This window comes from Diadema antillarum, unplaced genomic scaffold (genome assembly GCF_040938485.1).
Source record: "Diadema antillarum isolate AM-2024a unplaced genomic scaffold, OU_Dant_1.0 seq00000941_RagTag, whole genome shotgun sequence".
NCBI lineage: Eukaryota > Metazoa > Echinodermata > Echinoidea > Diadematoida > Diadematidae > Diadema > Diadema antillarum.
Window position 1 is genome coordinate 288,088 of NW_027271791.1, and position 60,948 is coordinate 349,035.

General features: G+C 38.6%; 1 protein-coding gene and 1 pseudogene across 1 annotated transcript; both read left to right on the forward strand.

Annotated features, from left to right (window-relative positions):
- The first annotated feature begins 3,008 nt into the window (after nt 1–3,008).
- Nucleotides 3,009–47,956, forward strand: LOC139741634 (Y+L amino acid transporter 2-like). The gene is made up of 10 exons (XM_071652213.1): nt 3,009–3,694; nt 33,810–33,935; nt 39,514–39,607; nt 41,579–41,623; nt 42,101–42,224; nt 42,783–42,886; nt 43,511–43,607; nt 44,878–45,027; nt 46,418–46,595; nt 47,529–47,956. The coding sequence occupies exons 1-10, from the start codon at nt 3,055–3,057 to the stop codon at nt 47,582–47,584; spliced, it is 1,614 nt and encodes a 537-aa protein (XP_071508314.1). The 5' UTR covers nt 3,009–3,054; the 3' UTR covers nt 47,585–47,956.
- Nucleotides 25,579–26,285, forward strand: LOC139741615 (Y+L amino acid transporter 2 pseudogene; annotated as a pseudogene).
- Nucleotides 47,957–60,948: the final 12,992 nt, after the last annotated feature.

Genomic DNA, 60,948 nt, shown 5'->3' on the forward strand with positions numbered 1-60,948 from the left:
TTCATCTTTTTTTTTTCCGTCAAAAGGTATATGTTGGTTCTCTATTCTTAGCTCACAACGTTGTTGCCTTTTGTTTTCACATCGTTCAACTAAGCTCCTTTAATGTAGAGAGGCTTCATCATACTTACATATCATAATCAATCATCTTGCATTCTGTAGTACATGAATGATATTTTTTGTTTGTCTATATTATTTTTTGTACTCATGTTTAATTAAAGAATATATCTTTGTATATTCATATAATTGCGAAGCATTAATGTTATGAAATAAAACGACAATCACAAACAAGTGAAATATTGTGCTATGCACAACAGATTGATATAACCGCCTGTCAAGACGGCAATAAAAGACTATTATCGATCATTTGAACCGGGACAGCAAAATTGACGAAGAAACTGTTGTTCTACAAATAGATCAACAACAACAATAACAAACGAAATTAAAGGGACTGTACAGTACTTGTTGAGGTGGGGATTCAGGTTTATAACATTCCTAAGTGAGATAATGAGAAACCTCTTATAAAATATGGAAGAGCATGACATTTTTAGAGAAGGATTCAACGTTTATTTGATGAAAGTTGGTTTTCAAATGGCTGAGATATCCCAAAAAGTGATAATAATAAAAGGCGACAGGCCACGCCTTTTGTTAGGATCTCTTTGTGTCACCTTGTCTTTGGATATCTCAGCCGTTTCAAAAACCGATTTTCATGAAATGAACTTTTGATACCCCTTACAATTGCATGCTCTTTGACATCTCATAGAGTGGTTTCTGAATATCTCGCAAAACGTTAAAAGCTAAATCCTCACCTCAACCAGAACTGCACACACCCTTAAATTTATTCATCTCAGCCTAAGAATCATGCATGCCCAAAGTGCGTACTGTGAAACACCAAGGAGGTCGTCTCACCTTCCTGGAAACGCGGAGGAGGTGGTCTTAAACAGTACTGGTTGAGGTGGAGATTCATGATTTGAACATTCCTATAAGTGAGATAATGAGAAACCTCTCATGAAATATGAAAGAGCATGTAATTTCAAGAAGGATACAACGTTTATTTGATGAAAATTGGTTTTCAAATGGCTGAGATATCAAAAAAATGATAATAATAAGATGCGACAGGCCACGCCTTTACTAGGATCTTTTTGGTTCACCTTGTTTTTGGATATCTCAGCCATTTCAAAACCGATTTTGATCAAATAAACTTTTGATGTCCCTTAGAATTGCATGCTCTTTGACATCTCATAGAGTAGTTTTTAGATATCTCGCAAAACATTAAAAGCTAAATCCTCACCTCAACCAGAACTGCACACACCCTTTAATCGAAATGGCAGGCAATTGACTTGTAGGGGAAATCTATAGCGTTCCATTACCCAGAAAATATTGCCGGAATAACTTCTTGTGATATGACGTGTGACGTGCAATGAAAAAAAGAAGAAGAAAAGAATGAAAATGCTCACGCTCTCAAATTTGATATAGTACATGCTCTTTCATTTAAAGCTTTGAAATTTTATGATTTTGGGGGATGTTTTGTATACTTTAGATTCAGAATTTCAATGAGGATATATATCAATGAATATATTCCCTTCTCGCTCGTCTTTCTCTCTCCTTTTTCTATCTATCTATCTATCTACCTATCTATCTATCTATCTATCTATCTATCTATCCATCGGCTATCTATCTATCCATCTATATATCTATCTATCCATCGGCTATCTATCTATCTATCTATCTATCTATCTATCTATCCATCGGCTATCTATCTATCTATCTATCTATCTGTCTGTCTCAGTCTATTTATCTATCTATCTACACACACACAGACGCACACATACACAAACATAGTACGCCTATTATGATTATATGTGTATGGTAACATATTATACAGAAGAGTAGCTGTAAGATGTATATGTCCCTACTTTGCAGGCTCCGCATCGTAATTTCGTTTTCAACCCACACCTATTGCGATTTATAGATGATAATTCCGACTCCGTTTCAGTTTCGTTTCGTGTGCGACAACACTAAACGGCTCTTGTAGAATCACTCTTTGCCAATAATGACTCAGAAGCAGTGTGTATAGTCAGTGTGAAGTGGTCTCCAATTCAACCTGTGGTCTGCTGACTGATACACTGCACTCCGCAAGGTCTCCTCAAAGTGATGTCCTTTCATTTATACCGACGTCGAGACAGTAATCATGTTTGTTTATTTTGAATGCCATATAGGGATCAATTTTATCAAAATATCATTTTCAACCTCTAACCTACAAGGACATCTTTTTCTTTGATTTTCAGGGGAAAGGCATTATTATTCTTTTTAAGATCAGCCACTGGCAGATTTTTACAATGACTTGAATCAAAGTTGCTCGAGTTCAAGCAGGGAGGTGACTTCCCATCTCCCTGGTTCACGTGTGTTTTTTGCATAAACGCCAATGTGACTGCTTTTCCAAGATGATTTTGCAGTGAGATCTGTGTTATTACTCGTAGGGCGATACCTCCGGCGGGGTTTCCGCTTCCTCAAAAAGGTCTTTCAGAGGCGTGCAGAGTACATGCACATTCATTGAGCTACGACCATGGCACATTCATTGAGCTACGACCATGGCACACAATGGACATTCCAGAACAAGACAATGGATTCGATCGATCGCGCTTGTCCATCACTGGACCTGTACTCCCTGTATCGCATGGTCTCGTGCGCAACCGTGTGTGTGTGTGTGTGTGTTGAAACACCACCACGCACAAACCGGTTTGAAGGGGTTCTCCCGCTCTCGACACGCGGTGGCAGAAGTGAAATAGACATACGGTAAAATAGCAGAGACTGCTGGTAAACAAAGCCTGAAGCGTGCGGCAGGTTGACGAAACATATCGTACAGGCAGATGCGAAGAGAACGGCTTCTACTCGAGCTCATCTGATGTACACGCCAGCCTTGAGGATAGCAGTCTGAAAGTGAAGTAGAGAGTGGTGTAGCTAACTGCTAGCTCGACTTCACTCATAACTCGATTCAAATAACCACTTGACTTGCTGTGTTTCCATCGCCGTCGCGAAGTCAGCGAGGAAAATAACATGTCAGAGTACGACGCCTTGTCGAACGAAGAAGGGTCGCCGCCGCCTGTGGCCGATCCGGCGGGAAGCTCGCCGGTGCGGAACGGCGCTACCAATGTTGGACAGGGAAGCCAGGTCGTGTACCGGCCGATCAACGGCAAGAATGACGACCCGGAGATCGAAACCAAGCTGGCCGACAAGGCCAAGGAGGCGAAAGGAGATGATTCATCCAGCAATGATAGCGCCGTGGAACTGAAAAGAGAAATATCGCTTATGGGCGGGGTCGCCGTCAACGTCGGTGTCATCATCGGCTCCGGCATCTTCATCTCGCCGAAGGGCGTGCTGATCGGGTCAGGAAGCGTGGGCCTGACCATGGTCAACTGGTCACTCTGTGGCGTGTTCTCTCTCATCGGAGCCCTTTGCCTGGCCGAGCTTGGAACTATGATACCATCGTCTGGTGGATTCTACGTCTACGCCCAGCAGAGCTTCGGCAACTTCTGGGCTTTCCTCCTCCTCTGGGTGATGAGCGGGATGATGCAGCCCGTTGCCATAGCAGTCATCACGCTGACCTGCGCCCAATACGTACTCGAACCGTTCTTCATGTTGGCAGACTGCGATCCACCGGCCTCGGCAATTAACATCATAGCGATATGTGCTCAATGTAAGTATACAGTGTTATCTCTGGAGCATTATGGAGTATATACACATGTACGTCGGCCTACTGAATACCGAATATATCAACTTTGTTAATCCCCATAGAATAGTGATTATGCGAGATGCTGCGCAATGGTAGTATACATCTACATTTCGTGATATTATTAGTTACCCCCTGCTTGTTCACGAAATACGGGCAAATATCTACGGTCTGGTGCCATATTCCATGAGGCCGAAGGCCGAATGGAATATGGCACCAGACCGTAGATATTTCCCGTATTTCGTAAGAACAAGCAGGGGGTAACGATTTTATCTTTTAGCGTAGGCCCTAGATCTGTAATTCTGTAGATTCTAGTGTAATCTCATTGGTAAAGTTACACAGGCAATCGTGGAACCCGATTTTACTTCTGTTCCCGTTAATTTTTTTTTTTTTTCAGCGAGTGAAGTTGAAATCGTCGCCTGCCCCGAATGCATGAGCTAGCGCGCTGATTATGGTGCGCGCTGCAGCTGTGCGTAACGTTCACCCAGTCACGGAATACGGGTGCCATAGAGCTGTACATGAATTCTCTCGTTTTGCGGAATACATGTATTCACATGCGCACAAATATCAACAAAAAAATAATTGAATGGAGAATGAACGGTATTTACTCACCACTTGTACTTTTCTTGTCCCCAGTTTCTCCTACATTCATCAGGAATAGACTCTACATGTCTCATCAGCAATCTCTAATTAAGTCATTTGTTGTACATAACTCCCGTTTCTCGCTTGAAAATGTGAACACTGACAAAATATTCGAACTTCGCTGACTGAGTTCAAGTTCAAGACGTCAAAGTCAACGTTAAAATGCCAAAACCAAATTCCAAAACACGAAAAGTTGATTTTCAAACTGTTCAAACGTGTGTACAATTACAGGTTTGGCAACAATCTTTAACTATTTTTGTGGTGGATACACATTCACAACCAGATTGTGAATTGTACAACCACTGAATGAAGGCATTGCAGATCTCTGTCGTGGTGATCTCAGGCTAGTTACATGCTGAGCCGTTGTTAATATTTGATTGCCATGCTCTCTCACGTGAATTTCTTGGGTTTGTTGTTGAAAGAACGAGTCTTCGTCTAATTCTGTCAAAAATGGGCCCAAGTCAAAATTGGGCATAAGTTGGTCTTGGTTTTGGCTTGATAGAGATCGAGGTTCTTGTGGAACAGATACAGTTGTGCTAGTGTGAGGCGGTGTCGTACTACAACTACTCGTACTATGAGTCGTAGTAACGCTAACATAGATCTAACGTTAGGCTGTGAACGTGAGGCGCCTAGGGTTACTGTCGAACTAGGCCCAGGCCTAGACCGACTATCGCTTGGATCTGACGTGCTTGACTGGACTTGATCCAGGAGATTCTCACTAAGACTTCTTCCCATGTCCATTTTTTCTCGGTGTGATACGCGTTGATACACAGCAAGGGAACTGACTGACTTGTGTCCAGTCACTGCTTGAATCTGTGACGCAGCATACTTTTTCCTCGATAGGATCGTAGCACCAGTAACACGCACAGAATGGTTGGTGTATGTTTGAGACAACTCATATTTCTGACTAATCTTCTTCATGAAAGACTGGAGTGTGTCAATGCCAAGATATTTGTTATAGTACCAAATCTGACTGTTCTTCACATGAAGTTTGTCCCTCGGTCGCTGCCACAGGCTGTCACAGTCAGGACTCAGGTGCTGAAGGTAGGTTTCAAATGATGTAACTGGGCACCGCGGATTACCTGGTAACTCCGGCATCACTGCTGTGTAGCTCTCTCTGTCCAACTCATTGTGGTTCTTGTTCAATTCGTCGATAGCTTTGCATACAAATCTTTTTCCGGTATTCACATCAGTCTTGATGACGAACGTGGATTTGGTCATTCCATGCATATTTTCAGCTCCTCGCCGAAAAAAATAAAATCTTATGTCAAACTGAACTTTTTCCTGGAGCACAACTGGATCTTGCATGGAACTGAAATTGCGGTAGAGCTGCTGCAAATCAGTCTCGGCTATTTCAGGGTGATGTGAAACGTCTCCTTTACCCATATCTTTCAATTCACGGAGCGCGGCTTTGAATGACTCATTAGCGGCGTTAAATTCCCTGTCTTTGATGATATCAAAGCTGCTGTCATTCGGCGGAGCCTTTAGATAGCGATTCAAACCATGACGAAGATTTTCAAGAGTTGATGCTTTGTAGAACTCCCCACCAGCAACGTTAGATTTAACGTTAGGCCTACTCGACGCACAGCTATTTCCAACGTCAGCAGAATTCTTCTGTTTACGAGCGGCCAACCAAAATCCTTCCAACACATTGTTAAGCTTTGCTGCCGGAAAACTTTCAAAGTTAACGTCGTCATATTCATCACTTTCTTCCAAGTACGCCCTGAGGACCCGGGCTGCTTTTGCGTTGGCCTTTGCTGTGTTTTTAGGAGTTGTAGTAACCTTCTTTTCGCTTATTTCTTCTTTCGAATGATGTTTAAATCGCCGTGTTGCCATGTTGACTTACAATGTAACGTACGTCTATACAGTATAACTCGCGAGCTGATTATGCGCGCATTACATGCATCCATCCCATAAATCACGTACTGAGTACGCGCATGTAGCGTAGCTAGCTGTGTAATATCATGACGTCATTATCACGGAATACGGAATATATTCAGTGGTGGATTTAGCGCATGCGCACAATATGACCTTATCACGGAATACGGGATATATTCAGTGGTTGATTGACCAATGAGATTACAGAATTCACCATCACTAAAAGATAAATATATATATACGAATATATGTACCTATATATCTATATCTATATGTACATATATATGTATACACGTATGACTTTTTACATTTTAAAGGAGCAATACATTACTGACATGGTAAATTTGAAAAGACGATTAGCTTAATCACAATATTGGCACATCGCTTGTATATTAGCCAAAAATTACTGACATATGGAAGTAGAAATAATATTATTACCAAAACCTTCTTACAATATACTGGTACACCAAACGCGCGCGGCAGTCGACATGAAAGTGATATGCCCGCAGCGTTGATACAACTTTACCCTATAATGTCATATAGAAGCGGAAAACACAATAAACCAAACTTGGCAGTTGACATTGTCTTGAAACTCAGTTAATACTTTATCGTATCGTAAAACATTGTATGTAGGTCTTTCTGCACTGTTGACATGCGTGAAACGTTTGATGCAGCTCAATCATATATATTCCAAAACTTACATGCACATGCAGTAATTTCATAAAAGTTCAACAAAAATACGTGGGAGTTGGAAAGATATTATACAGGTGTAGTAGTCTCTTCCCACCCACGTGTATCTACGCCGCCACATTATACCTGATGAAGCAGGGTTGGGGGTCGCAAAACAAGCACACAAACAAACGAATATAAAAGTATTTCGCTGATACCTCTTTGAAGTCAGTATCTTAATGAAACAAATCGAGGTCAACAAGCTAAATCAAAATCTTTAGATTTCTACTGCAAATTGAGTTGGCGGGGGAATAGTTCGACCGTAGCAGCCTATTATGGCACAGAAGACGCCAAAGGTTGCTTTGAACAAAAGGTTTTTGTTGCCTCAAAGAATGCCAGGGAGTTCAGCAGACCACGTTTATGCTTTTCCCCCCCCAAAATAATCACCAGCCCGTGTTGTAATTTTGCATGGGTAGGATATAGGGTATAATAATGGCCAACTTCAGGCATATTTTCATCGATAGGAGGCTATACCATGGTAGGTACATGGCTGCACGAAGGACTGCGGTAGATGGCGTTTCCATTCAGCTTACGTGGAAAGAACACCCGTTTGTGTGAGGCCGTGTTTTCCTCATCAGATAAGATGTAAAAGTCGTGATATGTGAGATATTGCTATTATACCGTTTCCTGTACAAATGACATACACAGAAGTGCGAGCTTCCAAACAGAATGTAAAATGCTGCGAAATACGTCGAAAGATTTCCCAGAACTTTAACAAATCCTCCAAATAACTGATGATTGGCACACAATTTAAATGATCACCGAAATCATGAAATATCCGAAATGATCTTGTTTCCTTGATCAGTAATGATCATGTTTGATATTCAGCTTATTGTCGCATATTGTCACATGCTAAAGTTTACTGCAAACATTATTATCCCAACGTTCATTGGCTTAACCCACGATTATCTGTACAGGGCAAACTGACAGACATAATGCAAAGCTTTAAAAGGCACCAGCACAGGGCCCTCAAAAGGAAGGACTTAGGGTGTGTTGTGGCACCTGGTTTGGCTGTAGGAGATACAGAGGCTAATAATATGTAACAAAAAATATCTCAAGTCTTTGTCGCATACACAGCACACACGGAGACAATGGGAAGCAAAGTAAACATAAAATTGATACACTCAGCTACAGGTTTATATACAAGTGCCAGTAGGCATTTCGTTTGGGTATATATTTGATAGAATGGCAAAGAATAGTGGGGATACACAGACCTGTGATAACCGAAATTGAAACCTTATGCTCTTTCCAGAGAACTGGGTCAGGTTAATTCCTGCAGACAATATGAGTATGATAGATATAACTAAACTATATTGGTTGACGGTGGAACGACGAAATTGTCTCAATGCTCTTCTGATGGACACACACGTAATGTCAAAACAACAACAAACCAACAGCGAAGAAAAATGATCGGCAGTTCGAAAACAAAACATTATATGCACACTGTATGTTCCGAATTCTGACTCTGCACGTGGAGAGGTCAACGTATATGTTTATGTTTCGTTCGTGAATCTATATATCACTGTTTGAGTTGCTGTGACAAGCTTGGCGTCGAAAGATGAAAATTATACAAACAAGCCACAGTATGAATTCACGTTGTATTTCTTGCTGTAAGCTAGACACGCTAGATACTTCAAGTGGAGCCAGCAGAGAGGAAGCGGCAACAGTCAGTAATGGTTCAATACTGAGGTGCAGCTTGAGGTTCAAGGTGCGTCTTGCGTGCAACCACATGTGACCGAGCAGGCGTGATGCGGACTTTGCGTCTACGTGGTTACGCAATGTGTCTTTTACACCATGCAGGGGATACTGAGTATACAACTGAATGTACTATGGAAACGTTGTTAGGTCAATGGTACTATCAAGGAGGTACAAGGCGAGCCTAGTTAGGAAATACTGCCATAGCATTACCATGGCGCCACAATAAGTGGGTCTATGGTGGTATTACTAGACAATGCTATTAATAGTATGTGAAGAGGCTCATTCATTGATTCCCAACGCACTTTGCCAACCCGTGCTCGGCGTCCTAAGCCACTCGACTCATCACATACAATGGCGGACTTGGATTAGCGCCTAAAGTTGCTGTAACTACCGGAAAAGACGACCTGATACACCTTGACCCGTCCCTAGACTGATACTAGGTTTACTGTACCAAACAAGGTACAAAATTATATGTACAACAACTTGTACCATGTCATTCACACACATAAACCAGGGGCGGATCCAGGAATTCCGTAAAGAGGGGCGCCTTTACAAAAAAAAAAAAAAAAAAAAAAAAAAAAGGGGGGGGGGGCGCACACACCCCTCCCCATTTTCCCCCCATTTTATTTCTTTTGTTTTATGGATCAGCAATTGTAAACGAACACATACACCGGTCATGATGAAGTCCTTGGTGCATTTTCTACGAAATATTTGTACATAAAGTGCAGTGACAAGCTTATTGACGATAAACCATCTGTTTCAATCGCTAAGCTTAAAAAGTGATATTTTTAATTTGTTTTTGTTTGTTTTTCTTTTGGGGATTGAGAACAACATAAGTAAAGTATTTAGGAAAGAATTATGCACGTTTCTATATTCAAAATTTTGGTACACTACTGCAAACGGTCAAAGTATAGGCCTACTGTATACAAATACAATATAAACCACCGCTCTTGGGCTACTTGATAAAGTTGAGTTGCCACTCCTCTTTTGACTACCACAACAAACTATTTTCATAACGGAAATTTTACTGTTCTTCTGCGCAAACCCGTTTGACACTTCTAATTATACCGAGATGATCTTAGTCTGAAGTCTACCAATCATAAAAAAAAGAGAAAGAAAAAAAAGTGTCGTGTGACATTATCATTTTCATGGGCAACTTAATTGGACGATTTGGCAAACAAGAGATAAGACAGTAAGAGATAAGTGAACAAGGTAACCCTTTGTTAGTTATGCTTGTTTGACTTCTTGTTCAGTGGACTGATATTATCTGACCATCATACACGCATATATCCATTCAGCATTGCTGTTCAGTATTTCAGCTAACATTAATCCACATATTATTCTTCTCTCTATACTGAATCAGTTGCGCATCAGACTCTTGGCCAATTTGAAGTTGAAGTTGAAGTTTATTATCTATCTATATTCACATGTTTACATGGCATATCCTCTTTTCTTATTCTTTTTTTTTTTTGGTATATCACTCAGGACTCACTTGTACAGTAAATTGTATCATAGGATGCGACATTGATCGTATAGTTTCGGCTGAGACCAAACTTCGAGTTTCTAACATTTTTGGTGAGATGATGAGAAACTTCTTATAAAATATGAAAGAACATGTACATGTAATTCCAAGAGGAATTCAACATTTATTTGACGAAAATTGGTTCTGAAATGGCTGAGATACTCTCAAAAAGAGCAATCTTAATAAAAAGTGGGACTCACCTTTTATTACGATCGATTTGTTTTGCTTTGTTTTTGGATGGCTCGGCCATTCCAAACCGATTTTCATCAAATAAACTTTGAATTCCTCTTAGAATGGTTTGCTCTGTACTATTTCATAAAGTGGGTTTTGGGTATCTCGCAAAAAGTTAAAAGCCAAATCCTTATCTCTACCAATACTTTACCATCCCTTTAAGTCACCGTTTATCTTTCTCGTGCAACACCTTCTGATGAACATTTTAACTGGTATAAGTGCGCCCACGGAGCTCATTCAGGAACCCGTCTGTACTTGTAATTGTGAATAGAATCATCTGTAATATTATTAAGGAAACGATACAGAAAGCCGCAGAGATGATGAGAATATAGGTCAGAAAATAATCATATTGGTCACGTGCTTTGCCCGTGACTTTGCTTCTGTGCGTACTGTATTCCTGTGGACCTTTCATATCGTGTGGACTCTTTCATTAATGTGTAGGTAGGTGTACAAGGGGGTGGGGAGAGGATATACAGGAGTAAGAAATAATAGTAATGATAAGGATATGATATATTTGGTGAAAATTTAGAGGGTATTATAAGATGTGATAGGCTTTAAAATGGGAAGGTCCAGCTATAAGGTTGTTTTGTTTCATTGTTTTCAAGTGGGCGTGGGAGAGGAATATTATGACCTTGACCATGGCGTGTGTAGTGCGTGGTGATAGCATAAAGTACCATGAACTCCAAGGCAACAACCTGATATTCCCATCCACTGACCAACTAAAATACAGCACTTAATGCCCAAACAGAAAGTTAGTACTGTACTCTTATAAATTATAAGAGGCCGAAATGCCCCCGTAACTCGTATACTTCGACGGAAGGTTTGTGTCCTCTTTTGCTGGTAGCTCTATACGACTATATCAACATGAGATTGTACGGACACAAACGATTTGTTTCCCGAGAGTTTGAGTCAACAATCACGGACTCGCGAATCACATGGCGGGAACAATGGTTACCAGGATGGTATACCTATGCCTGTCTGTTGACAAACTTTGCGTCTGAAACTTCATGAACGCATGCCTTCGTGGAAAAGCTCTGAGGGAAACCTGTAGCGAAATTTGTTAGGTATATGCAGGAACAACTCAGAAATAGTGAGTATAGGCCCCTTATACATGGTCTATTGTGCCTGCACACGCGCAAAGACAATTCCCAATAAGTGCAATGGGTCGGTATCTGCACTTATCTCTAATAACAGTTATAAGGAATCTATTGATAGCAAGCTGAAAGCTAATACAATAGTATTTTTATCACCCCTATAACAACCATAATCGATTATACAACCTAACAGTCTATATACAACCATCCTTTATACAGACTATACAATCTACTATCCTATACAGCCAATATGCCTGCAGAGAGCTTTTCTCCATATGCTTTATTTTTGTCCATTCTGTGAAAGGAATATCATTTTAACACGCAAGTGTTTCCGATATGATTATATCCGTTTCCCTCTATCATGTGATAATGTATATCCCATCTGCACACCGCCCATATTTTATGATTAGTCTAAAGCTAACACACATTAAAGATTTAATCTGGAGATGAAAGATGCAAGTCTATTTTAGAGGCGCATATTAGTCGTACTCCGTCGACCGTAATGACCTGAACCAATCTAAAACTTTTTTTTTTTCAATACAGTCATTTCAGTGACCCTAGCGATGCCTAATTTCACGATGATAGCTAAGCCTCAGCGTATTGGCTTGTTGCAGCGTGTCAGACTAAGGAGGTACTAGGTCACTAGTACCTCCGGGAGAAAAAAAAAATTGGCAGTTTCTGCTACATGATTACAGATAACTGTTAGGCATTTCGTTCCGTCAGGGCCACCAAGCTGATGAACTGATGTAAAGGGATTCCACCAAACGCATTACTATGATTGACAGGAAAATTGACAGGAAAATATGAACGTGCGTACCTTCAACCCCTTCAAAACTACGAACCAAACAATATAACAAAATGACATACGATTTGTCTCCTATAAACTGTCATTCGTAATTTGCAGTTGACACACGAAAGCTGAGTAAACGATATGATATTAAAGAGTGCCAGTAGATTATTTGTACATTGATATAATCGTGAAAAACCAATATGGTGATATCATAAGTTCAGGATGATAATACTTGGTTTTTGAACGTGACAGGTAGAAGTCCATTATGAAAGGTATAGTCCATCATATGACGTTCTATATTATGTTTAGACGTTATATTCCCTTTGGTCTACTTGCAAATTATCAAGACTGCAGTGTAAGTATAAACGGTTCCTATCAAAGTGAATTTCACTATACCGATTTTCTAAAACTCTAATGCAGCTTGTACAAATTGCATTTAAAGAGTAACTGTAACTCTGCGTCCCAGTTGACCGAAAAAAAGTGAAGTAAAGCGAAAAATGAAAGTTTCAGAGAACTATAAGGAAGCATAGAATTATGCTTTTTCCTTGTTTTTAGGAAACATTGATATCGATTTCGATCACCTATGCGGATGACATTGCCTCACAATTCTTTCATGAACCTGTGAATGAAAAGCTACATATTTTTTTTAAATGAGTTACCGTATCCACTTTAATTCTCTCTTCCCTATCTATGACATATTTGCTAAGTTTTCGATTCGATCGTGAATGATTTAATGCATATGATATTATCTGTTCTGTTACAATTTAATTTCAAAAACAGAATTGTTAAAACGATTTGGGTGCAAATCAGTGTGTAAATTCACATGACAGTATATCATCGGCTCGTTTGATTTGCGTAATATTTTTATGGTAACCAATAACGGGTGCACGTCACGAGACCGACACCCACGAGTCATACATACCACGAGTCATCCAGCTCACAAGTCATACAGCCCATTAGTTCGACACTAAGCTAACAAGGCCCACGAGATGTTGATGCTGTTGACCAGGACGACTGTCTGTCAAAATATATTGCTTATGTAGCCAGATTGATTTACTCTACTGATGTTAGTGCGAGAGTAATACACCCATGCATTTCAAAACTAATATCTTTGCTAAATATCTTCCTTCGAAATTTATTTGGAAAATACATAAGATACTCTTCTTTTTCAATTTGATTTTTACTTTCTTACATGTATATGAAGGTGGATTGTCCTTTAACGGATTCTGACCAAACTTTGTGAAATATGAAAGCTGACATAGATTTACACCACATGACACCAAGTGCATTCGGTCTCCAATGACTTTGCTTTTGACTTTGAGCATGCGGTATGGCCATCTGGTAAAGCAATATGATTGAGTGTGAACATATCACGGACAGGTGGCTACGATGATTTTATCTGGAGGAGTCCACTGGATGATCATGAAGCTATACGTACAACCGTTCTCCCCAACTAGCGTGTTCATGTGTGTTTCGTTCCATACGGGATGTTCACCTCGTTTTGCACTCTTACAGGACATTTCGAGCGTGAGAAAATGTGAGAAGCAATTCAGTCATGAAAAAAGGACTTTCCTGAGATTTTTTGGGCCTTACATTCGCGTGTATGTCCCAAGTGTATGTATGGAAATCGTCTTCAAGAGATGACATGGCAACTCGCTTATTTGGGATATATTTTAATGTCTACTATCACTCTTTGAATTGCGAGCACATTCTTCTACTCTTTCATCAAAAATTTGTGATGATTTGATTTGTTTTCTTTGACTGAAAAAACCCCCCAACATCACAATTGTCTCACTTACAACCCACATGGCCCAGTATTTGAACTGACAAAGCTAAGGACACAAAGAATATTCTATAATATTTAATTGGACAGTAAATGCAGGTGGACGGCCAGCCATTTTTGCTCCGTCACTCGCTTCGTCGCTTCTACCAGTATACTTATGGAGTTTCTAGGTCAAATTCTTTTAATCGATACCAGCAAAGACTAATACGCAAATCGGATTCACTACGAACTGGTGTTCATTACCAGTATTTTCTGTGCGAGTTATTACTGCGCATGTGCAGTTCATCTCTTTGTCGTGACGTCATCCGCGAAGCTCTGTCGGTCAAGAGACAGAAGTCGGTGTGAAAATAGCAGTGAGGTGGGAGAGAGATAACCAAAATGTCAAGGTTACGCTCGCAACGCCTAGCCAAAACCAACCAACAACACACATCATAATTGTAGGCGTACAGAAGGATGTAAATTAACGCATCACGACGTGAATGGCTTCCTCCTACACAACGTCTTCTGAATATTGGCCAGTTTACTACTGTCTTCATGTTTATGTATATCGTTATACGTACATCGAAGACCTTGTAACAACAGGGAGGTGGGCCCTGGTAACAACAGGAGGTACTAGGCGAGTCTATAGTACATCCGTTGTAACAAGTATTCCATCTTCTTGTATATACTACGTGTATATACATATTCAATGCTTTCAACTCTTGTCTTACAAGCATCAGGTAATTTTTCTGGATGTCGAGAAAAAAAAAATAATCTAAAAATTTAAGTCGTTGTTAAACAGGTCTATTATAGATCGATGCTATCAGTAGGACCCGCACTCACATCTCATGGTGCATGTATAGGTATACCACTGCTTGATTTTCGTTTTCAAATATCGCAACATTTCTTGGTCGACACTCTAACCGGGGATTTCTCTCACCCCGTATATTGACTACATTACTACATATCCACAAATAACCATCGTCCGGACATCTGTCACCGATGAAGATAAGTTCACCTTAGATATCTCGCAAAACGTTAAAAACTGAATTCTCACCTTAACCAATACTATGCCATTTTTTTCAAAGGAAATACAAACACTGCGAATTTTCTCAATTGAATTGCAACAGGAAAGGAATGTTTTGGGTGCGGTTAATAAGCAACCATCATGTACACTCCTTATCATTTTATTGCGCATCTGCGCCTTTTGTGTGTTTGTGTGAGTGTGTGTGCGTCTGTGTTTGTGTATGGAGTGTTTCAATCTATTGATGACAAGAAACAGAAGAGGAAAAAACTCAAGAAGAAGGAAATTATTTCGTTCAAAGTGTCTGGCTCCTTTGTTTGCTTCAATCGCACCCAGACATTCCACGTTATTTGATGGCATTCCATTCAAGGAAATGCTCCGAAATGTTATAAAACTAATACTGCCTCGTTTTGTGCTCTTCATTCACCTATATACGCTCATGCATACATTTCTCTTGATGAGCCTTTTTCCGTCTGTTCTGTGGCTGACTTCTCTTCGCTTGCACAAGAGAATCCAAGCTCGTGTATATGTGCACTCTGGGATTATAATATCCTAATAGAAATCGAAAATGCCAAAAAAAAATATATATTTAAAAAATCAATGCATATTGTCACCATGGGCCATGAATGATAAACTACACACAATACATGACACCTATTATCAAGGCCCTACATCGATCCAAATTGTTCGTTTGTATAGTAGATACAATATATATAAATATAAAGGCCTACATAATATATAATTTATATCCTTAATGTTGAGAGGAAAAAATAAGAAATGAATTAACGTCCAACTATTTTTAATGGTTGCATCAAATTTTTGAACGTGTCACGAATCTTCTTCAATATACGTAATGAATATTTACAATATTTACATAATAAATATATAGGTAGCATATGTGTGTGTGCGTTTGCGTGTGTGTGTGTGTGTGTGTACACAGTATACTGTACACAGTATTTTGAACAATTGTTGAAATCTAATAAAAAGAAAAGTGTTATTAAGGAAATATATGATAATAAAGAACAGTTGATAAAGGATGTAAATGGAATAATGAAAGTAATTAGGTTATTTTATGAAAAGTTGTATTTTAATAATGATGAAAATATTTATGATATAAATTGTGTATTTTTTGATGATATTCCGAAATTAAGTGAAGAGAGTAGAAAAAGTTGTGAAGGGAAAGTTAATATAAATGAATGTTTTATGGTTTTAAAAGAAATGAAAGGTAATAAAGCTCCTGGAAACGATGGCTTCACAGTGGAGTTTTATCTCACTTTCTGGTCGGTTCTGGGGCAAATGATTGTAGATGCTCTGAATGAGGCATATGATGAAGGGGCTTTATCAATATCAGAAAAGCAAGGTGTTATTACTTTATTAGAAAAAGAAAATAAGGATGTACTATACATCAAAAATTATAGACCAATTACACTTTTGAATGTAGATTATAAAATATTATCTAAGGTGTTATCAAATAGAATTAAAGAAGTTTTGGGAGAGATTATTCACTTTGATCAAGTTGGGTACATAAAGAATAGGAATATAGGAGAAGCGGTAAGATTAGTAGATGATATGTTATTTCATTCTTTGCATTACACAAGTGGGTTTTTGGTCACAGTGGATTTCGAAAAAGCGTTTGATTCAGTTGCACATGAATTTTTATTTCGGGTCTTACATAGGTTTGGTTTCGGTGAATCGTTTTGTTCCTGGGTTAAGGTGCTTTATAAGGATATTAGCAGTTGTGTTATGAATGGAGGGCACTCTACTGGTTATTTCAAAATCAAGAGAGGGGTTAGGCAAGGTGATCCCCTGTCTCCGTATTTGTTTTTATTAGTAATTGAAACACTGGCGCAAGTAGTAAGGAAAGATAACACTGTAAAAGGAATATGTTTTGGGGGAAATGAAATAAAGCAAATTTTATATGCGGATGATATTTCGTTGTTTATAAAGGACATAAAATCTTTAAATAGGTTACAGTATATTTTTGATGAATTCGGGAAAATAAGCGGTTTAATTGTAAATAAAGAAAAATTTAATTTTTTGTGGATGGGTAAGGATACAGATAAACCTGTATTATCTGTATCTGGAAAATATGTGGATGCAGTTAAAATTTTGGGGGTGAATTTTGTAAGAGATGTGAGGGGGAAGAATGAGATCAATTTTAAAGAAATATTAAGTAGAATAAAAAAGTTGTTAGGATGGTGGAAACAGCGTGATTTAACACTCATGGGAAAAATTCATTTGTTGAAAACTTATGCATTATCAAGGTTAAATTATGTTTCATCACTCATAGTTGTTCCTCAATGGATATTTCCTGAATTGGATAAGATGGTTTTTGAATTTTTGTGGAATGGTAAAGACCGGGTAAAAAGGAATATTATGTATCAAGATTATGTTAATGGGGGACTGCGAATGATAAATTTTAAGCTGTTTGTCAAAACGCAACGTATTATGTGGTTGAAACGTTTATTGTATGGTGAGAAGAAATCTGGGTGGAAAATGTATTTTGATTTTAGTTTTCGATCAGTAGGAGGAAGGTTCTTATTTTTATGTGACTATGAATGGTCTAGATTGACATTGACAAATCCAGTTCCACCTTTTTATTTAGAAATGGTTAAGGTATGGCAGGAAATGGATAAATGTAGGAATTTTGAAGATGAAGTGATGAATCCAGTTATATTTAATAATAGAAAAGTATGTATAAAAGGGAAGAGTATTTTTGATTGTGATTTATATGAAAAGGGTGTTTATAATGTACATCATATTTTACAAGGAGGTTTTATTAAACCCGTTGGGTATTTTCGAAATTTAGGTATTATGGGAAATGGTATATTTAAGATAAATGATATTTATAATGTTTTTCCAGAAAAGTGGAAAGAGTCCACAGGGAGTGTAAGGTTTCAGCAAATTGATGTATTAAATTATGATATACAGGTGAAGATTTTTGGTAAGATATTAGAATTTCAAAATATTAAGTCAAAAATAGTGTATGAGTATTTTGTTACAGCTTTACAAGAATTGTATACTCTGGAAATAAGATATGGTGAAGTGAAGTATGATTGTAGTGATAAGGAAATTAGACATTTATTTCTTAGACCTAGAAGCACGACTTTACTTAGTAAACATAGGGAATTTCAGTTTAAGTTGTTACACGGGGTGATATATACAAGGGAACATTTGTTTAAGTTTGGTTTTGTGAATGATAATCTTTGTTCTTTTTGTCAATTGGAAAGGGAAACTTATTCACATATATTTTTTGATTGTGTGAAAGTAAAGCCGATATGGCAGTTTCTTATTGAGTTTTATGATTTAGTTGAGTTAGAAGAATTAGAATGGAGAGATATCTTTTTAGGTTTACGAGGTAGTTCAAATAGAATCAAATGCGTGAATGCCTTGATAATTTTGATGAAAATTGTAATATTTCGGTCAAGAGAACAAAATAAGTTACCCAAGAGGGAAAAGATAAAGAAATTTGTTTTGGATTTTATAGAGGAGGAAAAGAACGTTGCGGTTAAAGCAGGTAAGCTCGGTTTTCATTTGCAAAAATGGGAGCAGTTGAAACTTTCATAGAGTCAGATGTATGGTCAGTTTAGGTTTTAGCCGTTTTAATGTTTAGGAATCGGTATATGTATCAGCATTATGGTGGTCACTTTTTTTTTTCCCCCATGTAAAATGTTTAGTTAGCTTCGGTTTTAATTTGGTGTGTGTTTAACTGTCAAAGAAACAGGTAACCAAGATACCACAAATATGCAGTGTGACTTGGCGTGCAAATGTTGGTGTTTGTGAGTGCGCACTGGTGGGTATGTTGTTGTTGTTTTGGTTGATGTCTAGTGCATATATGGGTGTGTGTGTGTGTGTGTTGAGGGAAGGCTACGGGGGTGGGGGTATGTTAGTGGGGAAATAGGTGGGGATGGTTAGGGTCATAGGTAGATGTAGTTAGGTTAGAGTAGAGTAATGGTTAGCGGGGAAATAGGTGGGGATGGTTAGGGTTAGGTAGATGTAGTTAGGCAATGGTAGAATAATGGTTAAGGGGTCAGGCAGGAATAGGATTTGTTTTGATGATATGCACATATGGTTATTTTGTGCTGTACGGGGGGGGGGAGGGGTGGTTGATAGGTTAGATAGAAAAAAAATGATGAGTTTTGTTCGGTTAAGTAAAGAATGCTTTTTTAAATATGTTTTAGGAACTGCTGTATTCTCAAGAGAGTGTAAGAGAATTTATATAATGAAGTGGATATTGAGCAATCTGATCAAGTTGATCAAGATTTTTTTTTCCCTTTTAAGAGTTATACTTTATCTGATATATTTATGTATATAGTGTGTGCTCTGCCAAAAAAAAAAAGAAACAAAAAAGAAGGAAGTTAAGTGAAAAAGTGATTGAGTAGCACACATCTCTTAGTCGGTGTGTGAGTGATAAGGCACATTCGGATTGGCTTGATTAGGCTGATCAAAATAGCTTTTTCTGAGAATTATGCAGATTTTTATGTCATTTCTTTTATAAAAACAGGGTATGATTTGGTAAAAAGAATCAAATATATTGTACTGTATGTTTGAAAAATGATTTAGCAGCACAAGAAAGAAGAATGCAGCTGCTTTCTTTTTTTTTGTTGATGGACGTATTAATTTTATTATTAATATGGATTTCACATTGAATGAAACTCAAATAAAAGAATATTACAAAAAAAAAAAAAAAAGTGTGTGTGTGTGTGTGTGTGTGTGGTGAACATTTTTATTATGCGGTTGGTTCGGTTATGAGGTATTGGCCATACTAAATGCTCGAGGTATTTTGTGTAGTGTATAATTTAAGTGTAGGAGTGAAACCAGGGAGGTGAGACATGAGAGTCGTGACCCTTCCCCTAAGGTTACCGCGTGATTATGTTCAGCGTGTGAGTCCAGATACTCAATATAATCGATCGAGCAGGCCCTTGCACTTTACTGAATTTTAGTCTTCTACCAAGACAGGCTCATTGCATTGTCCATTGAAGAGCAGTATAGTAAGAAGTCCACCGGAACTGCTCTGACCAGGGAGGCGAGACGCATCCCTGTATGAAATGCCATGTGTTACAAAAGTCGGGAAAACCACTGAGAGGTTTTTCTTTGCTCGTGCAAAGTATAAACTACAGATTACAGTTTATTTTTTACTCTGCACGATCAAAGCAAAACCTCTGATCTGTAGTACAGCTCAAACATGCTCTGACCACGTGTACTATTACGTACAGCTCCTTGCTCTGGCAAGCCTATACATGACCGGCTAAACACCTTGTTAGGCCTACATTGTGCGTGATTTGCCAGCTGGAACGAAAAAGTGGCGTAGAGGAGCCACAAGAATTTGATCTGCTATTCACTGTTGATCGAGGTATTCATCAAACCAGTGCCCCATAAAATCCATGCTCCTGCTCTTCATGCTGTGTGCTACTCCGTTGGGGTGCTGCTTGATTAAAACATTCTATGGACTCCTCGCCAGCAATTTACCCTTATGCTTCAACTGCATTATTTTGTGAGCGAATTAGGAGCATTATCAAATTGTAGTACAATGTACTGATGTCAAATGGTTAAATTAAGTATAATCAGGGAGGTGGAACCACCTTCCTGGTATAATGTAGAGGGAGAGCAGACAGTCACGAAGCAATACTGAGTATCATACACACTGTATTCTGTGGTTGGTTTTCTAAAGTGTATACTAGAGGGGAGCCAAGTAGGTTTTCGTAATTCGCGGTGACAATGGCGTCCACGCATACATAGCCCTCTCCAGACTACCAATGGCGTACGTCAACTACGTAAAGCATATGTCCACGACCACGTGATTCGATTATGATCAAGCAGCTTTTACCATAGCGTGCTGAAACACGATCGTGAAAGTGAATTACACTACCACCCTTTTCCTCCTGCACAATGCACTGTCCAGATGTGTCCGCTCTAGCAGAAAACTATATCTAACTACAAAAGGAACATTTCTGTGAACATCTCTAATTCGTCTTGAACTCAACGTATATCTAATGATTAAGGAAAGAACTGCATGTGTCACGAGTTAGTGCGGAAACGTACATGCACCACATAATCAATTTCCCAAAGCAAGTTGCAGAGGGGTGCTGTATTTACAGACTGTCTTTCTGTTGGTGGCAACGGCGCCACGTGATGAAGGAAGTAGACCTACGTTTAGGTTGGCCATGTGCAGCTTGCAAAGAATAGAAGATAGTGAAAGCTAAGATAGATACCGGATAATCACTCCGAAATGATGATGAAAAAAAAAACCAACATTTAAATGGCACCATTTATCCTAATATGATGAACAATTGTAGTTTAGCGCCCGAATAGGTTCAAGATATGTGGTCTTTTTTACTACATTCATTCACAGCACTAAACCTGAATCGCGATTACCTTGATGAGCCGGTGAACAACCTCAACGATGGGTTGATGACGAATCCCTATTTTGACAGAATCTGTTAAATTCCCCATCCGTAATGGTTAAAAACGCTAATTCCTATATCGACTGAAAATTGTAATGATCGAAGTCATTAAACCTTTTCATTTGTCCCATTTTAAAGACCACATGCACTCATGACAACGTGCTAATTCCAACATTTCTTTATGGAATTTCTACTTTTGTCGTTCAAGTTTGGTAATGTTCCTCGAGTATCTCATTTATTTGGAGACTATATGACGATCCAGTGTCAAGCTGGTCGCGAAGTGGTCGCGGAGACGTCTCCATTACCTCTCCGAAATGTCTCCTGGAGACTAGACTGGTCAACTGGGAGTCGGGAGAGAATGGAACATTTTCTTCTTTTTTGTCACAGACATTTTTCCCAGTCTCCAGCTGGTATCGGAAACATCTCTGTGGGGTCTCTGGAATGTCTCCTTAGTCGGGGACACAGTTATCATTATCTTCGTCCCCAAGGTCTCCAAGTCGCAGGTTATCTGCGAGGTCTTCGAGACGTCTCCGCGGCCTTGCTAAGACCTGTTGGCGACCAGTACCGGCGACGTCTCGGAGAGGTCTCCTCGAGTGAGAAGACGTCTCGGGGATGTCGCGGCGATGTCTCCGTGATTTCTTGGGAAATATACGTTTTCACCCTCTTTGGAGTTGTCTTTGATGTCGATCTGGAGTCGCTCTCTTGGTGAGAGCGCAAGTCATTTCTTGGTCTGTAGAGTCGCACGAGTCGCAGCAGTGAGTGATCAGTCGCGGCAAAGTCTCCTGTAGAGTGAGATAGGCCAGAACTCTTAAAGCGTTCGTCTTGTCGGGACGTTTCTTGCGTCCATGCAAAAATGTCATGGCAGGTATTTCAAAGTGATAAGAGAAGTACATTGTACTACTCAGTAGTTTCTGTCTTGAATTTTGCTCGAGTTTTGGTCCTTAATGCAAGTCGAGCTGCAGAGGATGTTGCGGCTCTGTGAGTGAGGATGTAACAATTTGTTGCACCGTACTTCGAGGAGACGTATGTTACGGTCTTAAAGTGTACAACAGATGTTACGGTCTTAAAGTGTAGCTAGCGATACACCCGATCGGGCAACACGTGAACATTCATACGAGTATTACTGTCCCAAAATACATCATACTTAAAGACAACGAGGGAAAAAAAGGAGATCAAAACTTGTGATCCGATATTGCGGTATCGTTTTACAAATTGTTCCGATATTCAAGAAGGGAATCGATTCTATCAAATGGTTGTCTCTATTTACAGCGGGTATAATTAAGGGTTAGATTCTGTGTATATTTGAGATACACATCAGGGTAATATCGTGAAGAAGTTTAGGACTGCGTGATCACTAAGACGTGGCGTCCCAGGGCTCATGAAGATCTTTTCATCAGCTCCTGATTTGTTTTGTACATACAACAGGGAGGAAAAAGCATATGCAATAATGACAATGATAATGATAGTGATAATGATAATGATGATGATGATAATGATAATAATAACAATAATGATAATAATGATAATGATAATGATAATAATAATAATAATAATAATAATAATAATAATAGTAGTAATAATAATGATGATAATAATGATAATAATAATAAGAAGAATAATAATAATAATTAAAAATGATAATAACATTAATATAAATTGTATACAAATATCTGTGATGCCCCTTACCATTCTGTCTGTGTGCTCACAGGGCACATTAGCATTCATTTGATATTGAACGGAAGCAAAATATTAGATCTATTATGTGTATTAGCTTATATTTTTCTTGATCCAACCCCTTCCCTCCCCTGTCTGTTGCAAATGAAGGTCATCGAAACATTGCAGAGTAGTATGCGGAGTATCATGATTTCGCGATTGGTGCAAAAGCACCATACAGTCATACACGTATCGTGAAGTTAAAGGGTTACATATTACAGATACTTGTGAGTCATTTTGAAATGGTTAGACGTTGATATGATAATCATACAGCATACGCAGAGCGGCCAATTTTGTCCGGTCGGCATTCACAGGCCTATTACACTTAGTGCGTGGGAAGATTGTGATTGTGTATGATTGGATTGCATTGTCCTTCGTTGTTATTGATGCTGGTATTAATAGCTAGTTTCATTGCAGTACGAACTTAAAGGGGACAGTGGGCAGATTGTAATCTACTTAATGCAGATAAAAATTAATGCTGTGCGTAAATGTTACTCCCAGGTTAATAGAAGGATTCATGGCTCTCGCTTGCTGCATGAAAGAATCATATGTATGTCCACGTTATATTAACGTTGGCTTGAAGATATAGATACATAGAATTACGCTTATTTTTCATAAAAGGATCAGTATAATGATTATTTTCGAACATTGCAAGAAATATTATGGATTAAGGAAGGTAAACATTTCATTTGTTTCTCAATTTATTCTTTGGGAGATGATAATGTAGAACTCTGTGTTAAACCATCACGGCTACATAGCCTAAACTGTGAATGGAATGCACAAATGATTTAAATAATTCTGCTTAAAAATTATTGAAAACACGAGGCAATTTAAAGAAGATTTTCATGAAATGAGACAACTGGAGACTTTGGTTTAATGGCATCGTTACTTCAAAAATCATATTTGAATACAAGATTGTGCTTTATGTCATTTCGCAGAAAAAGAAAGACTTTAGAATCTCATTATTGTCAGTACGTTGTTTTATTTCTACCTGAAGATAAACACCCTTTAAGGCGCGTCATGAAAACAACAACAACAACACCTGAAACCATCCCTTTGTTCCTGAAGGTGGTGGGCACACGGCAATTAATGCGCCTTGCGTCCGCACTCTTTGTAGATATACTGTAGTTTTTCTTTTTTGCGTTTGGTTTGTTTTTTCTCTATCAGCTGAGCTTCCCTGTGGTTGTCGGTCTTGAGACTTTTATATGGAGCCTGACGAATGTAGGGACATCCTTCGTCATTCATGGTGTGCCAATAGTCCGAGTTCTCTCTTAGTTCGTATGAATATATTTAGTTTTGATTTCTACCACTATATCATTGCTGGTGTGTTTATTTACTGAATCGGATGAATACAGCGTAGAACTTTCCTTCTTCGTTTTGCTTTAAACCTTTCGATTTTTTGCAAATCAAATGAAAATACTCGATCACAATGTTACCATTTACGTTGATGCAGTCGTAACGGCACTTCTGGTAATGTAGATAGAACGATGTATTTGTCTTTTCTGACGTACGGACTTAAGTTGTAGAAAAGCTTCTTCATCCACATCCTAGAATAGAAAATAATACATTGAAAACCCAAATCGTGAGCGCTTTGGATGATAATACCTTAGTATTTTATTTCAACCAAATGCAAGTGTGCTCGGCATAAATCACAATTTCTTGCTGTATACATGATATACCGTACGAGTTCTCATAGAACAGGTGAAACATCTTGTGACGTCATTACGATAGCATAATGCATTTTGTTCTTAATTGCAATGAACTAGTGGCTCGTTCCCTTTAGTTTATCGTACAACATGAATCATACAGTCACTCATGCTGGGAGCCAAGCTGTAGGTGTCATGTGGTGTGGTTGGTTATCGTCCGTAACTAGGCGCAATTACAGTCATTAATTATCGCAATTCATTGATGCTTTACCACTATACTACCCCCGGGTGACCGATACGGTATGCAACATCTGTGCCTTTTCTGACTTGATAAGACGCCGAGGTGAAAACAAAAAGAATATGAAATTCAAAGATTGCGTGGCAGTTTCAAGGGCGTCATTCTGAGATTCTGGTCTGAACTGCTTTTGCGATTTTGAATTCTCTGGAATTATCATGAACAATGCATGAAACTTCTCAGAGTTTTTGAAGAGAATTTAGTTAATCTAGGGTTGTTCGGTGCGGACGACGGTCGTGGTGTGTCATGTTTCTGTGCTGAGTTATGATTGGTGATGATGTTCCCTGACAATTGATGTTGTTTTGAATTGTGAGAATACCATTGGAGAAGACTGAAGAGTTAAAAGGGTGGCACAAACTCTTGTCGTCTCGATCCCTTTCAAACTCAAAATATCTCGTGTCGTCTGGGCTCGAAGTCATCGATATGGGTAGACGACTGACGGTGAACAGTGCCAGCGAGGCGGGCCTCGACCGAATAACCGGCGACTTCCTCAACGACCCGGACAAAGTCGGGCTGAAGCGCGAGATCGGGTTGACTGGAGGCGTGGCCATCAACGTGGGCAACATCGTGGGCTCCGGCGTGTTCCTCACGCCCAAGGGCGTCTTCCTGGGTGTCGGCTCACCGGGTATGAGCCTCGTCATCTGGTTGCTTAGCGGCTTTTTCTCCCTTCTCGGCGCCCTGTGCTTCGCCGAACTCGGCCTCTCCATACCGTCGTCCGGTGGACACTATGCCTACATCAAGGTCGCATTCGGCGACCTCCTCTCCTTTCTCTACGTGTGGATATCGATGGTGATCATGTTGCCTGCCCAGCAGGCCGTCATCTGCTCGGTCTTTGCTCAGTATATCCTGGAGACGTTCCTTCCCGCCGACGATCCCTGCTACAAGAGCTACGTCAGGGTTCCCACCATCATTCTCTGCAACATCTGTGTCGGTAAGCCCTTGGCATTCTAGCAACGCTGGCGACTCCTTCCAAAATGAAGAATTGAAATATCTTACTTTGATACAGATAATTTCTGCCCCTTTCGCCTTTTGGCAAAGTAAAAAACAGGAAGGAATCTCGAGTCGCCACAATCTCAAGCTGCGTTTTACGTATAATATTGCCAAGGTTGGATTTTTTAGGATCGCATCTCATCTTCTACAGTCCGAAGGGGTCTTCCTTACCTGTCTTCTTCCATCTGCTCTTCATTGCGTTGGCTACTCTAGGGATGTTGCGGATTGCGAATCTTCTTCTCATCTCATCCCAATTCCATGTTTCTTTATGATGTTATTCATGCGGTGGGGGTTATGCTTCTTTTTTGTAGGTTAATTCTCTTTCTCTTCTTTTCTTTTCCTCGCTCTTCTTTTCTTTACTTATTTCTAATTATCGTTGACTCGTACTGTACCAGTCCTGTTAATGATTTTCATCAAGTATCTTTTTTTTTCCCTTCATGTTTTGTGTATACAGTGTATTATCTTTGTATCGTAAATATGAGACCCTGTGGAAGAACAGTCATATTTGTCTTCTTGCAAATTGTGCATAATTTTTATCTGAAGAAGGAAATAAACAACAACAACAGCAACAACAACCACAACAGCAACAACAACCACAACAGCAACATCCACAACCACCACCACCACCACCACAACAACAACAACAACAACAACAACAACAACAACAACAACAACAACAACAACATGCGTTCATGGTCCCGTCTATAATTCCCAATCACCAAACATTGACATTTTTCTATAATTGGGCTATCTGTTTTTCATGTTCGTTTTCCACATCAGGCACCAGTAGTATTTCATACACTCTACAGCAACGTATTTCAATATCTTTTTTTACTCAGAGTTAGGTTGTCGTCGTCTGTTTAAGTGAACTAATGAATTGGGGCCGTTGTATCCCGTGATGTTAATTTCCGCACTTTATTCGTGACGTAGACACGACATGAATATCCCCGTATATCAGCTTTGACAATCAAGTTTATCAGTCCTGGTCATTTCAGCAAGTCACTGACCTCTCGATTCTTTGGTCATCTTGACATAATGGCGTAGATTCAATTGGACTGACCTTCACTAGCATTTCAGTAGCTCAGTATAGATGCGAGATAGGAAAGAGAAATACTGAAGATAAGTGTGATATCTTCTTGTTTGCTGTATTGTGTTAGGGTGCGAGGACGTGGAAATGTCTATATAGATTACTTTTAGAATTAGAGCACATGGTCCATGCTATATCAATTGAAGACAACGGATTCAATGGACATCAAAATGAATCTTGATTTACTCATTAGATCAGATGTGAATTAATTTTTCGTTTTCTTTCTTTCTCTTCATGTATGTACACTTCACGTATGCTTGTTTTAGATTTACACAGGTGCTTGTGTATGATATATAATTTTTATTCCTCATCATAACACACATCTCATGGCCCTTGGCTATTTACCATACCACTATAACTTCGTTTTTCCCTTTCTTCCTGGAGTTGCTTTATGAAATTAGTGCATTTAGGAAAAGGCAATAGGAGATGCCTGCCCATTCAATAAAGACAGTGTTAGCGATGTCCCTCATGACTGTGTCAGCTTTTGTATAATCAGACAAAGGAGGTACTTGGCAAGCACTCGCCTAGTACCTCGTTGATCAGACGACGTGTGAGCTGTGAGCGAGTAATGAATGAGATTCCATACACGACGTCGAGAGAGGGGGTTGATGGAAATACCTCGACAGGGGGCCGCTTGGCTGTAACCATCAGGCCAAATGCTGCTCCCTCCGTATTTGGTAGTTTGTGCCCAGTTAATCGACACTGCATGTAGAGCCTCTACGTCTACTATCGTCGAGAGGTCAAAAAGGAAATTGGTCTATAGCAAGGAGCTCCTTGTCTATAGCCACTGGAGAACAGAAACAGAAAAAGCCACCGGAGAACAGAAATTGTTCCCTAAAATTTTTAGTTTCAGTATGTCTGTGTGGTTTTCAGAAAACAAAGAGGCATTTCGTCTTCTGAAATTGTCAGATTTTGTAGTTACAATAATATCAATTGACCACAGAATATCATGAGGGTTCCGTGTTCGAAGTCAGGAGTGATCTGATTATGTTACGGGTAGTAGGACCAATAAAAAGTATCAATTGAAGTGGGAAGTAATAGGCCTACATACAAGTTATACTCACGAATATGATGACGATGATGGTACTTCTTGTACTAGCAGTGCATGACGATACTAACATAACGATAATGAAAATGATCGTAAGAGATAACACTGGTAGTAGTAATAGTAGTAGTACATGTAGTAGTAGTAGTAGTAGTAGTAGTAGTAGTAGTAGTAGTAGTAGTATAGTAGAGTAGTAGTAGTAGGTGTATTAGTAGTAGTAAAAATTAGTAGTTGTAGTAATAGTAGTGGTGGTGGTGGTTGTCGTAGTCGTCGTCGTAGTAGTAGCAGTAAATATTGTAGATATAGTAATAAGTAGAAGTATAGTACAATTGTAGTCGTAGTAGTAGTAGTAGTAGTAGTGTAGTAGTAGTAGTAGCAGTAGTAGTGGTAGTGGTAGCAGCAGCATACTAGCAGTAATTATAAAATATAGTGATAATATGAAGAAGGTGATGATGAATAAAAATGATAGAAATTATGATGATAGTGAAAATAATCAATATTGATGATAATGATTACACGAATAATAATACTGATGATATGTGTTACCGGTGCTTGACCATGGAAGACATATGATATCTGTGCACATCACTCTGTGTAAGCCTAATTCTGACCCAGTGAACAAGATGATAAATATCTGACATAAATATGGGCGTATACAATGTAGTTTCCCTTAGAAACACCGTAAGTTTGTGTCATTGGCTGCCATTTATCATGTCCGGCTTTGTGATTAATTCTTGATTTCGTGAGCAACACGAACTGAATGCTTTACTTCGCAAAGCGATAACGAAGAAATGAACATGTCACTGTTTATCCTCGTGGGATAATAAATGTGATGAAACATCATTATAAACACTGCCCTCGACCAATGTCGACAAGTTTCCAGTAAGGTTAGGTCAAACATGACCTATAAGATAAACACGACGCTTGGTAAACATATCAAGGTCGGTTTAACCGGGTCTAACCCGGTTCTAACCCGGTTTAATGGAACATGGACAGATAACACGTGGAGGTCCTTAAACGAACAGAATGGGGAAAAAAATCCGTTTATGTCGTACAAAGAATAAGACAGTTTTATGAAATGTTCATGTTCCACACGTTTATACTTCACAGTGTTGTAACTAGATATGTTATTTAGATGCACAACTCTTCCTTTTTTATAGTATATAGGCCCTACAGAAGTAAATACAGTGTATAACAGATACCGGTAAATGAACAGTTACTTCAATAAATAAACTTTTTATTTTTGCCAATTTGGCACACGCAGCACAATACCACCGAATGAGTTGACGTATACATAGAAGATACGGAGTTGGTATCTCTCATGATTATATACATATATATATATATATATATATATATATATATATATATATGTGTGTGTGTGTGTGTGTGTGTGTGTGTGTGTGTGTGTTATAGTGCAAGGGGTACCTTACGAGTAATGGCATCATCCTTTTGTCTTCTTTGCTTTACCTTATAAAGCCTCAAACCAGCAAATATGTTGAATGCAAGAGTTATGTTTTACACGTTTCCAGGAAGGATATTTGTCTCAGCCAAATTATGGAACTCAGTGATGTTGATGACGCCTCACAATTCTCCTACATTGAAGATTTGGCGTCTACAACCCATTCCCTTTCAATGTCATGATGATTGTCAAATCCTTTCAACACTGGTGTAATGAGATGCTAGGAATGTAATGTGTTTTCTTTAACTCAATTTCTATGAATAACTGACAAAAACAACTTTGATTGCTGCATATTTTCACACTTACAAGTCACATGGAGACTAAACCCCTTGTGAGATTATTATGACGTCATCATCTCATTTGCATTAGTTATGAGACAATAACCATTCCACCGCTGTGGAAAAGATGTCAAACACTGAATTATAAGTATTGTGTTTGTTATGATTTTACTATACATATCTCAATCAACTTCAACGTGGAGTAACATTTTGCTTTAATAAAGAAGCAACTTTCAGTTTGAAGGAAATTCTTAGCAGTCCCTTCAACGCTGTGTCAGTGTTCTGCGTCACTTTGACTCGACATTAACGACGCTGAACAAATTTAATCTGTAATCATGAGTAATCAACCGAGATGCGTGTCCTGATATACAGTACGGAGAATTTCTAGCACATAGCGACGCATCTGCATCATTTGACTCGTTAACATCTTATCTATTGACATGTAGTCACTTGTAAAGAAATTATGACATGTTTAGAGCAGATAATCATATGTCGTTATCAACTCAACCTTTGAACATTATGTTCCCAGAGCGCACTGCGTTGCACACCGGTTGTACAAGTTCTGCACTACCACAAACGCCTTGAGTAATTTGGATAATAATCATTTAAGAGAAATATAACTTCATTTTATTTCAGTGATATAGTTTTAAGGCGATGATAAAATTTGTCATCATTTAATTTGCACGTGACTGAGACTAACAATGTTGTTTTGTGAAAGAATGTAAACCGTTAAAATCTTGGGCCTGTAAACTTTCTCACGATGAAATACACTTGTATATGATAATATAGAAAATCGATATAGAGCTTCGACGAAAATGTGAAGTTTTATTTAACGGCATGTAACAAGGAGGGGATAATTAACTTATACCATGAGTAAATCCCATAATTGGTAAAGGAAGAACTGATATCTAATACAAAGTTAATGACGTTGTGAGACGTAGGCATTTACTGGGTTAACGAAGCAATGTTTTTCTCTAGTAGGCCAAGTTGGTAGGGTTTCTGTCGTTGTGTATTTATAGGATAAGTGGAGAAGCGTAATGGGTAGAGTGGCAGCGCTTGTTTCACGACTGCTGTAGATAACGAAATTTGATGACTTGGCAGCTTTGGTTTGTTTGCTTGTTTTTTGTTCGAGAAAGTACTTTAACTTCTGAATATTTCCCATCAGTGCTAAGAACTTCCTTTTCGAGTCAATTATTTAGTTTGAATGTTTTTGGCTCTGCACTGAGGGTACAGCTGAGGCAAAGGTCACGGCTAAATTCACTGACTTGCCTACACATAGACACCCACAGACACACACATACACACACAAACACACCCTCGAACACACACTGGCAAGTCACCTCAAATATTTGAGGGAAAAGTCTAATCAAGTAAGTGATCGAAGTTCATCGGTCAAATCACTAATTTTCATGCCACACATACTTTTAAACATGTGAACATGTCATCAATATTACTTCCCATCTCCCTGATATTACCCGTAATCAATTGTTAAATATCCATTTGTTTCCATTTTCTCTATTCCAAATAGGGCAGCCACTTTTCCATTATGAGTTGTTGAGACTAATCAGTCGTGGCAGTCGTTGAAACGTCTCCTCCAGTAGCATAGGCCATTGATCAGAGTCTCATAAATGTGAATACCTTCTCTTTTTTCCCCGAGAGGTTCTACGACTAGAGGTTGTCCGAATTATGAACGGGTGTGAAAATGAGTTCACAAACATTCTAACAAGAGACGATATTTCAAAAACCTGCTGCTGTATGACACGTGCGTAGCCTCGTGTTCAAATGTTTGTAATCTGTGTCAAGTGTTTCAAGTACCATGTTGCCACTCAGCGTGTCACAGATACAGTACACGCACTTGAACTTTGCGACGTTTTAGTGTGATTGTCCATTTCTTCGGGATATAGCAGTAGCACTGAGAGACTGCCAAGTTCAAAGTCGCCATCCAGGTTTTCGTGTTGTTTTGTTTTTGTCGAAGTGGGCGATTACAACAATGTATGCTGGCCTTTTATACCTGGGGCACGAAAACTTGTCATCAATCACACTTGTCAATAAACCTCCTCGACTCCATATGTAATTTAACTGCTATTTGGGGAAGTATAATGCTGTCATTATCTCTTTAAGGTGCAATGCATACGCAAATAGCTCATTTCGGGCGAAGTTCAGCTGTCAAACTAAAGGGAAAAATGGAAAGATAATGGTAGTGATGATTCCGATCACAGGTAGAATGATAGAAATAATAATACAATCTTATTGGTTGCGTTGATGGCAAACATGATGTCGGAACTGAAGACAGATGGTTGTGATGCGAAATGTAGGTCCTATAGTTTACCTGAACAAAATGTTGAGGACAAAACTTGTTTCTTAATCGATAACACCCTGCTCAAACGTCCCGCACAGGACGGGGAAAACAGAAATAAGTCAACATGGATAGGACCAACTGCGTTAAGGTGTAGGCCTACGTAGGTCAGTATAAACGATATTTTTATCACATATCAGCGCAGATGTAAAAGCTATAATGCAGGATTTGTGAACTTGGATTCTAGTTTGTCCCAGCAGATGCCACAATAGTGTATACAATGCATGATAGCGCAACTCCAGGATGTCCAATCCAAAAAAGTGACCACCCTCTTACATTGTTCGCAAATCGGATGTAAGTCTAGGTCCATAGTACTTCCTCACACTGTCCAAATCTGTTCGTGTGGCTTTGAACATGATACTTCATTGTCCACTGCAGTGAGCCGCCCTAAACCGGTTCCCCTGAGAAACAATCACGCACGTCCAAAATACAAAATGTGCTATGTTTTCAGGGTGGGATCCATATTTTCAGCAGTGCCATCTGCAATTATTAAAGGACGATAGAGGGCGTGATAACGATAACTCCAGCTGAGCCCTTGGGCTATGAACTCCAGGAAACGTTCTCGTTCGTTTCCCCAAGGTTTTTTTTCCCTATACTTGCAATTGGGCTAAAATGTGGTAGTACTTTATTCGTGTGTTATCACGGTGACACCTATCATCCCCACTCCCCCCCCCCCCCACACACACACCCCTTGTCGAGTAATCACATGCAGATTGCATTCGATTGTATTCACCATATGCGTTTGAAGGATTTTTTTTTTTTTACGCGGTAGAACTAAGAATACTGCGGTAACATTAGCAGGAGGCCTGAATGCGTGCGCACATCAGCTATGGGATTTCTTTTTCTTTGACGGGAAAATTTGCCCAAAACACTACGTGTCGATTCAGGTAATACAGAAATATTAGTAGACCACATCAGCGACAAGTTTGAGAAAAACTAGACAATCCGTTCAGAAGTTATGCATTTTCAAAGTTTTAGGAAAATCCGTGTGTCATCGCTGGACGAGAAAACTACGACAAATCGTTGTGTCCCTCGGGCAAGATGTAAAGGATATACAAGTGGGGTTTTTTTTAGCATATTGTAAGAGCGCTTTCACTGTCAGAAGGCATGCAAGAGAATGATAACACATCAAAATATATCTGTAACAAGTCGAAGGAATGTGTACTTTTATTAAAAATGACAATTTAAATCTGATGAAAGTAAAAGCAGTCGAATCGTCACGGTCTCAAATTATGGAACTATTTTCTCATTGAGACGAACCTACAACAACCGAAAAGAAAAAAAAATGATGTCTAAGTCATAAACATTCATGTTCGTAATACCAACAAAACTATAAGCTTTTACATCTGAATGTAAATTGTGTGCAACAATTTGAAGACAACGAGATCAAAATAACAATAAAGAACATGTTTCTTTTCTCTCCTTTTGTCCCACAGTCACCGTCATGTACGTGAACTGTCGCAGCGTGAAGTGGGCGACGAGCGTGCAATCGATATTCACCGTGGCCAAACTGTCTGCACTGTTTATCATCATCATCTCGGGGCTCGTTCTACTTTGTAAAGGTAACTTTGTCGGATCTGTTTGGTTTGCATCCATCTGGTATCTATAACTTCCTATTCTTGTTAATCATTCTCCTCTTGATTGATCTCATCGTTCATTTCTGTCCAAGGATTGTCCTTATATTCTCGCTTTTCATCCTTCAGGTGACAATTCTGTAGCAATATTTCTCGGGACTTTATGGGTTACATACCTACATGTTTAATTCATTAGCATTTTAAATTATTAACAAGTTGTCCTGATCAATCCGAAGCAACGCAGCAGTGAACACGGGTAATCTGCACCAACGGATCGTCACATCAAATTTGTAAAGATCTGCGCCATCTACGGTGTTCGTCTGCATCAAAGCCGTTGTCTTTCTAACATTCAAATGATTATTTCTTATAACTTGTTTCGACGTACCAACGTATCATATGATTGCATGCTCGTACAGTTATCGTCTAGTGCTCCTGTACCTTCCTCACGTTCTACTGATTATGTCCCTCAGCAGCATGGTCTATTCGATACATTATCATTGATCCATTTCCGTGTTCAACAAGGTTATAAAGAGTGTAAAAAGCAAAGGAAACACACACACACACACACACACACACACACACACACACACACACACATACACACACACAAACAATGAAGAGAGGTTCTGATCCAAGAGTACACGTATTCGATTTTCCTGTTTATGATAACGCAAAATCCAATAGAATTGTAGCATTCGAGAAACACAAACGAGCATGACTACGTCACAAGAAGTGAACAACTTAGTTAGGTCATAAGAATCATTGAATTTCATTCTTCGAATTTCGCAGAAACACTCGTCAATCTTAACTTAGGTCAATGTGTCCGCTCCTCTCCTCTCTATTACCATAGATTCAGAACATGCAAAATACCGTGTCGTTTCTCCACTTCATCTAGTTTTATCAGATACAGTTATGTTCCTATTATGGTTCCATTGATTGTCTACTCTCCTCAGTTGTACTCATAGCGAAGTTTTGTCACATTTCCAGCTTTCACTACACCACTCTCTGGAGCTACTTCATGTCAACGTTGCTCCGACACCGATGGAGTAATAGCGCCATCTTTAGGGTACGTCTGGAAGTAGGCCGAATTCAAGACAATAAAAAGTTATTTGGGAAATACTCCAGATTGTGCTTTACCTGCAACGAAACCGGAAGGAATTCAACATTTCGAGACTGTTTGCGCAGATAATTTCAGCCAAATTTCTCAAGCAAACTATTTAAATACCTTTGGTGAACTCTAAAAAAGTGAACGATGCGCTATATTTCGGCAAGGACAGCGATGCATAATAATCTGTTAGAAAGCTACTCTTTGGTGAATTTCTGCTTTTTGTCCTGTAGCATAACACCAAGGTGATTAACCCCGCATAGATTGTTTCCTCTCCTTAAAAGCACGTTGAGACATAATACATTGTGATTTGGACCATGCAATATAGAGACCATCATAGATCTATATTTAGTTGCATACTATAGATCTCAATGAATTACGAGCGCTGACAAAGCAAAGTCCAAAGAACTGACAAATAAACAAACGTACTTCTAATTGTCTAAATGAGACAGGCGAAATCACCTAGCTACTGAGTGACTATCAGTACCACCTTCAATTTGCTTAATTTGCACCGCAGATTACGAAATCAAGCTCTGAGAGCCTGCGAAATATGCCTTCTGATTTATCACAAAGGCACTGAAGTTGACAAACTGTAGACTTTAATATTGGAAATACGCTATACCATGAAATCGCTTTTTCTGACTAAAGCGAGGTTAAGATATCACTAGATCTGAGGTCGTCATCGAGACGAGTTAGGTTAAACGCAGGAGCTGATAAAATGTCGAAAGCTGATGATCGTCATCTTATAAACTTGGGAATCAAAGTAGTACATTTAGAAGAGCATGCTGTTGTCGTCAATTACATGATAGTATAACTATATTTAGCCAGAGGATTTCGAGTTCGAGGTGAATCAAAAGAAATCATGGCCCTTGATATTTTATGGGCTATATTGCACCTTCAAATAAAGCTTTTGAAATGCCAACTTTGACCCTAATTTGCATAACCAAGATGGCTGTGTGTAAGTTTGCCACAGTTATAAAATATGCTGAGCTGGTCATTCTCTGAAATCATTAGAATACTCAAGGGCAACTCTTCTAGACCAAGATGTTTGACTAGATATTGCTTATTATGAGCAACAGATATCATACTCAAAGGCCCTCCCAACTTACCAAGCTGTTTTTAAGCTCCAACAAATGCTAGAGAAACGAACCGAAGCCGAGCGCGTTTACGTCAGCCTCTGATCCCCACGCCTTGCCTTTGCCTGTCGCTACCCTATTCCACATGTACTCGCTATTCTTGCGAGAGGGTCTTGAACAAAGGCAAAGTATAACGGTTAGCTAACGTGCCTTTATGACACCAGGCTATCAACGTTACGTTGTAACGTCGTGACAGATAGACCCTTTGGAATAGTAACCTAGCCGGCAAAACATTTCAGTACAGGTTTCAGTTTAAGGGCTTGTGCAATGCAGAGGCATGTTGACTTCTGTCGATTTACGATACCCTCAACATCGCTCATGTGGCCAAATTAATATCTATATAAGTGTGATATATTTCATAATAATTTCCCACTATTTTTCTTCAGATTACTTGACGAGGACCACTTTATGATGATCTCATTCTATACACGGGATTGTTAACAACGTCAATATCTTGAAGTATTTGACGCGCACTGAAATGAGATTATAAGTTTAACCATTATCACGCATCAGGTTACTGACAGAGTATTTTATATGCCGAATCATCGTGCAACCTTTCTTTTGTCAAGCTTCTTCAAACTTAATCAGCTTTTTTATGATGGCCTGATTACTATCAGCTGCAAGGCCCTATGGCATTCTACGCGTTTTACCTACACACACACACACACACACACACACACACACACACACACACAAACTGACTATAGACACAAATTCTGCGTTTAAACGATGTAACCTAAGATAATGCACTGATTACAGGTAGAATAAAGACGTGCGATTGCGGGCCAAAGGTTATTCAAGATTGATCGCCGGGATCAACGTTCACACACGCGACGAAATTGACTCTTAGACAGCAGCCTGAAGTCAAGCATGGAAGACCATGAAGACGTAAGCTCTATCGTCCATCACGACGATGACACTGGACAGAAACTTTCTCATCGGAGAAGTGTCACGAAGGATACTGATCTTGTCGAGGAGGAGGATGTCGACAAGTCGAAGAAGAAACTGGATGACGACGACGACGATGACCGAGATAAGGTTCGACTAAGGCGCCGCTTGACGCTGCTCGATGGCGTCGCAATCAACATTGGTATCATCATCGGATCTGGAATCTTTGTCTCGCCGAAGGGAGTGTTGGCGGGCGTGGGCAGCGTCGGGGCCACCCTCATCGTCTGGGCCTTCTGCGGCTTGTTCTCGCTCCTAGGCGCTCTCTGCTACGCCGAGCTGGGCACGATGATTCCGGCTTCGGGCGGAGCCTACGCCTACATCCAGGTCGTCTACGGAGATTTCTTCGCCTTCATGATCATATGGATAGCTTCCATTATGGCACAGCCTGGCTCGTTTGCCGTGCTCGCTCTGACGTTCGCCAACTACAGCCTGCAGCTGGTGTACCCCTACATTGACTGTCCTCCTCCACGGACTGTTACGATACTCATCGCTGACTGCTGCTTGAGTAAGTTAACTCCAAGAATTCCCCTCCACAAAACCCGTCTCCTGTCCTTTCATAGCCCTTTTAGTTGCTTTTGTTAACTATTAGAGATGAGAGTCGCAAGACTTTTAGTGGGAGTTCTAAGTTTCGTCTTGGACTCTGATGTATAAATGTACAAGTTCAACAAAAGATTGACACGCGTGATCTTAAAAGATTGGGAAACTGTCCTTTTTTTTCATTGTTATATTACGTTGGGAATGTTGTAATGTATTTTCCTGATTTATACAAAAACATTGCAAACACCATAACAGTTATTTTACAAGTAACTGATAAATACTGACTCAAGAAAAGAGGAAAAAGAGGAGCTGCAGCGTAAGTGTGACTTTCATCTGCCTTGGGCTGTCTGCATTGGAGAAAAAAAAACAGCAATTCCGACTTCATTATCAATGACACAATAGGGTAGTCCTCCGCAATTAGATTATGCGAGCAATAGTGCCCTACATTGGTGAGATGATTATCAGTAATCCAGACTCCAACATGTGATTGATTATCTCTAAAACTAAGCTTTGAAATTATCTCACTTTCGCAGTCTTCGTCTGCTTCATCAATGTTGCCAGCGTACGTTGGTCGATGTGGATACAAGACATTTTCGGCCTCTTCAAGATTCTCGCCCTTCTGATTATCATTATTTCGGGTTTAGTCGAAATTGGAAAAGGTATGTCTGTACACAAGTCCTCATCTCATTATTTTTTTTTTCGAATCATGCGACCCGCACTTTACGGAATGGCATGACCATCTTGACCCGGAAGGGAACGAGCGGCATCTGACTCCACTATGCGTCAAAATGATTTCATCATCTAAACTACTGGGCCAGACTATACGGGCAAATATAGGATTATGTTTGTCAAAACTAGCAGCTTTATCAAAAGTATGTAGGCCTATTGTGTGCATATGAATATACAAGTATATGTTTGATAGTCATTTGTTTGTATCATTTAATATATACATTTTGTCGAGGGATCCAGATGAATTCAGAAGATGCATAAGTTCTTGCTCTATCAGAAAAAAATTAGAATCCGAGCCTGCCAATAACGATCAACCTGTGGAACATGTAAGTTTTTTTTTATTCCTGTTGTCAGTAACTGACATTTATTATGTGACTAAGATCTAAGATATAAACAATAAAACAAAAACATTAGTATTGCTTTATTTTCATGAAGATTCTCGTTTATTCATTTTCCTACTTGTCACATCTTCTCAGAACCTTTATCATAGAATATGATTTAGTTCGATTTCAGAATTCATTTTGATGTTTTGTTTCCATGGTTGTAACATGTGTTCGTCAGTAATAAACGCAAAACAGAAGTGGTTTTACCTGTCTTAAACCCGTCTTGATTTCGTGTATGTATTTGCTCGGATGCGTGGTCGTGTGTTTGAGGTTGCGTGTCTAAGTTCGTGGTAATTAAATAATATTGCCTTTTTTTGGTTGATAATGAAGTTTACATTTCTTTAATCCACTCACATTCTCCTCATTCTCACATTTCATTTTGAAAGTTACTCATCATTTTATTTTTTTTGTGTGTGTGTATGTGTCTGTGTCTAATGTCAAGCCAAAGAAACCCACGTTTCATTGGAGCCCATAAATAGCAAAATTGATCCTCATTTGGCTGACTCTTCTGTTTTTGTAATTGTTGCAATCCATTTTCTATTTTACAAACGGAAAGTTTAATTGAAAAGAATAATGTTTTAAAACAGTTTTATATTCTCGTTACGCAGTAAAAATGGACTTTGAATCTGAGCTTTATTATAACTCTTTCCATGTCGTTGAAATTAAACTTTGCTACTGATATTTAGAGCCTTAGTTATTATCATTATCTATTTTTATTTCCCTGGTAGGAAACACCCAGAACTTTGAAAACGCTTTCGAGGGTACGGATCTTTCAGGATTGGGCGTGGCATTTTACTCTGGTCTCTTCTCTTACGCTGGATGGTAAGTTATTGTTTTTTCCCCCTATAATTTTCACTTTGCCATATAATTCTACTAACTATGGTTCACTTTCGCCGAATGCCGAATGTGCTGTTTGTCTGATTTTTACGTTGCAAGTTGCTTTTTTTTCAGGAAGCAGAATACACTTCGAACTGAGTGATCATGGATTAGGGTCATGCACGGCTACTTTCAATGCCTGTCTCAAAAGAAATTAAATATTCAAGATAAACATTCAGTTGATGAACGAAATTCTCATAATGACTCAAAGTCTCGACTAAAAAAAAGAGCAAAAGCAACGACACTTGAAGAATCTATGATAGGAGAATTAATGACGAGATGCATTTTCAACCAGAAAAAAAAAAAACTGACATGATAAGTCACGAACAAAACGTTCATTTCACTATATCTGTGTAAGCAAGGTTTCAAAACGTATCAATGCTTCAAATAAAAAAGGCAACAGCAGTCTGTGTGTCGATCTTTAATATGCGTCATTTTGTGACTTGCTTTTGCAGCAAAAATAGGTGCGTGAACAGGAAATGTTCTAGCAAAACAATGTAAAAATAGGAAATATTCAAGCAGTTAGAAAAAGCTTTATATACCAGACACTGCAACTTTTGTATTATTGCTCTCTTCGCATAATACTATGTGCAGATTGCGTGTGGAAAATATACATACAGAAACAACAGCTAACCTGTAGGTTATAATCAATGTGTAATGCGTTATTGTAACAAGAAGTTTGAAGACTTTTAACTGTATTGATGCCTCTGAGTCTGAGTCACCTGTTGAGAGAAATGATTATACCAACATGATTTGCCCGTCATATTTACTATTCCTATGGAGGGTTTATGACAATGGCGTACATAAACGCAGAGCTCCTGCAAATTGTAATCGTCTATGACTATCGCTGATCGTTGTAAATGTGCTCACAAATTAATCTTGATACATGGTGTCACGTATACATTAATGATTGTAATCGCTCGTGAGATGAAGGAAGATCTCTTATTGTTTGGTGTCTGAAAAAAAACAACATTCTGTTTGCTTGAACTTCCATTGTTCTTCATAAATGTCAATATTTTAGTTTGTTTTGTTGTTGATTTTTATCAAATATCAAATATGTACAATCAAAAGTCATTGAAGACTAGAAATGAGTGTGTTTACGAAGACAGGACCTACAGACCTAGGAGAAATTATGCCAACAGGATTTGTCTTTATGGTTTATATAATCTGCTACTATACCGTAATGGTAATCAAAGTAGTTTTTCTCCGTTGCCATGGTTACTGTGATCTGCCTTCTCATGACAGGTTCAAATTTACCCGGACATGTGATCTTTCTATGCAAGCCTTTACAGCAACAATTCATAAAACTGTTCTCTCTTGTATTTGTTGAATTATGAAAACATCAAACATATAAGTTATCGATACACGTATGTACTTCAATGGATCATTGAACATTCAGCTTATGGTGGCGTTGTTGACTTGAAGTAACTTAAAATTGATGCTGATTTTCCCTAGAATTTCATAAAAAGCGATGTAATGATGAAAGTGCTGACAGAATGTCGTTAATTATGTTCATCATTATTGATATTGCGTTTCCCACTGCACTGCGACAGCAAAATATAACCACAGAGGTCCCACTCTGTTACAAGAGAAGCAATAATTCATATGAGCATCTTGTCTCTCAATAAGAAGACTACCCACTATACCCCTACAAGATTTCCACATTTGATGTTGCCTTTGTGCATGACATTTTCTGGGTGCGTAAGCAGTAATGGTACATTAGTTGGAAACCTCTTTATATTTTTGTAGCATTTCAAATAATTAGTGGAGTTTATAGACAGTATAATATAGAAGAGCCAAACACGTTCTGTATAGGCTAATTAAACAGATGATAACGCGTGCATGTTTGATATCTACTGTTCGTTCTGTGACTCTCCAATGTCATTCAACCAAGAAATGTCGTTCTTATATTTGCAGGTACTCGCTGAACATTGTTGTGGAGGAGTTGAAAGATCCATACAAGTAAGAGCATCGACATACAAAAGTACAATAATCTAATTACTGGTATGTAGTCAGTCTTTATGTCATGTTAACGAATGCTTGCCATTTCTGTCAACGAATTATTTTGGAAGCACAACAAAATCTTGATTGAGTGCTTGAGTGGTTGTGATTGAGTGCTTTTGATAATGATGAAAACTTAATAATCTATAAACTTTTATCAGCATCGCTTTATTTTCGATATCTCAGCCATTTCAAAACCGTTTTTCATCAACTAGATTTTGAATTCCTCTCAGAATTATATGCTCTTTCATATTTCATAAAAGATTTCTTATTATCTAACAACAACAACAACAAAAATCATTAAAATCGTTGGAATGCTGAACCCCATTTCAACCGGAACTGTACCATCCCTTTAAGAAATGTTAGATGTGTAAATGGATACAAGATACAATGTAATGTACACACAATGATCTTTGAGCCTCTTTTTTCATCCGCCAGAAATCTACCACGTGCAATATACATAACTATCTTCACCGTCACCATTGTGTACGTGCTGACAAACTTGGCCTATTTCGCTGCCCTCTCGCCCGAGGAACTTCTGGCTTCCAATGCTGTAGCTGTGGTGAGTATGCGAAAAAAAAATGCTCGACAGCTCTTGTAATCACGAGTTAACCGTTCAATTTTTGGTGTTATCTAAATTTTCAACTGTAATAAACGGTATGGACCTTTTTTTGTGTGTGTGTATTGCAAGCTTTTCAGGAAATGAGAAATGAGAACATGTATGCGTATTGACTGTCTACTTACGGGAATACGCTGACTAATGAATAGCTAAAAACCGAATACAGGACTACGAGATAAGGACCTCGATATAGATAGAGACGATAGCACTATATTTTCATAAAACAAACACACACACACACACAAAAGCATTGATACCACTCAATGGACGAAGTATCATAATGGCACAGATAAAAGGGTCAAACTGCATTTCTAATAACAACAGAATAATGAGTCGGAAGATAGATTAAAAAGGTAAATAGATATGCGAGAGTAATGTAAGAACCATATACTCATCGCGCTATGTTATGATGTCATGACCTATCTATCTATTCAGCACTGTTGATTCGGTTTTTGTTTTTGTTTTTGTTTCTTTTCACCTGTGCTTAATTGCCGTCACAAGACGTATGGCGCCAAAGTGCTTGGAAGCTTTGCCTGGATCATGCCCGTCGCAGTGGCGCTCTCCACATTCGGCTCCGCCAACGGCAACATGCTCACATGCTCAAGGTTTGTATGCGTATAATATCGGGGCAAGGCAAGCACACACACACACACACGCACGCACACGTACACCTACGTATGTATGTGTACACACATACACACACACACACACACACACACACACACACACACACATATTATATATATATATATATATATATATATATATATATATATATATATATGGTTGAATGGATAAAGAGACATAGACAGGAACAAATTAAAACATCTTGATACAAGGCTATCAAACTTTACCAGCCAAAGGGCAAGCTTTCCATGTCCTTTCTTTTTTACATGTCATTTAGGAAGCTTGTTACGTTTAAGTAGAATTAAAGAATTTTTCAAATACATGTGATAGGTCTCCCAGTTCATACAACGCAGTCTATTTGATTTGACGATTTATCCATGCTGCGTGAACACAAGGCACTGGACGGATTTCTCGACTGTTTAATTTTCATTGTTTTAAACATCCAGTGGCCACCTATATTTAGTTAATTCGAGTTTATACGTGTTTCGATGAATTTATTGACTTGCCATGTTTGAGGGGTGTCAAAGCTCGAAGTCACTTTTGATATACATGTAAATATCTAATAACTTATTCATGATTCTAATATTTTTTTTTTGGTCCAGATTATTCTTCGTCGGAGCCCGTGAGAAACATCTTCCAAACCTTCTATCCATGATCAATATCGAGCGCAACACGCCTGTGCCGTCACTACTCTTCACAGTACGTTGTTACGTCCTATATACGGATCTGTTGTGGGCTGCTGTAATATAGTGTACCATTGTCTCATGCATACAATCAATGATCACTTGCACGCAGTCATAGTTCAGTCATGGTAGCTTGAAGGTTATTCATTTTGAAGGTCATCTTGATTTCTACACAGGACACAGTACAATATCCTACAATTCGTGTAACCCATTGTCATGAAATAAGTACGTGATCTCTGTATCATTTGACTCATTGGCTACGAGTACTCTGGTGTGCACATTACAAAATCTACTGAAATTTTAGAGTTTCGTAGCAGAGGAGTTAATGCTGCTAATCTGTCTGTATAACGGGACAGGGGATCTTAACACAATCAACGATTCCTGCTGAGTTGCCAATTTGAGTCACCTTCTGTCTGCATGAGGACTCTCTGAATTCTTACATAAGATCTCTTCCTGTCATGGCGTGATAACATACAAGCGGCCCCGATTTGGGGGATTATTTTTGCCCTTTGAAGTACACGTAACAAACCAGTATCTCCCTCGTTGCTCTTCAGCCCTCCCTGACTATGACGTATGAATATAATTGGCAGCCTTGTCTCTATTTGGGGGGGGGGGGGGGGGGAGGGGGGATAGCACACTTGATATGGAGGAGAAAACAGTATTTTTCTCCTCCAGATTTCATGTACTGTCTTATGGACTTATCGTAGTATAATCAGTGACGATTTCATATGTTCCTCCCATAATATTATCTGGAAACTCTTTAGCAGTAACGCTATCACTTGATCTCCAAAATGTCGGGCCTTCAGGGGATCGTAATTATTGCGCAGATGAGCTCATATTAACTCAAGACTTGTTGTCACACTGTTCAGCTGTTGTTGACAGTACCCAAAGTCATCGGTCATTTACAAATAGAAGGAAATCAAACATTAGATTGGGCACGATAGACGACATGAGAAGCAATTATTAAGACAAACAGGCAATTGTTATCTTGGCGTCATCAGGTCGAGTTCGTCACAGTTGTTGTTTTTATCTATATGATGGTATGAAGGCCAACTTGGTAGTAGATGTTAATGACAAAACTGTTCGTGTTTTTTACCTAAAATCACCGTGACAAATCTTCAGAACATAATCATATTTGGCCCTTAGAAGGCAGACTGAATTAATTTCATTGGAGATTTACATTATGTCCTGAAATGATGTAGGAGTCAATTGCTCGAGTATCTCATCAAATTTTCATGGTATTTTGCCTCCTTCCCTTGTTTTGTTTATTTTTTATCTATTTCCAGTCTCTACTGACCATCCTGTACTCGCTAGCCGGCGACGTCTTCACACTCATCAATTATTTTAATTTCGTCACGTGGTTCAGCAGCGCCCTCGCCGTTGCAGGTCTTATATGGCTACGATACAAGGAGCCAGACAGACCCAGACCGTACAAGGTAAAGGTCGTGTGCCGGGGAAAATTAGGTTTACCTCTGACAGTAACAACGATCCCTAATTTTGCAGGAGGGTCCCCGAAATGATGATTTTGATAAGGTCTTCTTTATCCAGGGTAGCCTCTTCACTTTTGCCTCTGCTCTACTAGAGGGCCGTGCGATTATTATTACCCTAGCGTTGTCAGGTACCCATTTATATACCTGGGTCAAGAGGGACGTGGTGGGTAAAGACATCTTGTCCAACATCTTGTAAGCACTGGGCGGGAATCGAACTTGCATCCTTCCGATTCGGAGTGGGGAGTCTTATCCACTATACCACAGCCCCGCCACTAGTCTGCATGGTCAAACTCAGCCTATTCTAAGACAATTCAGAGGACCTCTGTCTCACTGCCGAACAATGGGGCAATTTCAAATCTGCCTTAAATAAGAATAGTCAACGTATACTGAAACGTGATATACACCTTTTTAGGTCCTCCAATTTTATTGACTGACCACATTATATAATTATGTTTTATAGATTTAGTGAGTTGCACACACCATAGCAATTGAAATGTGAAATCGTCGTTTTTCTGCTACTTTAAGTCACTTACAGTTTGTTTTTCCGACCGTTCGTTGTTCCGAAGGCTCATTCATTAATCTGAAAATGAAATAGGGTTTGTTATTCGGAAGGTTCGTTAATCCAAAATTAAATAAATTTCGTTATTCCAAAGGTTCCATAATTGTTTTTTGGTTAGTAGGCCTACTCACCTTCCTTTCATTTTTGGTTTAATGAAGCTTATTCAATTTTCGGATTAATGAATCTTGTTCATTTTCGTACTAGCGAACATTCGGAATAACGAACCCTATTTCATTTTCGAATTGACGAACTTTTGAAATTACGAACCTTCGGAGTAAAACCACAAACGTTCGCATTAACGAATCCTATTTCATTTTCGGATTAATGAACATCTAGGTATGGGAATTTGTGTGTTTTAGAATAACGAACCTCCGAAATAACGAGCTTATGTCATTTTCGAATTAACGGACCTTAAAAATAACAAACCTCACTCGTTGAGTCATCATCTTTATTATTATTATTATTATTATTATTATTATTATTATTATTATTATTATTATTATCATTATTATTATTATTATTATCGTCATTATTATTAGTATTGTTATTATCATTTGTTACCATTACGTAAAATGTAGTTTCCTTAATTGTCAATAGCTATACAGATAGTGAAAAAAAAGAAGATATTAATTACAAACCATGCTAACAGACAGTGTTTTGAACGGATACTTGAATACATCCATTCAGGCAAGGGGCTACGTATACAGAAAGGGGGGGGGGTATGATGCACTCTACATTACACATTTTTGATTTTCTCCTCTCAAAATCGCCGTACAGGTCAACATCCTCCTCCCCATAATCTTCGTCATCGCCTGCATCTTCCTGCTCGTCATGGGAACCATCGCTGCCCCACTCGACACCGTCATCGGTATCGCCATCATGTGCACGGGCATCCCAGTCTACTTCTTCATCGTGCGACCCAAGAACAAACCTCTGTGGGCGCTCAAGGCCAACGGTGAGTATACCGCGGTCACCTGACCTTATCCTCGGTCACCTGACCGTATCCTCGCTCACCTGACTGTATCCTCGGTCACCTGACCGTATCCGCGGTCACCTAACCGTTACTTTTCTCTGAAGCGTAAGACACAATGACGAGCTTGAATTAAAAACAACAACAACGTTTCCGCAAGTCCTTTATGCAATTTACAGGAAAACTTCGTTATGACGAGGACCTGAAAAGTACGGCAATTACCTTATCATATCGGGTTTCTCACTCTAAATCATTATTCAAAAAAAAAGAGAATAAACAAACAGAGAAATATTTACAGTTGGAACTTCCAAAATCACCTTGTTACAAGAGGGGGTCGTTTTATCCAACCTCTTTATAATGAGGTTTTTACTGTATAAACATTATTTTCTGCTATTAACATTGCTGTTGCTGCAGCTATAAATTTTCTACTACTTTTGTCGTTTACGATAATATCACTCCTCCTCCAATTAATGGTATATAATTGATAATTAATTATTATAGTCTACAAATACTGTGACTATACAATGGACTTTCGTTACAGCAAACCATTTGGAATCACGTAAACCATGTCAAAATTTAGTTATTCATGTATAAAGAGGATTTCAAAAAGCAATACGTGGAAACTTTAAAAGATGGGGCAAGAAACTGTACTGCTATATTTTCTTATGATGAAAGAAACTTTTATAGAAATTTGTGACACATGTAGTAGAGTGACATAAACATATTAACTTATAATACGTTTCACACGTCATGAAACTTCTACTTTATACGGATCCCTACCTTTTGGCAGCATGCATACACACACGTCCCCTGACACAAATTCCGATGAAGGTAAAAGTTAACTCTCGAGCATTGTAGCTGGTCGACAGAGATTGAGCTTCTTTTGATGATTTCGTTCCGTTTGTATTTTTTTTACAGACTTTGTCACCAGATGGTTCCAGAAGCTGATGCTGGTGTGTGCCGAGGAGAGGTAATCGAAGGGCAGCTGTGTCTGTACTTGCATAAGCGCTCCAAGGAATATTTATCGTATTAGGAACACTTACAGGAACTCATAGACATGATGGTACTTGTCATGCGCTAGAGAAGTCTCGACGGTCCAGTCTGTGTGGTTCTGGTTGGCATTTTGAACATTTCTAACAATGGATGGCGCTCTATAGCTATTATGAATGTACTCCATACTGTGTTTCTGTATTAGAGTACTGAGTCGCCTTTCGCGCATTATGCATCTTCTCATATAGAAAGACAATGCAAATTTCTCTTCATTGTTTCTTGGCATCTCACTAAACAAGATCAATGTTTCCGTCATTAGTGAGGAACTTCAGCTGACATCAATTTAACATCAATCTCGCATTGAACTTTCCGTATCAATACTATGTTTGTAAAGATCATCATTTTCAGGGCATTTTTTTTGAACATATGACTATTTTTTTAAGTTAAACCCTGACTCGAACAAGGAGGCAACATTTACGCAGACCATGATATTTCTGAGATCAGCTGTCGTGAAATGTCTCGCCCAGCAAATTTGATAGTTGGTATTTAAACGTAATAGTCTAGACGGTTGCGTCATTGGTGGATGTGCTTGAAATCACACAGACTTCTCTGAGGTGTTCACTTGTGGAAAATTCTTTGTATTAGATTTCTTGTAGACTGATACCTGTGACGGTGATTGTATAGGATGGGAGTGTGTGCACAATGTTTTATTTTGAAGTGTGTGGAAGTGTGGTTGTTTGTTCAACATTGTTCATTTCTTACAGTACATAGCACTTTTTTTTTAAGACAATAAAAGTGCATAAATCCACCAGCGACATAATAAGCTGACTGAGCTACAGGATATATGATGCTACGTGTATGTCTTGCCAATGGAATTGTGTGTGCGATAGCGGTTTTATGCACTTTTATTTTTTATTTTTTTGGTCAGTGTTTTACTATTTCTTGCACCCCAGTTACACGGTACTATTGCTCAGACGCACATGTTAGCATAGTTATCATAAGTAAATGGAGAAAGTAATATTTTATTTGATATCTTTTTAAATCTACTCGTGGAGGATTGATCACAATCTCCCTTTTGGTTCCCCTGTGCTCTATTCTTATTAGACGGTATTGTGCGAAGACTTTCATTGCTATGTATTGGTTTGTAAAAAGTTCATTGACTTTATCAGAATGTATAATACATGAGTATATGTTTACTATAGGATTATAGGTAGGACTTACATAGATGCAGCACACCGCAATGTGCTGGTTAGTAAAACAGTACATTTCTTGTGAATAGATCTATTTTACCTCTGGGAAGGATTGTTTTGCTATTTGTTGTATATATCTCTCTCCATCTTTTATTGATATTAATATGATGACGATGAAGATAATAATGTACAAGTTGTCTCACATTTTCGTGAGGGCATGCAACATTCCATGATGATTAATTTGCACAAAGGTAAAAGTTCCGTATGTTTCGTATTGTCTGTCCTCAAATTTAATGCATGCATACATACACACGTATACTATATAAAATTATATACAGTATGTCCCCAAAAAAATTACAACGGGGCCCTCCGCAATGATATCTTTAAAAATAGTGAATCAATCTAAATACAAATTCAGAGTATGAAACTATAACTCATTGCCCACATCTTACAGAAAATCCCATTCGATTTGCTTCAGTGGTCAAAGAGAAATACGGAATTTTGTAGAGGATGTCGGGAATCTCTTCTGTCCAAGTTCTGTCTATTGTTCACACACAAGATCATCGAAATGCTAAACTCGGAAGAATCTGATTCATGACATGCTTTACAACAATCCACATTTCTCTGTGACCGCTTAACCAAATCGAATGGGGATTTCTGCAAAATAGAGCTAAAATGTTATATTTCCAGACCCTGAAGTAGCATTTGAAAAATTTAATCATATTGGGCATTATCAATGCGAAAATCTTATTGTAATTTTTTGGGGGGACATACTGCAGTAAGTCGCCCCAAAAATTACAATCAGATTTTCGAATTGATAACACCTATTATGATCAACCTGTGTACATGCTACTTCAGAGTCTTAAGGTATAACATCTTAGCTCTATTTTGCAGAAAACCCCATTCAATTTGGTTAAGCGGTCACAGAGAAATGTGGATTGTTGTAAAGCATGTCATGAATCGGATTCTTCCGAGTTCAGCATTTCGATGATCTTGTGTGTGAACAATAGACAGAACTTGGACAGAAGAGATTCCCGATATCCTCTACAAAATTCCGTATTTCTCTTTGACCACTGAAGCAAATCGAATGGGGTTTTCTGTAAGATGTGGGCAATGAGTTATAGTCTCATACCCTGAATTTTTATTAAGATTCATTCACTATTTTTAAAGATATCATTGCGGAAGGCCGTGTTGTAATTTTTTTTGGGACATACTGTACACATGCAATTTCAGGACAAACATACATGACATAATGTATATGATATGACCTTGTCGAACAGAAACAATACCATTTATCATTGTGTTCTCTTAACAAATGTAAGAGGTATGCAACATCATCAGGTGCTATATTCCACAGCATATTTCTTAAACGTGTTCTTTAACAGTCATGCTGTCATTACTTATTGAACGTATGTGGTGTACTAAACTCTAAGCAGAATGATCCATCAGTCGGCAAATATCTTACTATGTGTGTTGTTCCCCAACAACATTTATAGGTATAACAAGAAAGACATAACATTATTGAACTCCTCTTTTATACTATGATTTATATATCTATAACGGAATGCACTGTACGCGCTGTTTATCACCGAAGCGTCGTGGTTCATTTGACACGTCGAGTTGTTGTTGTTGTTGTTGTTGTTGTTGTTGTTGTTGTTGTTGTTGTTGTTGTTGTTGTTGTTGGTTTTTTTTAAACATAGAATTTTCGTACGGTAGCGATATGTGACAACAACGGTGATGACATCGATGTCGGTAACGATGAGGACGATGATGACTGTGAGACATCTGTAGTTGTACAATTTATGTGTACATTCCCTTATCACCTATTACAACTGCCTGACAATAATGTGTATTTTGCATAAACGTGAACTGCCAAAATTTAGAGTGAGAGTGAAAGAGATAGAGATAGAGAGATAGGTAGAGAGAGAGGGAGAGAGAGGGAGAGAACGGTATAACGCGTCTTGTTGCCTTATGGTATATACTTAAAAGTCAGCATTAACTATATTCATAGTCTCGCGTTATAGACACAAGACAATAACGTAAAAAAGTGCCATGATCCTAATAGGACGTCTCAGGATTCAGTATCAATGTCGAAATACGTAGTCTTCCTGTAGTTACGTCATTTTATAATCTGAATCAAGGATATAACAGATCATAATACCAGTGATATGCACAAAATAATGCACATACACAGTCTATTTGTCCTTCATGTTAGAATCTGTGTGGATTAGTGTTGTCGACATTATTTAGACTTTTCAGTTCCAAGACCAGCAGAAGAATGTGACTGGTAGTTTTGAGTGAAAGATGTAAAGCCTCAAGACTCTCCTGTTTTTGTTTGTTTGTTTGTTTGTGTGTTTGTGTGTGTGTGTGTGTGCGTGTGTGTGTGTGTGTGTGTTTGATTATCATTTTATTTGTTTTTCGGCGGGAATGTGAGGAGAGTTACACTGAAAAGTTTATGCATGTCACGTTCGTACGATAATAAGCAGGCGTTATAGCATGCATTATGTCTGTTGATTTGTATAATCTAGAGACTGTGTCAGAAATAAATTGTTAATACCATTAGATGTAATTTTCATTATGTGTATGTAAAACGTTAAATTGTACATTTACTATACTAATACATTTTGTATAATATATCGTATCAATGGCTTGCTCTGTTTAGTTGAATGATACGAGTAATGATCGATTTTGGAGGAAGACATCCTGTCAAGAGGGGGCGCAATTACATTCCGTCCCGCAGACGACATGAACGTGAATTCGCGGTCGATTCTCTATGAGACGTACATTAGCAGAAAACCTCACAAAACAAGTGTTGTTGTTTTTTCTTAGCAGTGCAAGTTACGTATAACGCATTGCTTTGTGATTGTCGGACAATGGATAATGTACACATTTTAATTTGAGTTTAAACAGGGTAGTGAAGGTCATTATAATGTGCATTACTAAAAGATATACGTATCGTTGTTACGTAATAATGTCGGTGATTCTGATGTGAGCATAGAACATGTAGTAGTTTTAAAAAATGGTACCTCTTTTATTTTTAGCTCTTGTTTTGTTGCTGTTGATTTTTCTTTTGCCTTGTTTATAATTTATTTTATTTGTACACGGTGTATGATGAGTTACCATCAGATATACGTTCGTATATTATGAAACGTATAACTGTTGTCTTTTCACCCTTTTTTTCTTTTCCCCTTACATGTTCCACGTTGCACATCAAGACTTGCGTACATGTATTACTGTCCTTATTTTTCCTCGTTTTGAGATACAATGTACATGGATTTTTTTTCTCTTTGAAAATAAACGATTAAAGCAACATGAAGTGAATTGTGTGTTATCATTCATTCCATTGTATTTTGGAAATATGGAAAACTCTCCCTTATGAAGGGTGAAAGCAATATTCATTTTTTTAATGCGCTATGACAGAGATAACGAAATACAGTAACAGCCCAAGCACCCTTTCTGTTAAATTTAATCCCTTCACAAGGAGAGGGTCAGGCCTATTCTCTCTAAGACTCTATACTAGCATCCCAGTGGCAACGGGTTAAGAGGGAAAACCCTACCCTCGTTCAAGAAGTTGAATCAAACAACATTAGATTATAAAATAAATCTTTTCTTTTTTTAAAACGAAATTGGCCAAAGGGGGTGGAGCTATTGGATTTTCACGTCATCATGTCTTTCACGAAGTCACAATAAGAAATGCGACAATAATGTACAGTATAATGACCATACAACTCTAGCAGTGGTTTGCATATAAAAAGTATACACGTCTGTCTGTCTATAGTATCTGTCTGTCTGTTGACACTTTGGCATGTATGTCATTTCATTTTTAGAGAATCATCACATTAATACGTAAAACTGACACAATTACCACGATGCACTTGTGATATCAACGGCACCGTTTCATGAAAACACGTGAAAGTAATGTGAAATATCCACAGCTTGATGTCATGCTTTTTCCAATTCCATTATGGCAATGCAGCTAGTGACGTTGCTTTCATTTATTTCCCCTCTATACTATTGATGTCAACTTGAAAATGGAGCGGAGTTTCTCCAAAAGTGTAGTAATGTATACTCCATGCATGTCTCGAAACGTATTGCCGAATCTGTGCGCACCGTTACTCTACACTGCAAAAAGTCCGGTGTTAAATAGTGAACACCGAGCTGGTGTTAAATTTTCGGTGCTCATTTATGGTGTTAAATTAACACCTCCGGGTGTCATTTCCAAATTTTAAACTGTTTTTTGAAGAGTTTCTTTGTAACTGCACTTCTTGTTGATTTTTAATTTAAACAAGACGATCAAGAATTTTACATTAAAATACTAGATTTTTGAAAAAATGTGAAAATAAATTTACACCAAAGTAACACCAGCTGGTGTGGTCTCTTATTGAAGCTGGACGGGTGTTAAACCATTGATATTAATACCAACAAATATCAAATCAACACCATGTGGTGTCATTTTAGAATTAACACCAGTGCAGTGTCAAAATAACACCAGGTACAGTGTCAAATTAACACCACGAAGTGTCAGGTGAACACTTTTCAACACCATCACAGTGCATTTTTAACACCTGTGGGTGTGGTCCTTTATTGAAGTTTGATCGGTGTTAGATTTAACACCCGTGGTGTTAAATCTAACACCGATGTTTTTACAGTGTATAGATGGCGTTGTCACAGGTCTCGCGTCCGCAGTAGCCCATTGCGCAATCCAGGTCAGTGTAGTACATAATAACGTGAACTGGCAATAGGGGGGGGGGGGGGTAATAGCAGAGGGGCTTTTGCAGTTGAGGGAAAAGGGATGTATAATCGCAGCTGTGTCACTAATGGGTTCATGTCATTGTTAATAATAGCATGATATCAGAGGCAGAGCTAACTTGGCTGTATCCGAGGGCTGTGCCACTGCCATTTCCATTGCCCCATCTTGAGCACGGACATAAGTATACATGCACAACGTACACCTAGATTTTGGTGCAATCAAGGTTTAACCTCCTTGGTACAATAAAGCCCAGTGCAGGGCCTTTAAAACCAGAGTTACAGCTTTAACGTCCGGGCAGTGTTTCCTGTTTGTTTGTTTGTTTGCTTGCTTGTTTTTTTAACCTGCCTGTTAAAACGGTCCCTGCAAAATGTAACTTTTGAGAAATTCTACCCCGACATTACCCCAACAACTCTTCAATTCAAATGCTCTCGCAGTAATGTTCCCTCGATACACTCAACACACATGCGCCACTAACAGTCCAAACAGAATGACACTCCGCTCGCCGATCACGTGCATGGATTGTAACCACACCCCTTCGCGCATGCATGACACGGGTAGGTTGTTATGGAAACCTACCAGGAGGTTTCCAGTCCCGTGTGTGAGGTGAGGAATTTTGTTCCCCGGACCAGGGTACGTTCTGTTAAAACATAGCCTGGTGAGTTCAATGACACACGAGTGGGTATTCACACAGTGCCTTCCGCTAGGTGCAAGTACTCCATGGGATTTGACCCTCGGACCTTTTGCATGAGAGTAAGGAGCACTCTCCTCTGTACCTCGTGACATCTTTTCACTGCATGGTTTTAATTTGATTGATTTGATTTGATTTGACCTTTTTTTTGTTTACGTGACTGCTTAGGAAAGCATAAATGCTTGTAGACAACCACTGCTACCAGAAAACTCTCACTACAGACACTGTGATTGACATTCCGTGGTCATAAGCAACTGAACCAAGACAGCTCCTCTGGTTGTCTGAATTTCAAATAGGTTGGCCCTGCTTTTTAAATGATATGTTTGAGAGTATACCAGAGACAAAAACTACTGCCAACAATACACACACACACACACATACATACACCAACTCACACACACATACACACACGTGCACACACACAAACACACACACACACACACACACACACACACACACACACACATATATATATATATATATATATATATATATATATATATGTTGATAAGGTAGTCCACGTGTTGGCAAGATAAAAAGATAAGTAACAAAGCTGCAACAAAGTTCATGCTGTATTCACCAACGGTTTATTTCTTCACACAAATTTTCGAGCGTCTCGCCGCCCTTTCTCAAGTATCAACACTTGAGAAAGGGCGGCGAGACGCTCGAAAATTTGTGTGAAGAAATAAACCGTTGGTGAATACAGCATGAACTTTGTTGCAGCTTTGTTACTTATATATTATATATTTATATATATATATATAATTACATACATGATATAAGTATAAAAGGGGGAATATACGTTTGAAAACAAGGTATCTTAAGGGGAATTCGTTCCAAAGGGAAATTTTTGATTCCCTTTAGGGTTTTGACAATGTTTTTCAAAGTCTTAAAAATCATTGATCTGGGGCCTCAGGACTACAAAACTCCACAGTAGGGCACAGATGGCATAGTGTGTATAGATTGAGGACTGTACCATCAATACAATTTAGGGGAGATTGGCAGGGATGCAAAAAAAAACAAGGAAAAGTAGAAATTACGCGGTGCGTAATATATGTCCCCGCCGGAAGTAGCATTTAGTAGCAAAATGTACAATATAGGTAAAAAGATCAAGGTCAAAGGTCAAAGAAGTCAAAGGTCAAAATTCTATGTAGAAGTTTTGAAGCCCTCACCTAGTGCCATCACATAAAGCAAACGGAATCGAAATCGGGTTAGAAATGGCGAAGGAGTAGCATTTTGTAGCCAATGTACAATATAGGTCAAAAATCAAGGTCAAAGGTCAAAGAAGTCAAAGGTCAAATTTCTGTGTAAAAGTTTTGAAGCCCTCACCTAGTGCCATCACATAAAGCAAACGGAATCGAAATCGGGTTAGAAATGGCGAAGGAGTAGCATTTTATAGCCAATGTACAATACAGGTCAAAAATCAAGGTCAAAGGTCAAAGAAGGCAAAGGTCAAAATTCTGTGTAGAAGTTTTGAAGCCCTCACCTAGTGCCATCACATAAAGCAAACGGAATCGAAATCGGGTTAGAAATGGCGAAGGAGTAGCATTTTGTAGCCAATGTACAATACAGGTCAAAAATCAAGGTCAAAGGTGAAAGAAGGCAAAGGTCAAAATTCTGTGTAGAAGTTTTGAAGCCCTCACCTAGTGCCATCACATAAAGCAAACGGAATCGAAATCGGGTTAGAAATGGCGAAGGAGTAGCATTTTGTAGCCAATGTACAATACAGGTCAAAAATCAAGGTCAAAGGTGAAAGAAGGCAAAGGTCAAAATTCTGTGTAGAAGTTTTGAAGCCCTCACCTAGTGCCATCACATAAAGCAAACGGAATCGAAATCGGGTTAGAAATGGCGAAGGAGTAGCATTTTGTAGCAAAATGTACAATATAGGTCAAAAATCAAGGTCAAAGGTCAAAGAAGGCAAAGGTCAAAATTCTGTGTAGAAGTTTTGAAGCCCTCACCTAGTGCCATCACATAAAGCAAACAGAATCGAAATCGGGTTAGAAATGGCGAAGGAGTAGCATTTTGTAGCAAAATGTACAATATAGGTCAAAAATCAAGGTCAAAGGTCAAAGAAGGCAAGGGTCAAAATTCTGTGTAGAGGTTTTGAAGCCCTCACCTAGTGCCATCACATAAAGCAAACGGAATCGAAATCGGGTTAGAAATGGCGAAGGAGTAGCATTTTGTAGCAAAATGTACAATATAGGTCAAAAATCAAGGTCAAAGGTCAAAGAAGTCAAAGGTCAAAATTCTGTGTAGAAGTTTTGAAGCCCTCACCTAGTGCCATCATATAAAGCAAACGGAATCGAAATCGGGTTAGAAATGGCGAAGGAGTAGCATTTTGTAGCAAAATGTACAATATAGGTCAAAGGTCAAGGTCAAAGGTCACGACTGAAATTCTGTGTAGAAGTTTCAAAGCTCCCAATTGGCTCATAAATGACAGAGAAGTAGCAAATTGAAGATTTTGATCACACACGGACGCACACACGGACACACGGACGGACGGACACACGGACGGACGGACGGACGGACACACGGACACACACACGTACGGAGCCCGTTTCATAGTCCCCTGCTCGAACTCGTTCGGCGGGGACAAAAAATGGGTGTATATATTGGATGTGCATAGAAAATGGGTCATGGGGGAATTAAGATATATCTGCTTTTTTCTTTAAAAAAGAGTTGTATTTTCTCATTAACATACAGAATTTAGTGGCATAAGATGCATTTTGTGCTCTAGTCAGTACAATTCTGCACTGAGCCCATATTAATGCATATTTTTTCAAAAAGGGCAATATTTGCATCTTTTTCTGAATATTTTCATGCTTTTTATCAAAATTCCCCAAAACTATCATTTATTCCGCATTTCCCCTTAAGGCTGGAAAGAGTGTTATAATACGTATACATGTATATATATATATATATATATATATATATATATATATATATATATATATACACAGACACAGACACACACACACACACACACAAACACACATATATATATGTATATATATATATATACACACATATATACACACACACATACAATAAGAAATCTTTGTTCGATGTCCCACACAAACAAAATGGAATCAACTATGTGCAATGAGAGATATTTATTGTAGTGAAGAGGCGTCAAAGAAGGTTTCGCAAAGACAAAGTACATATTCTTGATTATTAGTACATAAAACAGCAATTTACACGACTGTGTTCAAGATAACGGAGATTAAAAAGATACCAAATCATTTCTTGGATCAATTCATAACCCACGCATTAAATGGGACAACTTTAAAATGCATTTGTCGACACTGCGAGTAAGAAAATATCTCAGTTTATACAATCCAACAAAAATGACAAATATACAAAGGAATAAGGACTTGTTTATCCTCAATATGTGTATTTCTCACAAAAACAAATCTCATTATGCTTTTTGAAAATGAATACCATTACATCTCTCACTACACACATCACATAGTCTAATATCAAGTTATTACAACTTAAATACTAGGCCTAATTAATTCTTATATACAAATTAGGAGATTCCGAATCTTCCTTATTCATTTCAAGAAATTAGTTGCACTTTTATGGTTGGTAAACTATAATGCACCCACACATGGTGGAAGCAAATAAAACTACCTTGCATGAATATCAATAAGCCAGTAAATGACTTGACAATGCATCATGTCCATTTGCTGATAAATCGACCAAGCATAAAACACACGGGATATGAATTGTCCTTATTGACTTCAAAATAGTTTATGAGTGAAGTACATGTACAGCTGTATTACAATATTATTCAAAGCCACTTATCACACCTTCCGCACCGATGTCTCCATCATCAAAATACAAGAAGTTGATAGGTCATCACTTATATTATTTATTAATTTTTATTAATTTATTTATTTATTAACCCGTTATGGTGACCGAGCCTTCTCTTCCATTGCTCCCACTCTTTGGAATAAACTCCCTCTTTATATTCAGAATGCCTCATCTGTCGAATCATTTAAAATTCTTCTTAAAACTCACCTGTTTAATCAGCTGTAATTTTTTTTTTTTCTGGAGGCGCACACAGTTATCAATTATTGTACCATTGTATCACATGTATTTTTCTTTTCTTTTCTTTTCTTTCTTCTTCTTTTGTTACTGTTAACGTTAATTTTGTTAATGTTATTGTGTTTTCTAGTCTATTTGTATGAGTAGCAAAGTGCGCTTAGAAACGTCAGTATGAAGCGCCATATAAATGCAATTATTATTATTATTATTATTATTTGCTATATCTAGCCACATACAACAAGCCAATAGCAGATTATTTCAATTCATGAATATTCAGTGGAGTTGATCGAGATACTGTCATTGTTTTGACAGTCATCAGTGAAAGGTTATCAGACATAATGTCTTCTTCACTATATACTGTGAAATTGATTCTGTATCTCACTGCTCATTCAGATTTGTGACCGTCTTGCAGTCCGTCAAATGTTTGTGCCAGAAATTTCACAGCCAAAATGTTCAAAATTGAAAAGAGAGCAGACCTGTTGGCCGTAGTATCACAAAACATACATATGACATTATTGCACTGACGACTTCCATTATCTGAACTCCTTATACCACACTGTCATTAGCAGCAACACAACCACATTCCACACCCTAAAAATATGGCTGGCATATTTCTGGGAAAAAAAGAAGTGATAAAAATCTTTTAACATTATCATTCAGCATAGTGAAACATCATCATTTCTTCATGACAGTGACAATGAAGGTTTTAAATTGATATAAATGATATGCCTGCCTCAATAAGGCTTGGATATGAGAAAGAATGCTAGATGAGAGAGATAGAGATAGACTGATAGATAGGTAGATAGATACTTGTAGACAGAAAGATAGATAGATAGATAGATAGATACTTTTAGATAGGAAGATAGATAGAGGGATACTTGTAATTAGATAGATAGATAGATAGATAGACAGACAGACAGACAGACAAATAGATAGACTGATAGGTAGATAGATACTTCTAGAGAGATAGATAGATAGATAGATAGATAGATACTTGTAGAGACATAGATAGATAGATAGATAGATAGATAGATAGACAGACAGATAGATAGATAGATAGACAGACAGATAGATAGATAGATAGATAGATAGATAGATAGACAGACAGATAGATAGATAGAGATAGATAGACTCATTGTCAGCCATCATTTCTACAACTTAATCCAAGTCAATATGTGTACACAATACATATTGTTCCCTTCCTCATCCCTGTCAAAAATTGGATCATACGAAAATATCTTCATGCTTCAGGTCCTGTTGTATTATAACAAGATACAATCAAACAAGTGAACACCAAAAAAAAAAAAAAAAAAAAGAATGATGAGCGGTGCAGTCAAAATTTCATGACATTAATTCTCTGGTTACAGCATACAGCACTTGATTGAAATTGATGATATATTGAACCTATGCAGCATTGGGCACCACAAAGACGCACTGAATCCTGGAAGCAAGGGGAAATACAAAAAGCAACAGAAAACTTGACAAACATGCTGATTCACTACTGTTGTAAAGGTGTGAGAAGTCTGAACTAGAATTAAAGCATTTAACCAAATTATAACTGTCGTATTCAGGAGAAATTTGGTGGAATCTGGATAAAGAGAGCTTTTCCATAAACACACAAACACACACACACACACACACACACATACACACAAATGCTTTCTCTCTTTTTCCTTCCCTCCTTCAGGAATTCCAGTTGAAGATTGACCAATAAAGGGCTTTTTACACTTGTAAATTTTTGCTTAGTCCCGTACCAACGGTGGGGCTAAAGGGGGGGGGGGGCCTTAGCCCCACCGTTGGTACGGGACTATCCTTAGCCCACTTTCTGTTTACACTCGTTTTTGCCAAAGTGGGCTAGCCCCACCGATAATCCCGTACTATCTGGCCCTGCAAAATAACAGGGTTAGCATCGCAGTTGCGGTGCCAAGCAAGTAAGTGTAAACAGAACGAAAAAAATAATCTGGGGCTAAGCGACAGAGACGAAGTCCGACCCCCACTGACCAATCAGAAATGAGGTCATCAAGTGCTGCCGGTGCGTGCGTGTACGTGTACAGTGCACAGTGTAATCATGAATATTCATGTGGTTTGGAAAGTACCGGACTAAGAAGTGTAAAAAGGTCAATTTTCTCCTTAGCCCCAGACAAGAGCTTAGTACGGGACTAATTGGCGAGAGTAAAAAGCTGAAAAAATTGGTACGGGACTCACGATAGTCCTGGGTCAGAGAAAGTACGGGGTTAAGAAACACAAGTGTAAAAAGGGCTATAGTCCTCACATGCACAATAATGGATTGTTGTTTGGTCCACGAAAGCCAGTTTCTCTTCCTCCCTGCCCCCACCCCCATCTTCACACAATGGACATAATTGCTAGCTTGAAGCACATCATGATGTACATTGTATTACACTTGTCTTGATTATGCACATCTTGTGGCCATGTGGTAACACACTACTAGTAAACTATCAAACCATTAGGTCTCGGGTTCACATCCTCTTTGCCACAACATCAGAATCTTTCGATTGAACGATCTCATCAAAATCTGAAAAGAGAAAAAGGTCTTTGAAATGAATTGAACTACGGAATGAATAGAAAGAAACAAGGAGATGTCATGCTTTTCATAATGATACCTTTTGTAAGAATAGGTATGCCGTATGCGACTTTCTGAATTGTACTCAA

What these genes read in the sequence shown, in the direction of transcription:
- LOC139741634 (XM_071652213.1), top strand. Translation starts at nt 3,055, where the DNA reads ATGTCAGAGTACGACGCCTTGTCGAACGAAGAAGGGTCGCCGCCGCCT. An exon ending in CTCTTCTCTTACGCTGGATG is followed by an intron (nt 39,608 to 41,578) that starts GTAAGTTATTGT and finishes TTATATTTGCAG; the next exon opens with GTACTCGCTGAACATTGTTG. An exon ending in TGCCGTCACTACTCTTCACA is followed by an intron (nt 43,608 to 44,877) that starts GTACGTTGTTAC and finishes ATCTATTTCCAG; the next exon opens with TCTCTACTGACCATCCTGTA.